The sequence below is a fragment of the Lutra lutra genome, chromosome 9, assembly GCF_902655055.1.
Source record: "Lutra lutra chromosome 9, mLutLut1.2, whole genome shotgun sequence".
In the NCBI taxonomy this organism is placed as follows: Eukaryota; Metazoa; Chordata; class Mammalia; order Carnivora; family Mustelidae; genus Lutra; species Lutra lutra.
The window spans coordinates 132,786,193-132,855,715 of NC_062286.1; the positions used below are offsets into that span (position 1 = coordinate 132,786,193).

At 51.1% G+C, this 69,523-nt stretch overlaps 2 protein-coding genes across 4 annotated transcripts; both read left to right on the forward strand.

The window, feature by feature from the left end:
- The first annotated feature begins 285 nt into the window (after positions 1-285).
- Positions 286-15,852, forward strand: RNF114 (ring finger protein 114). Of its 2 annotated transcripts, XM_047744831.1 has the most exons (7): positions 286-467; positions 4,513-4,663; positions 6,591-6,697; positions 7,050-7,164; positions 12,649-12,756; positions 14,003-14,079; positions 14,121-15,852. In XM_047744831.1, exons 1-6 carry the CDS (start codon positions 328-330, stop codon positions 14,066-14,068), a joined length of 687 nt encoding a protein of 228 aa, XP_047600787.1. In that variant the 5' UTR covers positions 286-327; the 3' UTR covers positions 14,069-14,079; positions 14,121-15,852. The 2 variants fall into 2 exon arrangements, with proteins under 2 accessions (XP_047600787.1, XP_047600786.1); XM_047744830.1 differs by having other exon boundaries at positions 287-467; positions 14,003-15,852.
- Positions 15,853-15,945: 93 nt separating this feature from the next.
- On the forward strand, positions 15,946-38,305 carry SNAI1 (snail family transcriptional repressor 1). 2 transcript variants are annotated; one of them, XM_047744827.1, is made up of 4 exons: positions 15,946-16,073; positions 32,282-32,439; positions 33,048-33,575; positions 37,305-38,305. In XM_047744827.1, exons 1-4 carry the CDS (start codon positions 16,069-16,071, stop codon positions 37,487-37,489), a joined length of 876 nt encoding a protein of 291 aa, XP_047600783.1. In that variant the 5' UTR covers positions 15,946-16,068; the 3' UTR covers positions 37,490-38,305. The 2 variants fall into 2 exon arrangements, with proteins under 2 accessions (XP_047600783.1, XP_047600784.1); XM_047744828.1 differs by having other exon boundaries at positions 33,318-33,575.
- The last annotated feature ends 31,218 nt before the right edge of the window (positions 38,306-69,523 follow it).

Sequence of the window (69,523 nt, forward strand, 5' to 3'; positions counted from 1 at the left end):
TGCTCCAGTTCTGCAGCTGTCTGTTCTGACTGCCGTATTTTCCACATTTCCCTCGGCTTCGCCCTCCTCCGGTCAGTCGCGGCAGGCGAGGGAGGAGGAGAGAAGACTGGGACAGGAGGCGTGGCCCACTCACAAGTCCCATCCCATCCACGCGCCCTTTCCACAAGCCACGCCCCGAGCGCCCCTCACCGCCCAGGGTCCCGCCTTTGCCCCGCCCCGGCTGGCCGCAAGCTCCGCCCCAAGCGCTCGCGCTGGCCCGGTACTTCGCCCCGCCCCCCCGGGCTCCTCCTTCTCGGCCGCCGTTGCGCCGCTCTGCGCGGCAGGAAGATGGCGGCGCAACAGCAGGACCGTGAGGGTGGTGCGCAGCTGGCTGGGCCCGCAGCGGAGGCCGACCCGCTGGGCCGCTTTACGTGTCCCGTGTGTTTAGAGGTGTACGAGAAGCCGGTGCAAGTGCCCTGCGGTCACGTGTAAGGGGCGAGCCGGGGTCCGGTCGCGGGCAGCCTGATTAGGAGGGGTGCGGCGGGGAGTGTCTGGGGCGGAAGCGCTAGGACTGGGCCCTCCGGGCACCTGAAGGTCGGTGGAAGTCGGCGGGGCGCTCTTCTCGCTTCCAGGTATTCCGCGGTTTGTTGATCGCCTGCTGTGTTCCAGGCGGCCTGTCAGGCTCCTCACCCGCGGTAGTGGAGTCGCACCCTGCTGGGGATTAGGTAGGGTCTGAGGTGGGCCCTTGGTGGGGCTCCTGGCCGGCTCCTTCGGTAGAGCGTGTGACTTGTGATCTTGGGGTCTTCAGTTCGAGCCCCACGTTGGGCGTAGAGTTTACTTAAAAAAATAAAGTCGGACTTTGGACCTTGGACAGCCACGGTTTCTCTTGAATAACCTGTGCATTGCTCAGTATGGTACACGTATGGCGTCGTGTATCCAGCTCTACCAAGTAATTCGAATGTGCGCTGAAGTTGACTAAAAGAACAAAAGGGAAGTCTTGGTAATAGATTTCACCGGTCTGCCATTAACTGTGGAAGGGGTTGGGAGTTGCAGAAAGCTCTCTTAGTGTTCCTACTTGTGTACGGGCTTTGCTGCATTTTGTTTGAAATTGAGCCTCCGGGGCCTGCATGTGGTTGCTGATGCATTGGTTGTGACGCTCCAGGAGAGGGGTGTGAAGGTGACCAGTACAGACTTTGGGCTGGGCTCCGTGCCTTGACGTTGCGGGATTTGAATCTAAGCCTTGCTCCGTCAGACATAAAACATCTAAGCGGAAAGAACTTTAGAAAAGGCGGCTACTCCTTGCTGCGGGGTGTTGGCTTTTCCTCAGTGGCCTCCCACAGTGCTTATCTTGGGCATTACCTTGGCATTGGTTTTAGGACCTCGTTGTTGGAGAGTAGACACAACAGGCTCCTGCTGGGCCACAGGTATTTTTACTCCTCCAGCAGCACTGCAGGGGAAGAGGGCTGACAGCCATTTTGCAGGTGAGGGGACTGAGGCTTACGTAGGGCAGACTCACCATTGTCTAACTCTTCCCAGATGAACTGCAGGTGTTTGCTTGCCAGCCCAGAAAATAATTTGGCACCTGGTAAGGGCTCCCCAGCCACACTGACTGCTTTTTGCTTCTTCAGGTACTCTAAGTTCTTTCTAGCTTTAGGCTCTTCCCACTTGCGGTTCAGTTAGCCTGGAACGCTTCCTGCCCCATCTGCACTTCCCCTGTGAGCTACCCCAAATCCTTTCTGGACTTCAAGTCCCAGTTTAACTTCCCTTATCATCATTCCTACTTAAATTACTTCCTTGCTTCACTCCTGGCACTTCCTTCCTCCCCTTCTTCCTTGCGGAGAGCCAAACTTAGGGATCATGAGGGCAGTGACCATATCTGTGTTGCCCCTTTCTGTATCCCCAGTGCCTGGCAGAGTGTCTGAGCTTCCATCTTCCAGTTTTACATTCCACACACTAAAATATTTGTATGTCCACCATGTGCCAGGTTCTTGGTGGCATAGGAAGAAACAAGGTGATTCTGCCTTCAAAGTTTACAATCCAGTGAATTGATGATAAATTAGGCTAACAAGTGTTAAAACTATTGTGAAAATTCAGTATGCAGTGGGAGGGGCTTATAGGGATCAAACTGGTGTGTTTGGGAGTGATCAGGTAATGAATGGATGGATGACATAAGAAATTGGTGGTGGAGGCTGGATAGTGTTCTCATTGAGTCATCTTTTCCTTGGATCAGCCCTCTCACTACTTTTACCTGATTTTGGATTAATTCATTGGATTTCATTCACAATTAATATTTATAAAGAGGCTTGACCCAGCACAGTTCACCGATGGAAGAGCAGCAGAAGTTGAGATTTCCTTGAGCCACGTGAACCTTTCCCAGGTCAGAGGTCAAGGGGCAGTACTGGGTTTCTTGGCTCTTTTCTGTACTCACCATCCTGGTTCCATGTGTTCATCAGTTCGTGCTGATTAAAGACAGATGGATGCACCTCTGTGAGGGCATTACAAGTCCCCCTTAGTTCCAGCCAAGTGTTTTTTTGCTCAGCCTAGTTAGTAGCAGATTTTTGCTAACTTTCTTGCTTGGAAACCAGCATCATTGTAGCTTTTGCTGGGTGAGGCATTGGGTTTTTATAAAACTTTATTTCAGGCCATGAATGACTGTGTCCCTCCAATTAAGTGGAATATAGCTGGAGAAGGGCAGGTGGCTGGAAGCCCAAGAGAAGGCTGAACTAGATCAAGACCTGTGAAAAAGGAAAGAGAAACCAAAAGCAAGCCCAAGACTCGGGGACTGTTTAAAAGCAGGCTTGCACGGTGGGCATGACTCAGGCACAGAGTGGCTGGTGAACGTTTGGTCAGCGAGCTGTATCCTGGTGTGTGCTTGAAGGCTTGAAGCTGCTTTTTTCTACCAGCTGGGCTTGGTTTCTCTGGGACCTCTGCTGTCTTGGGTTCCTCTTGTGATCTGCCTTTGAGAAGAGTTACAATAAATGGTGCCTGCAAGGCCCTGTCTGCCTCTCCAACCTAACCACTTGCCCTCTCCCGGTGGTCTACCCATCATGGTCCCAGAGGGCTCCCTTTCTGCTTTGTAGAACTCCCTTTGTTCTTCATATATAATCTCTTTGTGGAACTCTTTGTGTCCATGTCTGGGTGACTGTTTCCTCCTCTTAGCTCAAATATCTTAGCTCAAAGATTGCCTCCTTAAAGAAGCTCAGTATCATCCACCTCGGCTGATCTCTGCTCGTCTTATTTCCTTCCTGTATATAATCGCTGTCAGAATTAACATTTGTGTCTTTCTCTACTTTGGAATATAAGCATCAAGAAGACACGGATTTTGTTTACTTCTCCACTGTGCTCTCAGTGGTGAATCACTAGACTCATCCTGTCCCAGACTGGTCTGTTTTGTGCGGCAGTGTTAACATCTAGTTTTATGACAGAAAGGAAGAAAATCCTTAGAGACAGTAAAAATTTGTCAATGCACAGGTTAGCTTTCCTGAGTTCTTCCTGGTGGGTTTTGTTATCTTACCTTAACTGTTGGGTATGTAGCCAGGCTCTTTTCATGCAGTGTTATCCTCTCTCTGTACCACCGCTCACCATCACTCCCTGCATAGTTTTCAGCATAGAAACTTGGCCTTCTTTGACTTTTCTTCTCCAAATTCAGTGAGTTCCCAAGTCCTACTGACTCCACTCTGAATCATTTCCTGAGTTAATTCTCTGTTGCCTTAGGCCATTAGAATTCCTTGCCTTAGCCATCTGCTTGGTTTCTACTTCACGGCTCCTGTCCTTTCTCACCTTTTTAAAAAAAAAAAAAAAAAATTGAAAACCAACAACTCTCATCCATGATAACCTCAGCTATTTTTCTAAAACTCGGACTTGGCCTTGTTGATATCTTTAAACATCTGGGTTCCTACTGTTTATGAGGAAAGGGGTTAGACTTTTATTAGGTGCCTCATGAATTTTTAAGTCTAAGTGCCTGGAATATTCTTATTTACCTCTGCCAGCTGAGCTCTTTTTAAAGCTCTTTCATGAACGCTGCCTCTGAAGACTTACCAGCCCTGTCCTCCTTGGGTCACAGCGAGGTGGTCTTGTCTTCGTCTTCTCATAGAGCTTTGCCTTCACCTCTAAGGATAGCGCCTCCTGTTTGTGGTGCTTGACACTGGACTGAGGCTCTGCTGCATGTATTCCATCCCAGTAATCCCAGAGGTGGCTACCACCATCCCCATTTCATAGAGGAGAAACTGAGGTTCAGGAAACCCCACCAAGATCCCTCAGTGGCCAGTGCTAAGGTGTGAAGACTGTGCCACAACACCTTTCACTGTGTGTCTTGACAGTTTGTGTTTGTTTCTGTTGGTGGACCTGTGTGTTTTTGGCAGGACACTCCCCCCACCCCTTTCTGGTCTGGGAGGACTCAGTATCTGAATCAGGAAGAGGGAGCAATATGTTTTTATAATCCATTATTCATTGATGTCTTTTTAAAAGTTGATCCATTTTTGTTGTCTTGTCTCCACAATGCATGACGCTGGTTCTCTGTGTGTCTTGTTCTAGCTTTTGCTCTGCATGCCTGCAGGAATGTCTGAAGCCGAAGAAGCCTGTCTGTGGGGTGTGTCGCAGCGCTCTGGCCCCTGGCGTCCGAGCTGCGGAGCTCGAGCGGCAGATTGAGAGCACAGAGACTTCTTGCCATGGCTGCCGTAAAAATGTATGTGGAAGTAAAATGGAAGAGTCAGTGTCTTTTTGTGACGAGAGGGGGTAAAACGCAGAGCTGTTGCCACGTTGTTTCTGAAGTTAGAGCTTGACTAGGTGACTAACAGCACGTGTGCATGCTAGTTATCAGTGGCAATGGCTGTGCGGTTTCATTTTAGTGACCATATTGGTTTTACTTTGTTTTTTCTAAGAGTTCGTTTAGTGTATTCATATATTGTAGCTTTGAAAACCATAGGAGTGAGTTATCCCAGTTTCTTCCCCTATAAAAGAGCCACTTTCCCCAAAGCATTCTGGGTATAATGGTAGGATGCTATTTCTTAATTTTTCTAAATATAAAAGGAGATCAGCATCTCAGAAAAGCTACCTGCTGTCATGAGTTTAAGGGGAGATGTTACAATCTGTATCATTATGGACATAAAAGATACTTGAAGTTTTTTAGTACTTGATAGGGAGAGATCATGACATAAAGGTCATTATGAAATTACGTGATTGTAAGAGCAATACTTAACATTTGAAATGCATCCATGCTCTTTTGTATAATCGTATTAGAATCAAATGTATTTATTTCACCATCTATATAAAGGAGAAATACTACTATTATATTTCCTAAGAGATATAGCCTTATAGGTTTTGAAATCATGATTTTGTTTATTTTGGACTGTACAAACACAAAATAATGTAGGTTTGTTCCTTACTTCAGAGATTACCTCTTGAAAAGTGATTTAATTTAGAAGGGCAAAACATTTTCTGCGCTTTGACAAATACACGTAAGGTTTTTACAAACACCTGTGTAGGAATTTCACAAAATAGGAGCATACTATATAATTCTAGAACTTTTTCTCACTTTTTAAAAAATTTTTTCACTTAATGAAACTTCACTTGCTAGACATGTCAGTTTCATTTCTTTAACCACATTAGTATGGATGGCCGTGAATGGATATTCCTTATTTACTTCCTTTCAGAGTGATTTAACACTAGGGGTACCAAGTGGTTATCATTCTGAATAGGACTATTTCCCATCCCTTTTAATTGAGAGCTCTTTGGTTGGTGGTCTGAAGTCAAGTTCTTTAGCTGGAGGTAAGACAGAAAGGAGCATTACGGTAAGCCAGAGCTCAAATAACGAAGCTTTCTTTTTTTCTTGTGGTTTCCTTTAATTTTGAAACTCAGGATATTAAAATGAAATTACCTGTTACTTTATGCATGCATGAGGGGTTTTTTGTTTTTTTTTTTCTGTATACTTTTGATTTTTCTCCATTTTTAAAGATTAGTGATTGTATTGCATTTCCAAGTGTCCTAAACCTCCAGAAATGTTTATCTTCCTTTATCTCTCCTCTTCATTCCTTATGCTTTTTCTTTCCTTTTAGAACACCTGCGATGAAGCATTCTCCTCTAGGTTTTCTTTCTCTTTCCATCTTGCAAAGACTAGATTTTATAAGAGAAATAAAACTCAGATTTCGGTTTTTTTTTTTTTTTTTTTTTTAAGATCATTTATCAGTATCTGGCATTCTGTACTTTAAAATTGCTGGTCTTTATCTCTTTTACTTAAATGATTACTTTTTACTGCTGCGCGTAACAAAAGTGGTTCTTGGCTTGCTGTGAGGAGACTAGTTTAAACACTATGTGGAAAACTGAAATCTTCCCTGGATTTGGAGTATGTGAGCAGAGAGCATACGTTGAATAAAAGCAAACTTGTAGAAGAGTTACTTTGAGTGGAAGCAGTTGTCCTGGATTGGGCAGGTCAGACATCAGCCTTGGTATTAATGAATACCCTGCAACAGATGTGCCTTTAGCCCCTGTCAGCATAGCCAGGAGTCTGGTGAGATTGTTTGCCAAGGTGGTACAGGTCTGGTTTTCATCTTGATTTTGCTTTGGGACTCTGTTGGCCCTGACTAACTTATGGGCTCTGATTCTTCCTGTCCAAGTTTTTACTATCCAAGATCCGGGCCCACGTGGCTACCTGTTCCAAATACCAGAATTACATCATGGAAGGTGTGAAGGCCACCACCAAGGATGCCTCCCTTCAGCCAAGGTAAATGACTCAAAACACTCCCTTGGGCAGAGGTCAGCTGTTGCTATGAGGACAGTGGACACTTGGCATGTTCAAGGGTTTCGTTGTAGGAGTTTGGGAAAGTGGAGGTATAATTGCTAACCTGGCTACACCTGATGTCAGTTTTTGTTTTGGGGGTGGGGTATGGAGGGCTCTGATGCTCACTTCATTTATTAGCTCTGCTGTTACTTTGAACACTTGACCTGATTCTGAAGTAATTGTCAGAATCCCTGTCATAACACACTGAATGTTGCTCCTTTTTTGGAGGGTACAGTGGATAAAGTGTGGAAAAGTACTCACAGAGAAGTTTTTTCTCCTGCCTTTCATCTTCCAGGAATGTCCCAAACCGTTACACATTTCCTTGCCCTTACTGTCCCGAGAAGAACTTTGATCAAGAAGGACTAGTGGAACACTGCAAGTTATCCCATAGCACGGATACCAAATCTGTGGTAAGAGGAACTAGGTTTTGTTGTTTTCCTTTTTATGAAAAAAAGTCAAACTTACAGAAAAATGAACAGGATTAGTACAGTGAACGCCTGTATGCCCTTCACCTGGATTCACAGATTAATAACATTTTACCCTGTTTGTTTAATGATACCCTATACGTACATATTTTTTGCTAACCATTCCATATTAAGTTAAAGATATCATGACTTTTTGGTCCTACTCACTTCAGCGTGTTATCTCCTAAGAACAATAACATTTTCTTACAAAATCACATTTTTGTGTTTGTCACACCCAGCAAATATAACATTGACACAATTTAATCGCGAATTCATGTTTAAATTTTAACAGTTGTAGAGGCGCCTGGCTGGCTCAGTCTCGGTAGAGCATGTGACCCCTGTTCTCAGGGTTGTGAGTTCAAGCCCCATGTTGGCCATAGAGATTACTTTAAGAAAATAAAAAGTGGAATACCGAAATTTTAATAATTGTAATATCCTTCATAGTAGCATTATTCTGCCCCCAAATCCTGGATCTTTGTGCTTCATGTAGCTGTCATGTCTCTGGTGCTCGGCTTTTCTTCGCCTTGCATTACCTTGACATTTTTAAAGAGAACAAGCCAGTTGTTTTGTAAGATGTCCTTCAATTTGTGTTTGATTTCTCATCATTCCATAAGCCATGTGTCCTCTGGGTGCCACATTCGGGGTCACGTGGTGTCTGTTGGCCCTGTGGTTGGTAATGTTACCTTGGATCCCTTGGTGTCTGTGAGGTTTGTCCTCTGTAAAGCTACCATTTTCCGTTTGAAAGTAGTTTGTAGTTGTGGAGAAACAGAATGTGTATGAAATTATTAGGAAAGTGCTTATCAGTCTTGTGACTGATCGCAGACTGGCATGTAGTTCTGTTTTGTTTTAATGTTTGGTCCATGTCAGCAGGATTACCCCTTCCTCTTTTTTCCCCCCAAGTAAGCTCTGTGCCCAACGTGGAGCTTGAACTCACAATCCCGAGATTAAGAGTCATGCACTCCACTGACTGAGCCAGCCAGGTGCCCCCTTGCCCCTAAATGTCATTGACAGACTAGGTCTTTTTTTTTTTTTTTTAAGATTTTATTTATTTATTTGACAGAGTAATCACAAGTAGGCAGAGAGGTGGGCAAGGGTGGGGAAAGTAGGCTCCCTGCTGAGCATAGAGCCCCAGGCGGGGTTCGATCCCAGGACCCTGAGATCATGACCTGAGCTGAAGGTAGAGGCTCAACCCACTGAGCCACCGAGGTACCCCGACAGGCTAGGTCTTGATACAGTCTCCTCCATAGTTTTTTTCAGTTTTCCATTTATCTCAGACTGTTCTCCTGAACTGTATACTTAGTTCTTTGGTCACACTTCAGCTCCCTTGCCTTAAAAGGTGATGCATGGACTTTAGAATGTGCATGAGCTTTTGTGAATAGGATTAGGCCTGGTGGTATTCTTTTTGTTTGTTTGTTTGTTTTTGGGTTTTTTTTTTTTGCAAATTTTAAGATACACCTGACCTTTTTGAGAATACATTAGGTCTTCTCTAGTCTTACCAGGTCACATTCCAGTTAGTACAGCCACCTTTTACATGGGGCTCCCTGAGTTCTTACTGTTGTGCTGTGACAGATTTGACAGATAAATTCTCTCTTGTCTGCTTTTCCCAACACTCCTCACTAGGGAACCTGGCAAGCTCGGCTCACTGTAAGTCATTTTCAGCCAGGCCCTGTTGCTGCTAGGCACACATGCTGTCTGGTAACTGTTCTGGGGACTCTGTTTGCATTAAGTTCCTGGCGTGAACCGTCCTCATCTTTTCCAGGCAACACTGAATCCTGCTTTTAACTGAGTTCAGAGTATCAGGTGTGAATTCCTTTCTTCTCTCTTCCTCCTTCTGTCTCAGGAGCTCTCTGATCTACCCTTGAGGTCACAGACTGGCAGTCTATGGGATATGTCTAGACTATACACATTTTACCTTCCCTTTTAACCTTTAAAAAACCAGAAGATTCTCTGTCTTGATACTCTGCATTTGAGAAACTGGAAGTTCTGGCAAGAGCCAACTGGCCTAGAGTAGTTGCTGCCCCTCTAGATGGGATGGGCTTACATCTGTCCTCCTTTGCTCATGTGTCTTACTAATCTGGTCCCTGTGAGCACTTGAGTTTGCAACCCTTATTCCTTGTCCTTAACATTCCTTTTTGTGTTGAGGAAGAGGCTCCTTTCCAAGTCTGGCTCTGTCGGGATCCTCAGGCTCACAGAGGACTGAGCAGAGGGCCCAGCCCAAAGTAAGAGTTACGCTGGCTCCTGCAGCTTACCCTGCCCTGTATCTTGTCTTACCTCAGCTTCACTATCTACCCACGCCTGACTTGTTTTCCTGCAGACATGCCCGTCTTCCTTGGCTCCGTGGTGAGAGGAATACTCGATCTCTTCTCTCCCTAGATAATGTTCAGTTGATCTTTTCCCTCAAGCTTGTTGTTTTCCAGCTGCTGCTCTTTGAACCCGTTTTTTTCTCCCCTCCAGATTCAGCCTCCACCCCTGCTGAGTCATGTTCTCTGTGGTCCCAGCTGACTTCTTGAGTCCTTGCTTTCTGTCTCCTCTTTGCATTTTTTTTTCTTCTTAAGATTTTATTTATTTATTTGACATAGAGAGGGGATGCACAAGCAGGGGGAGCTGCAGAGGGAGAGGGAGAGGGCTTGATCCCAGGACCCTGGGATCATGACCTGAGCCAAAGGCAGACAGACACTTGACTGACTGAGCCACCCAGGCACCCCCACCCCATCTTCACAATTTTTTAAATGTTTTCTTTGTGTGTAGTCCATTCATGGTAAAAAGTGTCTCTCTGGCCCCTTCCCCCTAGTTTTCCGGCTCCCTTCAATATCATTAGTTCCCAGTATTTCTTTACATTCTTGCATTTTATTCTGTTTGCATATGGTAAATGCATTATGTTGCCATTTGCCATTTTTATTTAATAGAGGTCAGCCTGATATAAAACTAAAACTCCACACTATGGTGACCTGCCAGCCTCTCATGAGAGATCACTCACAGAGAATTGATTGTTCTCAAAAATAAACAGCCTCACCACTTGATGCTAATATTTGTCTTTCTAACATTTATATCTTTATTACATAGATGACTTTGGAAATTTCTGTAGGCAGATGCCAACCTGAAATGGGCGTCGAACCTGCTATTTCTCTGTGATGCCAGAGTAGCTTCGCAGTGCGCTTTCTTTGCCCACAGTAGGCAAGATAAGAGTTATGTTCTGTGAAAAATACCTGAAGCCAGGTTTCAGCTCTTCCTTCAAGATGTTTTAGTTGTGATTCTTTTTTTTTTTTTTTTAAGATTTTATTGATTTGACAGAGAGGTCACAAGTAGGCAGAGAGAGAGGAGGAAGCAGGCTCCCCGCTGAGCAGAGAGCCGGATTCGGGGCTCAATCCCGGGACCCTGAGATCATGACCTGAGCCGAAGGCAGAGGCTTTAACCCACTGAGCCACCCAGGTGCCCCTTTAGTTGTGATTCTTAATGACCGATCGCTCAAAAGCAAATGTGAAGAGACACACTACCCACCTGCCCCCACTGCATATTTTCTGTTAAAGTTTGCCAGACAAGCTTAACTATTTTGATGATTATAAGAATGATAACGGATGTGAAGTAAAGTGTAGAGACTGGAATTCATTTCCTACCGCCATCCTGCCCCGTAGTTTTTAGAAGGGAATAAACGAAGAAGTTTGTGTGCCGTCCAAGCCAAGTGGCTTGACTGTGTTGCAGAGCTGGTTAGCTGCAGAGCCAGTACCGGAACCCGGGTGAGATAGTGCGTCTATCTTTCAAATAACTCATTTTTTGCCAAAATAAGTGTGCCAAACTAAAATCTAGGTGTTGGGGATAAGGGACGGGTCATCAAAGTATTACCCACTTTTCTGTAGGTTGGAAGTTCTGTTCTGTTGCACGCTAAGTTTTACAGTGCAGACATACATTTTTTATTTTTTTAATTTTTTTTAATTTTATTTTTTTTTTAAGATTTATTTATTTGTCAGAGAGAGAGAGTGAGCACAGGCAGACAGAGTGGCAGAGGGAGAAGCAGACTCCCTGCGGAGCAAGGAGCCCGATGTGGGACTCGATCCCAGGACGCTGGGATCATGACCTGAGCTGAAGGCAGCCGCTTAACCAACTGAGCCACCCAGGCATCCCTACATTTTTTTTTTTTTTTTAAAGATTTTATTTATTTGACTGGCATAGATCACAAGTGGGCAGAGAGGCAGGCAGAGAGAGAGGTGAAAGCAGGCTCCCAGCTGAGCAGAGAGCTCGATGCGGGACTCGATCCCAGGACCCTGGGATCATGACCTGAGCCAAAGGCAAAGGCTTAACCCACTGAGCCACCCAGGTGCCCCCAGACATAAATTTTTAACACATCTTTGCCTGTGTTTATAAAATATTGTCTTAGATCTGGGTTAATTTGGTTAAAGGTTAAGGGCACTCATAAATTTGATAGTGCTAGAGTACTCTGTGGTTTCTGGTACTGCAACCTACTTTTCTCTTCTTCCCCCTCTTTTGGCTTTCTGAAATCCCTCTGGTTCTTTTGTCTCTGTTGAAGCCTCTCTTCCACCAGCTGTTGGCCCTCTGTTCTGTCTCCTTTCCATCTACAGACTCCTTACCTGTTAATGTTTCAGCCCTTCCCATTGGAAGCCATCTCCTGCTTAGTCTCTGGACCTGACCCACCTTCCAGCCCCATAGCTGCGGCTTCCAGCCCAGCTCCTTCCACAAAGGAGTCTTCCACCGTTTCAGACCGATCTCTTGCCAGCCCCTTTCGTCACCCCATCTTCCTTGTAAGCAGTGGGGTTCCATTTCCAAGCCGACCACTTAGGCCTGCTGCTCCTCCTGGCCCAGCTCCTCTCTGTCCGTATCTGGATTTTGTGTTCTAAGCAGACTGATCACCTGGCTGTTGGCCTATTCTGCTGCCCCCTGGCCTCTCTGTGCCGATGCCTGTCTGCCAGAGCACCCTTTCATGTTCTCTTTGTCCTTCCAGATCCCTCCCTGTTTCCAAAGCCCAGATCGACTTCTTACATGAGGGCTTTTCAGCCTCAACCCTCTCTTCTAAGCTTTGACTTTGTAAAAACAGCACAGAAGTCTGTGTTTTACTTCCTCAAGATATGGTTTGTCTGTAATTTCCTGGGTTTTCTTTGTGCTTTTGGATCATTTTGTCTGCTGGGTCAGATGGCCAGAGTTTAGGCCATGACTGGGCTGACACATGGCCTGGTCACAGTAGGGGGTCAGAAAAGGGTGGTGTCATGCCTAAAGCCTTTATGCAGTCTCAGCTGTCATTTGACCGGAGGAGGCGGCTGACTGTTCTCTGGGATACAAACATGCATACGAAGGAGTGGCCAGGCCCTAACCCACCTGTCAGGAAAGCTGTCCTGGAGGAAAGGAGGCCAGATACAGGCCACAGAAGGCTAAGGTCAGCTCAAATGTCAGGTGCCTAAGACTGTGCTTCTTTGTTGAAAGGTTTGCCCGATATGTGCCTCAATGCCCTGGGGGGACCCCAACTACCGCAGCGCCAACTTCATAGAGCACATCCAGCGCCGGCACCAGTTTTCTTACGACACTTTTGTGGTGAGTCTGGAGCCCGGGCCCTGATCCTCCCCTTGGGAGACCAGCGCAAGGATCTCCCTTCTCTTACCTGGAGAACTGTGGGTCCCGTTGTTGAGTTCTGTCACTGGTGTGATTGGGCTCCCTGGAACAGCAGCCGTGTGGTCCGTACTCGAGACCCCGGTGAGTGGCCAGAGCCTTTGTTGTGTCGTATTTAAGAAGATGAACTGGCCAGTCATCTGCGGTGACACATAGTGAAAGCTTGCTCCCTGGGTTTTTTTCCCAAAAATGTTTCCTACTTCCTTTTGGTATGTATAGTTTTTTACCTGTTATGGAACCTGGCTTAGGATCCCAAAGGTCAGATGCTCATGCGGACCAGGCCCGTAACGGCATTGGTCCTCGTGAGCATTCGCAAGCTGTTCGGTATCCAGCCGTCCGGTCCAGCTGATCGTTAGCGTGTGGAGGTAGAGGGATAGTACTGCCTGTCTCCTCCACCTGCCCCAGCAAGCTGGGAAGGCAGAATGTCGTAGGAAGTATCACATATTTTTTTAAAGGACTTGAGGTCAAATGAAACATATCCACTCGCCAAAGGTGTTCATCCAGCTTGTATCCTTTCCCAAGAGCTAAGCGGTTTTGAAGGGACCCACTGTTGTCTTGGCATAATAGTAATGGGTGAATTTGGCCACCTGTTTTTCAAAGTAAACGGCCGGTTTGTTTACAGATACATGTCGTGAGGGTCTTAGAGTAGTATTCAGTCTTAACGGCTGTATTTCAGGACCTGAGAATGAAAGCTCTTTCCTAAGTTGTCACAAAATATTTATTCTCAGTCTAAGAGAGCGTCTGAGGTTCAGACTTCAAAATAACTGTCCTTTTTGTGAGTGCTGTGAAGAGAAATAAGGTTCCCAAGTTCTACCCAAGTAGATAATTTGGCCTCATTGAATCAAAAAGGCAAATTTGACTCCAGTGTACTCCCCTTTGAGTACTTGGCCTGTGACCCGCTTCATGCGCGTGCCCTCTGGTCCTCATAGTCCCTGTCTGAGGGAGCCATCAGGATTTTCGTCGTCAGGCTGGGGCAGCAGAGGCACAGAGAGATCAAGTGAGCAGTTTGTCCCCAGTTCTATGGCTAGCATTGCACCCTGGAGCCGGGATCGGCCCTGGATAGGTCACCTCTAGAGCCCAACGTCCCCGGGCTACACCGCTTCTCCTACTGAACGTGAGTCTTTGCAGCTGTAACCAGTGCTGAAGCCGCGTGTCTGTGTTTTGCCTGCAGGATTACGATGTTGACGAAGAGGACATGATGAATCAGGTGTTGCAGCGTTCCATCATCGATCAGTGAGCAGTCTCTGCTGTCCATCTCCTGTTCCAGAGCTTCCATTGTGTGTGAGGCGTGGAACATGTGACTCATACACCTTAAATGTACAACGGACCTGGAAGTGAGCTGTGTTGTTAGCATAGGGTCCCTTCTGACAGGAAAAGAGGTCTCCAGGTCAGAGCCGTCCTTTCCTTTGGGATCTTCCCTCCTGTTCATTCTGTCACGTGTCCGGTCTCTGCTCCTCAGCTCCTTCCTGGAGCTTCTGCTTCCTCTTCCGGAGGAGAATCCAGCTTCTCCACCTGTCCTTGTTTCACACATGTTCCTCCCATCTAGTGTTCATCTCCCAGGTCCTCTGAGCCAGCCAGGACCTTTCCTGGGTCATGAATAGCACAAATGAGACCAGCATTTCCTCTCTTTGTTCCCGAGGTGTGTGTGTGTCGTTGCCGACAGAGCTCCTTTTGTCCTCTGGGAATTCTTGTTCGTTGCCAAAAGCTGGAGTTTTACCTCTTGGGAAGCGTTTTAGAAGGCCTATTAGGGTGAATGTTCTGGGTTTAGCATGATCTGATGCTGGAGGTTTTGATTAGTGACATTTTCCCACCACTCCTGCACACCCTTAGAATTAACTGGTTCAGTCTTAAATGCCTGCATGGTGCCTTTTTAGGATAAGGTGTAACCATACATTTTTAGTGAGAATAAGTGTTTCTAGGTTAGGAAAGTTAAACTCCAATTATCCATAAGCAGGGAGGATGGTCAGCTAAGAGCAGTGCGAGGGCCGTAGCTTTTTGGTTCTGATTTTCAGCCTAATGCTGTGTTTTCAAATGACTGAGTCATGTTTACCTCTCTCTTTGGGAGCCTGCTTACATTTCTGTCCTCGAAGCATGAGAAGGAGTCCTCAGATGAATAAGAAAGAAGACGTTTAGGGGCTCCAGTGGATACTATAGTTATTTTATCTTTTATTTGGTAACTTAGATTAAACTGAGTATTGCTTTTCTATCACAAATGGTTTCCTTATGAAACTGGTTTCTGCGTGTAAATCAGTGTGTGAAAACCTGCCTTCTAAAGCAGAGGTTATAGGAAATCTAGTATCCCAGCCTGCTGTCTCTTTTTGACAAGACACACTGTTCAGAAGCGAAACGCGTCTCCTCTGAGCACTTGTTGCTGGAAACTGTCTTCTGGAAGCTTGCTTTGTTAATAGCTCAAGAAACGTGAAGTTCACCATGTTTCACGAATATTAATAAATACAGGGCTACGAGCTGTCAGTTTAATCTGTAGGAGCAGAACCTTTGATTGACCAAAAGGCCTGTGGCTTTAGGTTCACTTTTTTGTGTCAGACCTCTCTACGCTGAGCACGGAAAGTTATTCTGGTCAGTAGCTGAGGTTGCAAGTGACCGCGTGCTTTGGGCCTGTGTGTACTGCTGTGGTGGGCCTCTCCCTCTGCCAGTAGGGGCTGCAAATGCCTTGTTCCCAGCAAAGACAGGGCCCTTTGGGGGCAAAGTAATGTTTTCTAAAGTGATATTGTTTGGGAGGGCTCAAATGTTAAGGTCTGTGTCTTCACTGTCATTTCTGGAAAAAGTTCACTCTGACCTCCCTGAAGTGAGAGGTCTAAGTTTGGAGGGAAATTTGACCAAGCTGTCATTTGAGGGAATGGATGAGAGTGTGTCCATTTCACTGGTGGTACCAAGAAACTGATTTCCTTGTATTAAGTGCACTTCATGTATTTCTAATAAGATGACTTTCCAGAAAGTGAAATTTGTTAATGTTCTGGCTTTTAAATGGTGAAATATAAATAAATTTCCTAATTTATCCAATTGCAAGCTGTAATTCCTGCTTTCATTAACCACCTTTTGCTGAAGTCTGGGCCTGCGGAGGCTCCAGAAGATTGTTGCTCTGAGGGGAGGTGCTTATCCGTCACAAGTCCCATCTGGCTCCGATTTTAGCTCCAACACTTCACCGGCTGGGCCTCACCAAGCTTGTCCTCTCTGGAAAATGAACACAACCCTCCCTTCTCATGGCTGGGAGCGCCGATGAGGTGAGAAATGACCGTGCTCCTTGAAGCAAGGCTTGATTGAGACATGTGGCTTCGGCTCCATTCTGATGACTTGGCGGCAGCCCCGACGTGTCGTAGTAAAGGGTCTCCTGCATTCATATCTGAGGTCATGGCATGCTCAAGTTCTCCATTCTGCCTCTGGCTGTGGGACTTCGGGCACATACTTTCCCTTTCTGAACCTGTTTCCCTACCATGAAATGGGAATAATTTTCTGGCTTCTAGTGTTTTTATAAAGGAGGAGATATTTACTATTTATTAAATTGCTACCATTTCTTGGGCGCCTGGGTGGCTCAGTGCGTTAAAGCCTCTGCCTTCGGCTCAGGTCATGATCCCAGGGTCCTGGGATCGAGCCCTGCATCGGGCTCTCTGCTCAACTGGGAGTCTGCTTCCTCCTCTCTCTGACTGCCTCTCTGCCTGCTTGTAATCTCTGTCTGTCAAATAAAATAAATAAAATCTTTTTTAAAAAATTGCTACCATTTCTTAATCCTTACAGTTTATAATTACACAATTGATGAATGTGTACCCAGCACTGTGCTGGCACATAAAGGTGCTTAGTAGCTTATATGCCTGAATATAGAAAGTCAATCATTTTTGTCAGGAAGGAAATTATAAAAGTGTTTTGGCCAAATTGGACGTAAGAACTTTTATTGTTGCAAATGAACTACTCAGGTGTCTACTTACTTTTCATTACGTGTATTTAAAACGGACGTAGAAGTATTGCTTTTATCTAGTTGTGCATTTCCAGGAATAGCTGCCTCTTGAGGATACAGGGATTCAAGAAGCAGCACAAGCCCAGCGCGGCGCCTGCGGCCTGGCGTGTACTCCTTGTGGCCCTCGGCTACCAGAACTGCCTCCTGGGCGTAGCCCTTCAATCCCAGTCCCGTAGGAATCTTAGATTTACCGTGGCCCAAACTGAGCTCAGCATCTCCAGTTTCCTCCCTCCATGCCTCTCCCTCTTCTGCGTCATTCCCTCTCGCTGCAGAGGGTACCAGTAAGTACTCAAGCCAGTGATATGCGTCCTCTTACCCCCACCTTCATACCTCCACCACCTTTGGCTAAGTTCCAGTATAGTCGTGCGCTCTGGTTGCACATCAGGAAGTCACCATTTGTGCCTGCCTTTCCTCCAGGTTGACATTACACACGGTGGCTGTCCTTTGAAATCCCTTGTCATCCAAGACAGGTCAGGAAAGTGACGTTTGAACTGAGACCTGAATGAGATAAGGGACAAGCCTGTTGACCAGGTGGGGGAAGAGCATACCTGGAGGGAGTCAGTTCAGAGGCTCTAAGGTGGGAGCTGGTCGGTGTGTGACACATTGGCCACTGCAGCAAGGGGGCCGTTGTGAGGCAGCGCGTCAGCAAGGGGCTGTGGAGGGCAGATCTGGGGCTTCTCTGTAGCTGAGATGGGAGCGTTGGAGGTAATGAGTGACAAGACCCAGCCTGGGTTTAAAGAGGAATCTTCTGGCTGCATGTGGAGAAGAGACCATAGCAGGGAATGCAGAAGCAGAGACTGGGGAGGCGGTGGCCACAGGAGTACAGGGAGATGAGGAAGGTGGCTGACAAAGCAGCGGTGAGGTTGTCTGAAGGTGTTTGTAGAAGGGAGGTGTGAAAGCAAGTGAGGGGTCAAGAACAACACCACGGTTTGGGGCCTAGACGATTTGGTGGGCAGAGGTATCTTTATGAATTGGAGGGAAAACTCCCCCAGTGGCAGTTGTGGGGGAATCAGGGATATTTGGGGTGTGGGTGCTTTGGCCTGGGGCTAAGACTTCCAGGTTCTCTCGTTGCACACTGAGAACGTGCCAGCTGTCAAGCAATGCCAGGATGTGCCCAGCGTGTCGTTGAATAAAATATTAGTCTGAGGACATTCCCTGTTTCGGTGCCGAAATGGGTGTGGATCAGCAGAGTTCTTAAAATGTATGACTAGACAAACTGTCTCTACATGTGGTGTAGATAAGTAAGGAAGAATCAGGCATTTGAGTGTTTCATTTGCAGTGGTGAAAGCTCTCATGTTCAATTTGGCCAAAAAAATTTTTCTTCAATTTCCTGTTGGAGGATGAGGATTTCCTCATACTCAGACATATGTGGTATGTGCATCTAGCACTGCTAGGCACTGGGGGGGATTCACGCATTAATCCAATGTAGAATTATAAATGGATTAAGTGTTCGTGGTAAGGGATTAATAGATGGTAGCGATTTAGTAAATAGTAAATATTCTTACTTTATAAAGGAACTAGAAGGCAGAAATGCATGGGCTTACAGCATCATCTAGACCTTTCTCCTTTCTCCACCTGGGCCTTCTTCACTATTCTGTGACTTGAGTATCTCCTACTATCGGTTTTTCTCCCAAACAGCATTTAAACATGACTGGGTTTCCTCCACCATCTAACTACGGGCCCATATCTCTCCTCCTTCATACCCAGACATTGTGAACTGGTTGTCCTTACCCACTGCTTCAGTTTCTCTTCCCAATTTTATCCCGAACTGCTCCCACGTATGCTTCGTACCCTGCCCCTCACCAAAGACAGGGCCTGTCACTAACTCCAGCAGACACGTTAGTCTTCGGTTAACATCTTCAATCTGTTTAGTGCTCTTGACCCCTCCCTCCTTTTAGAAGCATTTGCTTCTGCTGGCTTTTCTGTTGGGACACCATCCGGTTTCTCTTCCTGTTTCTTTGCTGTGTTCCTTTTCTTTGGCAGTTGCCACCTCTTGGTTCCCACCTCTTAGCTATTGGAATTTTTCAGACTCTGCCCCAGACTCCATCTCACCTCACACCCTGTCCCCGGGCAAACTCCCTCCCCCATTCACCACTCTTCCCTTGGCTTTCCTTGCTGTCTGCGTGCTGATGGACGCAGACCCATAGCTCTAGGGCAGGCAGCTCTCTGGAGCTCCAGGCCCACAGAGCCAGCTTCCTCGTGGAGCTGTCCACCGCGTGACTGAAGGGCATCTTCATTTCTGCATGGCCCAGACTGACTGCTCATCTGCCCTCTTACTGTCACACCCTGCTCTAGGTCCTCCTCCTCCCACCACCTTACAGGAGGTGAGGACACCATCCCTCCAGTGGCTCTAGAGTTAGCCTGAGTATCATCTTTAACTCCTTAGTACCCCCACAAAATTGTGCTGAGTTTACTCCCATACAACGAATGCACTTATGTTTTCTCCTGAGCCCACTGCCACTAGCATCTCAACACCCACCATGGTCTCACCTGAATTATTGCCACAGCTTTCCTTCTGGCCTCTCCAGTGTTCTCTAGCCAACATTCAGTGCATCTTGCCTCAAATGGCCAGAAGGATCATAGCTTTAAAACCCTTCAAAGGCTTCAGATACCCTCAGATACAGTCCCAACACCTGGACATGGCCTTCCAGGGCCCCCTATGCTCTGCGCCCCCGTCTGCCTCTCCAGCTTCAGCTCCCAACACGCTCGCTCACTGTGCTCTGATCATATATGAGCCTTTCTGCACCTCAGGTGTGTCTGTCGTGTCTCCCACCATCCCTCTGGAATATTCAGTGCTGCTGCACCCTCTCCCCCAATCACTTCCCCTACTGCCTTTGCTCCCAATTACAGTTTGGATGTGTCGATCAGAATTTCATGTCTAATGTTCCTACAGAAACTTCTGGTGCTAATGAGGATATGTATTAAGCTCTTGTATAAATACCCCTACTATGCCATAAGTTCCAGAGGTTAAGATTCTTGTCTTATTTACCTCTGTGACCCTATTGCTCAATATGTGGGTAAAATACAGGACTCCCAGGTACATGTTAATTTCAAGGGAACAACAAATAACTTTTTAGTATATGTATTGCATATTCACGTAGTACAATCTGATCAAGTCAGGAGATGAAAGCCAGGAATATTCATGCTGGGAAGTTATTTGTTTGTTTGGAATTCACATTTAACTGGGTGTTGTGTATTCAATTTTTAAGATCTTATTTATTTATTTGAGAGAGGGAGGGAGGGCACCGAGGGAGAGTGAGAAGCAGACTTCCTGCTGAGCAAAGAGCTAGACGTGGGGCTCCATCCCAGGACCCTGAGATCATGACCTTAGCCAAGAGCAGACGTTTAACTGACGGGAACCTGGGTGGTGTGTATTTTTATTGGTTAAGTCTGTAAAACCTATTCAATGTATATTAGCACAGTAAATGTTCTGAACATCTACTGTGTGCTAGGCAACACATACCTTCTCATTAAATTATTATTTGAGCAGTTATTTGCGCTCTCATATTAAGAATTTAAGCTCTTGAGGGCAAGGACTGTGCCCATTTTTGTGTGCTTCTGTCCTCCATACTTGGCCCCAAGTACCTTCAATAAATATTCCTAGCATTGAAATGGAGCTAAAAGGGAGCTCTTTTACAGTGGTACTTCCTTTCTGTCGCCCAGAAGTAGGGCCCTATGCGGTGGTAGGGGAGAGCCTGAAGGGGGTCCTGTCTCCTAGTGCCAGGGACTGGGTCCGTGGTCTGCAAGGAGGCTGGCCCTCCAACTGGAAGCGCAGGAGCAGAGCTGGGCAGAGGCGGCGAGACTCAGGCAGGCTGGCGAGATATGATGGCTGCTGCCTGTTGGAAACCTGATCTGCCCAGGCCCTCTGGTCCCTGGATGCTTTCTTGCCTGTATTAATCTCCATATCACCTGACCTTCCTTAGTGTCTGCGGACGTCCCATCCGGGCGGGGCTCACTGAGGCGCTGTGAATACAGGAATAACGATGGTGGTAATCCTTCTCATCCCTGGTTTCTGACACAGTACTTACCCTCAAATAATTTTGATTTAATCCTCAAATACCTGAAAGGTTTGAATCAAAGCCAGGCACTCAGGTTACTCTGGAAAAGTCCATCTCATTGAATCCGCCTAACCAGCTCTTCAGGAGAGACACTGATAGCATTCTCATTACCCACATGAGGGAGTGGAGGCTCCAGAGGATGAGTAATTTGCTCAAGCAGGATCCAGCGATGCAGTGTTGCAGCACGGAGGTGCGATCAGATGCGTGGTCTCGGGCACAATGCACAGCACCCGTGCTGCTAGCTCTGTGACCTTGGACGGATTATTCTAACCTTTGGTTTCCTTATCATCAGTAAAATGGGGTTATGTCTTCCTCATAGAGTTATGGGAACCTAGTTTAATCACGTAAAGCTACAGTACAGGCCCAGAACAAAGTAAGTGCTTAATGCCTAATAAATGAGCTAGCCCTGTCGCTGCGGTTTTTAATCCATTCCTGAGACCACCCAGTGCCTGGTGCTTCCTGAGCAGCAGCTGCAAATGTTTGATGACCAAATGCTCTTATGAAGTGGGGTGTTTCCCAAACTTGGCCTGAAGACATGAATTACCTGGGAGTCACTTGGTATAAAATAGATTCTCAGGCCCTTCCCTTGGAGATTCTGATTGGTAGACATGGGTGGGGCCTGGGAGTCTGTATCTTTTAGAAAGAACCTCAGGTAAAACGCATCCTTAGGCTAATTTAGGAAATCCCTACGTAATGTAAGGCGGGCTTGTGTTACCACAAACTTCTTGCAGCTTAGGTGGGGCAGTGACTCAGGTGATGTTTAGAATCAGGTGGACAAGCTTAGTCCCTAGAGGTCATAAGACTTTAGTGATACCTATACCTACTTCAGTGATATCTAAAAATCATCTAGGGGGCGCCTGGGTGGCTCAGTGGATTAAGCCGCTGCCTTCGGCTCGGGTCATGATCTCAGGGTCCTGGGATCGAGCCCCACATCGGGCTCTCTGCTCAGCAGGGAGTCTGCTTCCTCCTCTCTCTCTGCCTGCCTCTCTGCCTACTTGTGATCTCTCTGTCATAAATAAATAAAAATCTTAAAAAAAAAAAAATCATCTAGGGGCAACTGGGTCGCTCACTTGTTAACCATCTGCCTTCGGCTCAGGTCATGATCCCGGGGTCCTCAGATCGAGCCCCCCATCGGGTTTCCTGCTCAGCGGGAAGCCTGCTTCTCCCTCTCCCACTCCCCCTGCTTGTGTTCCCTCTCTTGCCGTCTCTGTCAAATAAATAAAATCTTTAGGAAAAAAAGTAAAATCATCTAAACTACTTGGTCTCAAACGATCTTACCACAAATTATCTACAAAGGAGAAGTTAGTGACTTTGTAGTGGAGAAACCTAGCAGACACCTTGACTGAGTGATTAAAGGTAGTCTCATTGGTAATGGGACAAACCATGGGTATTTTGTTGGAAGGCACTGAGGACACAGAACCACTTGAGGTTCCCTGCAGAAAAACTTTTAACCTGAGTCTAACCGTAAGAAATCATCAGGCATCTCATCCAAATTGAGGGACCTTCTACAAAACAGCCAGGACTTCTCCTGTCAAGGTCAGATTCAAGGAGCCTACAGAGGTCTGACAGCTAGTTGCCATGCTGCGTGATTTTGATTGGAGCCTTGATAGGTGGGGGTTACTGTAAAGGACATTATTGGGCCAACTGCTGACATTGGAATATGGACTGTGGAATAAGGAATGGTATTTTATCGATGTTAGATTTCCCAATTTTGATAATTAAGTAGTTACATAAGGGGGATATCCTTGTTCTTAAAAGGTATGCATAGAGGAATTTACAAGTAAAGGACATGACGTCTCTATTCTTAAATGGTTCCAAAAAAAGTGATGCCTGTGTAAATATGTAGATAGGACAGGAAATAGGCACTGTGTTGAAAATCGTAAAGCAGATATGCAGTATTAAAAATCAATGCTTACTGTTAAAATAACAGAAGACACGTAGGGCAGAAAAATATAAAGAAGACAAAACCATTCACCCCGCCCCACAGACAGCCAGACAACCCATCCTGTCAGTAGTGGAATACTTACATGTCTTTGAGTCATCGTGTTTCTGTTTGAAACTTAAAATGGGCGAATGTTCTACTTGCTGTCTGTAACGTGTTTTCACTCCAAGGTGTATGCACCCACATCTTCCCATGTCAGTGTCGTGTTACTTTAGCAGCTGCAAGGTGCTCCTGGTAACGGTGGGCCATGCTTTCTTTATTCTTGTCCATTTAGGTGGTTTTCACCTTGCCTTTTCTAGACTGTGCCAGAGTGAGCATCCTTGCAAATACATTTTTGCCTCCTTCTCTGAGTGTTTTTTTTTTTTTTTGAGATTATTTATTTAAATGACAGAGATCATAAGTAGGCAGAGAGAGAGGAAGAAGCAGGCTCCCTGCCGAGCAGAGAGCCCAATGTGGGGCTCGATTCCAGGACCCCGGGATCATGACGGGGCAGAGTCTTTAACCCACTGAGCCACCCAGATGCCCCAACCTTCTCTGAGTGTTTTATAATGCAGAACTGCTGGGTGAGATAGAGCGAGGTTGAGATAAACATAAAATAGGGAGACAGAAGCAGGCAGAGTCTAGGGGAAAAGAAGCATTCCTGAGGAGACAGAGGGAGCCTGTGTGAGTCGTAGAGGCCCCAGTGGTCTGGCCACAGGAATCCAGCCAGAGAAGTGACTGAGTCACTTTTCCGAACACACCCTACAGATATAGCTGTAGGTAAGGTCAGAGTCCTCGATGCAGGGATTTTTGTGGGTCCATTGTTCCTGAGAAGCAGTCTAATTGCACATGACGGGGCTGGTTCAAGATTGTGCCGTGTTCCTCAAAGCTGGTCTCCAAGTAGGGCTGCCAGATTTAGCAAATGAAAATACAGGAAGCCCAGTTAATTCTGAATTTCAGATAAAGAATTCTGTTGGTGCATAAACAATGAATTTTGGAACACTGAAAAAATAAAATTAAAACAAACCAAAAAAAGAATAAGTCTGTCCCATTCAGTCTTATACTAAAAGTGTATTTGTTGTTTATCTGAAATGCTAATTGAATTGGGCATCTGTATTTTATCTGGAGACCCTGTCTCCAAGATCAGTGAGAGCAGCAAGGTGAAGTCAGGATAGATCTTGTGTGTGTATGTGTGTGTATACACGTGTGCATGGAGGGCTTCTGAGGCGGGATTGGAGGTTTAGCTCCTGACTGGGTGGCTGTTGTGGTTGAGGGGAAGGGACTTGTCTAGGGTCTCACAACCCTGGGTGGTAGAGCTAGGCAGGCCCCCCAGTTTTGTGCCCTGCAGTGATTTGTGTCTATGTCTTAAAAAGTATTCATATAATAAACACAAATATTTTTAAAAATCACAATATCCTAATGAGGGAGAGGAGATGCAACATGGGGGGTTAAGGGGGTAGGAGAAGAATAAATGTAACAAGATGGGATTGGGAGGGAGACAAACCATAAGTGACTCTTAATCTCACAAAACAAACTGAGGGTTGATGGGGGGAGGGGGGTTGGGAGAGGGGGGCTGGGGTTATGGATATTGGGGAGGGTATGTGCTATGGTGAGTGCTGTGAAGTGTGTAAACCTGGCGATTCGCAGACCTGTACCCCTGGGGATAAAAATATATGTTTATAAAAAATAAAATTAAAGTGAATGTCAAACACTTTCAAAAAAAAAAAAAATCACAATATCCTAAACTCCACTTAAGTATTTTTGGTTTTAAAAAGTACTGGCAGGGTCCTGGGGCTCTGCTTTCCTGAACTGTTCTCATATCCTGGAACATTCATCTGCCCCTGGGCTGCTTAATCAGGGTGGCCCCTGGTCACTGCTGCTTGAATGTCCCTCTCACTTCCCTTCCCCTCTCACCTGCCCATCCTTGTGACCTCAGCCTGGAGTCGGTTTGGATCTCACTCCTCTGACTCACCCTGCGTCCCTTGGGGCTGGTGAGTTGCCTCTTCCTGTCTTCCTCCCTCACCTGTGAGCTCCACAGGCACAGAGACCTTGTTTGTGTCCAGCTGGGTTATCACAATAGCCTCGCCTCCTAGGCCAGGTACCTTCTGCGGCTCACTCGCTGTGACTTGGGGGTATCTCACCTCCGGGCCTCAGTTTCCTTATCTATAAAATGGGGCTAAAGATCTTGCCTACCGCTCAGGGCTTGCTGTGGGAACCAGATGGGCCCCATGTGACAGAGGAGGGAGAGTGAGATGACATTAGCGTCTCTGAGGTGATGCTTGAACTGAGGCCAGCTCTGGGAAGAGCTGGGGAAGGCGTTTGGGGTGGATGAGCAGTAAGAGCGAAGGTCCTGCTCTGGGAAAGAACCTGTGTGAAGAGGAGAGAGGAGCGGAAAGACAACCAGCAGGGCTGGGTGAGCAAGGGGGAGAGTGGAGGTGGGGGGCCATGAGCAGGGTTTGGGTTTTGAGTCTGTGAACCTAAGAGTGGACTCTGACCTGAGGAAATCTTTTGCACTCACTTTCCCCTGCTTGGCAGTATCTCCCGCCCGAGAGGTTCATAGAGGCCCAGGGGTCTACAGGGGTGAAAGGTGGGGCAGAGCGGAGGCTCCCGGGGCTTTTCCTGGAGACAGGTTCAGCCTTCTGCCAGGAAGGTGGAGATAAGAGGGTGATAGCAGTGCAGTCCGAGGGGCGAGGCTGCCAAGGCCAAATTAGTTTGCGAGATAGTTGGAGAGATAGTAGTTTGAAAGATTGCCTGTGTGCGCAGTGTGTGCTCGCGTGCGCGTGCCCCTGCTGGTGAAACTGCGGGGAGATGAGTGGGGAAGGGTGCACTGTCCCCCTAGGACAGATGCCAGCAGCCGGTGTGGAGAGGCTTGGCTCCAGAGTGTCTCCCTCAGCCCACACTCAGACACCTGCCACCCTCAGGGCCTCAGACAACTGTCTTTTCACCAGGGTGCTCACCTCTTCCTGGTTACCCAGGACTGTTCCAGAATTTCCCCTTCTTATTACCCCTGCTGGACGGATGAAACCCTGTCTCAGGCAGTCTGGTGGTTGGGCTTTTTTTAATCCCCACGAAAAAGTAGTGTATTTGAAATTGTGACTCGTGTATCTGAAATAAAACATTCATACCCTTCAGAAAAGGCTAGGAGGCAAAGCAGCCCACCCACCCCTGTCCATGTCCCCCCTCAGACATGACCAGATTTGGGGTCAACTTTCACAGATGGTCAGGGCCTACCTGGTGGGTATTATCTTATTTACTGCTGCGCAAAAGACACTGTTCCCCTGAATTCTTTTCACTTAAGGTCTTGGGGTTCATTCATCCATTCAGCGAATATTTATTAGGCACCTACTGTAAAGCAGGTGCGGGTTGGAGGTCACGATAGTGAGTGACCCCTTCCTGCCCATGGGGGCCTCAATAGTGAGGACATTCTCTCTGTAACAACAGAAAACACATTTCTACACATTTTTTTTATTGACAAAATGTAATATTTAGGGGCATCTGGCCACTCAGTAGTGCATGCAACTTTTGATCTCTCAGGGTCGTGAGATCGAGCCCCATGTTGGGGGTAGAGATTACATAAATAAAGTTTTTTAAAAAACGTAATATTTAGGGGAACCTGGGTGCCTCAGTGGGTTAAGCATCTGCCTTTGGCTCAGGTCATGGTCTTAGGGTCCTGGGATCAAGACCTGGGTTGGGCTCCCTGCTCAGCGGGGAGTCTCCTCCCTCTCTGCCTACCCCCCCTCGCCCCGCCCAGTGTTTGTGTGCCTTCCTCTCACCATACCAAGACAAGCCTCAGTCCGGATTTGGCCCACGGGCTGTATTTGCCAACCTTTGGTCTAAAGGGCAATCAGCAGAAAAAGTCAAACATACACTCTGTCCGGTAGTGGTGAGTGCAAGGCAGGAAAGTCAAACCAGGAGGGGGGATGAGGAGTCTGAGACTGGAGGGAAGAGCTGTGGGGGGTGACATGGTGCCAGAGAAGGCTTCCCTGAGGAGATGTGGGGGTGAACCTGGAGGCCATCTTGGGAGGAGAACATTCCAGGGAAAAGGGAGCATCACATACAAAGTCGCTGAATCGGGAGCAAACCTGGTGTATTGTGGCTGGTGCCTCATTGGCTCTGAGGGGCCACAAAGGCCAGACCCTGTGAGCCTCCTGGTGTAGTGAAAATTGTGGCTTTCTCAATTAGAGAGATGGCAGCCGTGGAGGGTTTAGGTACACAGATAGGCTTTGACATTTTAACAGCTATAAAATATTTTATTGATTGGACTGTTAGGTACTTAACAAGCCTTCTATGATGGGTAACTTCCGCTGACCCTTAAAATTAATGAAGCCAATATTTGAACATGATAAAAAAAATTCAGACACAGGATGGGGCACGTTGTAAAGCTTCTCCCTCCCACCCCTGCCTGGCAGCCACCCAGATCCCCTCCTCAGAGACAACCGTTATCACCAGTTTCTAGTGTCTCCCTCCAGAGATGGTTTCTGTGTCTCTAAGAAATACCTATGTATTTCTCCCTCTTTATATGCAAATTGTCCATGTGTTCTATACCTGTACCTTGAATCCATTACATGTAGAGCTTTCTCCTTTCTGACAGGTGTGTCATATGACTGCACTGTAATGTACTAACTGGTCTCTAGGTGGGCCTTGGCCTGAGTATGGGAGCATCGAATACCACCTTGGGATGCTAGAGAGGTGCCCATGTGAGTGAGTCTCCTGCACAGACCGAGCACACAGCAAGTGCTCAGCAGATTGGAATGAAAAGGGTTTGCACATCTTTTCTTGGGAGTCCCCAACTCTGGGCCACACACGATAGACTTGGACCCCAAAACTCCCTTGAAAGCCATTTATATCTGGGGATGGTGATTTTGACTCCTTCGAAGGGCCTATGGGGTCAGGCCCAAGGCTGAATCATTGCTTTCAGGCAAGTGCGAGACACTCAAGAGGTTTTGTTTTTTAAATCAAAGAAGGATAAGGGTGGAGGTTGAGCCTTGACTCATTCATTCCTTGAACTTTCTGTAGACAATGTCTTCTTCCTGGTTGAGATTAACTCTTTGATTGATTTGCTCACTGATTAATGATCTAATCAACAGAGGCCCGTTGGCCTAATATACAAAGAGCTCTCAGCAACTAAGAAATTCATCAGCTCTGTGACCAAAGGACGTGAAGGGAAAGTTCAGAACATGAAGAAACAGAAATGGCTTTGGAGGATGAAAAAAACCCTCCACCCCATCCATGTGAAATGCACGTTGTGACTAGGAGGTCTCACGTGCCCTTATCAGATGGGCAAAGATAGAAAAGTCAGACAATACCCTCCCTGAGCCAGGTTTTAAGAAGGGATCCTCACCACCCTGCTGGTGGAAGTATAATTTATTTTAACCTTTTGGACATTTGGACATCGGACAAATGTATCAACATTTTATATAACATAACTTTGACCCAGAGTGCAAAGATGTCTGTACAAGATATTCATTGAAATTGCCACTTTGTTTATAATAGCAAAAAACTGTAATCTAACCGAAAGGCTTAGCAGGAGTCCTCCTGTTAGATAAATAGTGTCGTTGTGGTATAATTCATACAGTGGAAGAGTATATAGTCCTGCAAAAGATTAAGGAAGCTGTGTGTAATGATACAGAATAATCTTCAAGACACTGAATATTGTTACTTGGGAGGAAAAAGCAAAGTGTAGGCTAGCATGTGGGTTCCCATTGGTGGTACATAAAGAAGACATGTACATATATATATATATATATATATATATATATATAACATATATATAAATTATTAATATGTACATACCTTGTTTCTATAGAGACCATCTCTGGAAGGTCCTAAAAGACTGGTAAAAAATAGTTGCCTTTGGGGAGGATATCTGGGATGAAGAGAGATTTTCTGCTTTGGATGGTCCTCAGTCACATTTTTAGTTATTGTTTTTATTTTTTAACTTTTCTTGAGGTTTTATTTATTTGAGAGCGTGCAAGAGAGAGCAAGCATGAATGGGGCGGCGATGGGGGAGGTGGAGGGCAGAGGCAGAGGGAGAAGCCGGCTCCCTGCTGAGCCTGGAGCCCCTCATCATCATCGTGGGGCTCCGTCCTAGGACCCCCCGGGATCATGGCCTGAGCCAAAGGCAGACACTTAACCCACTGACCCACCAAGGCGGGTTTTTACTTTTTTTACTTTTAAAGATTTTATTTGACAGAGATCACAAGTAGAGAGGCAGGCAGAGAGAGAGAGAGAGAGAGAGAATGAGGAGAAAGCAGGCTGCCAGCAAAGCAGAGAGCCCAATGTGGGGCTCTTGATCCTAGGACCCTGGGATCATGACCGGAGCCGAAGGCAGAGGCTTTAACCCACTGAGCCCACCCAGGTACCCCTATTGTTTTTACTTTTAGTGGGGGATGGACACTTGTGGAAAATGCAGGCTTCTGTTCACCTTTATCTTCCTCTCAGAGGCCATTCCTGGTCACATGAGATAGTCCCAAACTGTTCTCCCGGGCAGGTGTCCCAGTTTTCACTCCCTTAGGGGCGTGCGTGCCAGCCCCGCGCCAGGGGGCCCAGGAGCGGGCTCAGGGAGAGCCTCCGCCAGCAGAGGGCGCGGGAGGACCGCGCCCCGGGGCGTGGGGCGGAGAGCGGGGAGCAGTCGCCCGGCGCGGCGGGGTCCGCGGTGGCTCCGCCGCAGAGGCCACTTCCGGGAGGACCTGACAGCACTGCATCTAAAGTGTCACCTTTCTCCTCGCCGCTTACGTAGCCTGGTCGGAGAACGGGTCTGTCCGCCCGGGGGCCTCATCTGAAGCCCCCACCCCGCCCACCTCCCGGTCTGCGCCGCTTCCAGGAGGGAGGAGAACGAGGGCGGGGGCAATTCGGTCAGAAAGGAGGGGACGGCGCAGGGTCCTCCCCCAGCTTTGTACTCCCTCCCAGGCGCAGGTGCCTGACCAACCGAAGCCGAGGAAAATGGAAAGCCGGAGGCCCAGGCCCTGGTGTCTGAGAGCTAGGGGCCCCTGGACGCTGCCTCTCGGCATGTCCAGGAGATAGGATTTACTCCGACCTTATGGGATTGTACCATGCATTGTTAATCCATGATACTGTTGATAAACATTTGGGTCGTTTCTAGATTTTCGCTATTAGGAACAAGGGTTTGGTGAATATTCTCTTGTTTCTTCCGAGTTTAGGGCTGGGCAGCACTTCTCAGCTTTGGTGGCTCACTAGAATCACCTGGAGAGTTTTTAAAAAATGCTAATACCGGAGGCCGCCCCCACCCCTACCCAGACTAATTAAATCAGGATGTCTGTGGAGGTGGGGCCCGGGTTTGGGTGTTCCCTAGGAGAATCTAATCTGCGGCGGGGTCTGAGAACCCCTGTGACTCAATTGGTCTAGGACTAGAATGCTGGGAGGAGGAGAGTCACCTGTTACTAGCGGATGCCAAACCTTTTCAAAGTGGTTGTGCCCATTGACACTCTCCTCAGGATGGGACAAAAGTCCTGCTGCCCTCACACCCTCATCAACACTTGACTTTGACCAAATTTTAACTTTTTTTTTCTTTTGATGGGTGTGAAATGGTATCTCGCTGTGGTTTAATTTGCATTTCTCTCATTACTAATGAGGCATTTGGTGAAAATGATGAAACACTGAAAAGAAGCCAGCCAGGTGAAGATCTGGGGGAGAAAGGGGGGGGCGGTGGTGGCCAGCAGGTGCCAAGGGCCTGTGATAGGAAAGGGCTGGGATGTGAAGGAACACAAAGAAGTGTGGAGGGAGATCATTGTGCCTGGGGAGTGGGGAGAGTGGCTCAAGACAAGGTCAGCATAGGTCAGATCGGCTGGGCGGAGGGCTGTGGTGAGGACTTTGGCTTTTACTCTGGGTGAGACAAGAACATGGGAGGGTTTGAGCAGAGAGACGTGGCCTTACTCCTCCCTCTGGCTCCGTGTGGAGAATCAGGACATTTTCAAACGAAATAGACACAGGAGGGAGGTGTGTTCTTCCTAGTGACTGCATATGGCCCGCCTCCCCCACCTTACCTTCGACTCACCAATTAGAACACAAGTTAGTGGACCAAACAGACAGTTGTCCCTTCCCTCATTCTACGTGGTGAATAGGGGGACTTACGGGTTTTCATAGTTCTTGCTTCAAGATGGACTCAAGCTGGGGTGGAGGTGGGGGGTGGGGGCCTGTGGATTTATTTCCGCGCCCTGACTCTTACCCGAGGCCTGGCATGGCCCTGTCTGGAGTGAGTGGGTGGGCTCGCAGCAGAGCTGAGAGTGAGGCTCCAGCTGTTCCTCCCTGGGTCCACCCCACATTTGATCAGTCCGTCCCCCTCCCCCCACCCCACCCCCGATCCGGGCATTAGGTACCTTAGACACAGGATTTCTGACCCCCGGACAGGTGAGAAGACCCACCTTGGCCCCTCCCTTCCCGCTTCTTTCTCCCACCTGCCCTGAGTGATCTTTCTCAACCAAACTCTAACAGGTCCCTCCTCAGCTGAAAATCCTGTCTTGGCTCCCACTGTCCTTGGGGCAAAGTTCAAACTCTAGGCCCTGGAGGCCCAGCAGACCTGACCTCTCCAGCCTGCCCACCCCACCCCCATCCCTGGGAGCTGCTCTCAGTGACTCTGAAGTAGTTACTGATTCTAACCTCGGGCCTTTCCCCTCGGTGTTTCTTCACTTCCTCTGGGAAGTTGCCCCGGACCCCCTGTCAGGTGATCTGCTTCTTGACTGTCACAGCGCCCTGTGGCCTCCCCCCCCCCCCCGCATCGAAGCACACTTCCCTTTGCTTAATTATCCCCTGTTTACTTCGTCTCTCTCCCCCACCAAACGGCGAGCTGCCCTTCCGTAGAGACCCCGAGTGTTTTGTTCAGGGCTGTGTCCCCAGCTCCGGGAATAGTGACTGGCACGTAGCGGGTGCCCGGTAAACATTGGCTAAGTGAAGGAATGGATGCCTTTTGCTAGATGATGCCAGATTGCTTTGCAAAAAGGCTGTGGCATTTCACACTGCCAGCAGCCACGTGAAGGTGTTCATTTCCTCGCATCCTCCCCCGAAATGTGTATCGTCCCTTGTCAATCCCACGCTCTTTGTGAGGCGCCAGCCTGACCGAGGAAATTTCCGCCCCCCTCCCCAGCCCGAGGCGGAGGCGGTTTCGGAACGTCAGGTGCCCAGACCCGCAGTGCGCGGCGCCAGGGGGCGCCAGAGGCGGACGACCGTGCCGCGCGGAGCTGGCGGGGGCGCGGGGTCCCGAAGGGGGCCCCGCCTAGCCTGGAGCTCCCGGCGCCCGCCCGCACTCCGCTGCGGGGCGATCCGCGCAGCGCCCGCAGCCGGGCCTCCTTAGCGGCCCCCGCTCGGCCCACAGCGCCACGCGGCGCTAGCCCCGCCAGCCCCCGGCGCACCTGCTCGGGGCGTGGCCTCTGGCGAAGGCGCGCCTCGATTGGCGCGGAGGTGACAAAGGGGCGTGGTCTCGTCATGCCACGCCCCATCCCGAGGCTGGCGTACTTAAAGGAGTTGGCGGCGCGTCTCCACTCACAGCGCAGCGGCACGGCCTCGCGGGTGGAGTGCTTCGCGACCCCTGCGCGACCCGGCAACCCCGGCTGCTTCGGCCACCATGCCGCGCTCTTTTCTCGTCAGGAAGTCCGCCTGCTCCCGCCGGAGGCCCAACTACAGCGAGCTGCACGACTCTTCTCCAGGTGAGTGGACGAGGTGAGGGACTCCGGGGGCTTCGGGGAGACCCGCAAAGGTCGCGTGGGGGGCACCTTGGGGGAGGGGGCCTCGGGGGCCAAGTCCAGGGCCCGGAACGGAGCCCAAGGGCCTGGCGTGGGGCAGTGGGCGCAGGGGCGTGAGGAGCCCGGGGCAGGTGGATGCGGGCGGTTGGGGGAGGGCTTTCCGAGGGCGGGGGTCTGGGGTGAGGAGCCTGCGCGGCGGCCGGGCCCCGACGGCGGGGAAGCGAGGGGGAGCGCGGCCGGAGGTGGGGCGGGGGGCACGCGCCTGGGGAGGGGAGGCGCCGGCACTGGCCCGCGGGCCGGGAGATGGGGGGGCACAGGGGGAGCGCCCCCGAGTCGGGGTGAACGGCGGCGCCCTTCGTGTAAGATTTGGAGGCCGAGGCGGGCGAGCCGGGCGGCCCCGGGTGAGGAGGGGCTCCGGGCGGGGCAGGACGGGCCGCCCTGGCCGAGATCCCTTCGTCCCTCCAGTAAGTACTGAGTGCCGCCCCTCGGCCCCCGCGCGCAGCAGCCCTCTGTTTGTTGACTGACTGCGCGACCGAATGCCTGACCCTGCCCTTTTCTCCGTCTCCCTTCAGAGTTTACCTTCCAGCAGCCCTACGACCAGGCCCACCTGCTGGCGGCCATCCCACCTCCCGAGGTCCTCAACCCCACGGCCTCTCTGCCCACGCTCATCTGGGACTCTCTCCTGGCACCCCAAGCCCAGCCCATCGGCTGGGCCTCCCTTCTGCCCCAGGAGGTCCCCAGGGCCGTGGAGCTGACCTCCCTGTCGGACGAGGACAGTGGGAAAGGCTCCCAGCCCCCCAGCCCCCCCTCACCGGCTCCTTCGTCCTTCTCTTCCACCTCAGCCTCTTCCTTGGAGGCCGAGGGCTATGTTGCCTTCCCAGGCTTGGGCCAGTTGCCCACGCAGCTGGCCGGGCTCTCCGTGGCCAAGGACTCCCAGACTCGCAAGGCCTTCAACTGCAAGTACTGCAACAAGGAATACCTCAGCCTGGGTGCCCTCAAGATGCACATCCGCAGCCACACGCTGCCCTGCGTGTGTGGCACCTGCGGGAAGGCCTTCTCCAGGCCCTGGCTGCTGCAGGGTCACGTCCGGACCCACACCGGTGAGTGGCCGCGTGGCCGCCGCCTTTCTCCTCACAGTCCCCACTGCCTTCTCCGCCAGCGCTGGGGGTGGGGTGAGGGGACTCCTGGGCTTTCTGTGATTTTGCCGAGTGGAAACTGCGGCTCCAGCCTCCTGACTTCTGGCTCGTTCGTTCGGGGGCTTGGCTCCCTGACATGTTGGGCAGGAACATTCATTCGTCCCTCAGCTAAGCAGATGGGAGGAGTAGATAACTTTGTCTCTGCCGTTGCCGTTTCTCCACCAAATGGGTTGGAGTTGGATATGGGAGAGGTGCGGCCAACACCTTGCTGCCAGGCCCGGTGTGAAGGGGCCCACCGCACTCCGCCCTCCCCCGGCCCAGTCAGGCAGGATGTTGTGAGACCCCCCACCTGCCTCTGAGTCCTGCTTCCAGAACTTCAAACCTTGAGTCAATGTTTCACCTCTCTGAGCCTCACTTTACACATTTGTAAAATGAGCGTAAGAACATCTTGTGGGGGGTCTGCGCCAGTTAGATGAAAGAAAGCACCTGGGCCACCACTTGATACATGATAAGTGCACAGAAGTGGTTTTGATATTTGCTCTGCTTCCATGCTGTGTGACCTTGGACAAGCGATGTAATGTCTGAGCCTCAGGATTATGATAGCATAATCCTATACGGTGGATTCTGGCAGCATTTTGTAGGTTTGGCCATCAAGATTCAGTGGCTCCTCAGTCACTTCATAATTTGTTACCATAGTTCTCAGATCCGCTCTCCCTACCCCCACCACGGAGTAGATAAACTCAGTCCTGTTACCCAGACCTGGGAATACCTTTGGCAGCAGAAAACCATTAGGTTGTAATGTTTCAAAACCATAATAAGTGGGAGATGGTGTCTCTTCTGTCCTCTAATTTTCTGGAAATGTGGAAGAGGTAGCCACTGTGTCTTTTCAGAACTTGAAAGGTGGAGGCCACCATATTTGGGGCTGCTCTTTGGGGAGTGACTTTGGTAGAAGGTTCAAGGGTCATAGCTGTCTGCTTTGGGGTCAAGCCGACTGGGTTGGAGACCTCAGTTCTGGCATTTCCTGGCCCAATGGCTGACCTCTGATCTGTGAGGGTCAGTGGGGCAGTTTGTTAGGCCTGGCGTTTTGCAGGCGTTATTGGTATCATTATTACTCCTACAGAGTGTCCCTGGCATCCTCCCCAGCTGGCAGACCATGGCTCCCCATTTCTCTTTGTGCACACATAGCCCTGATTTTAAAGGGACCTGATAGAAGGGTCCAACTGCCTGGCTTCTGTCTTGGGCGATTGCCCAGCTGAAGAGGGCTCTATTTGGAGGAGTCAGAACCCTTGGGGTACTCCCCTGAGCCCCCCAGCCTCTCTCCCCACCCATCAGTACATTTTCATGTAAAGGCACGGCTGGGACACAAAAAGCCTGTTGAAATGCACCATCACCATCCTCATTGACTCCCATTGTGTGCCTTAATGGTGGGCCCAGTGGGTGGGGGCTGGGGGGGTGGAGCAGGTGCATGGGCCAGTGGTGCCCAGCACCTGTTCCGGCTGCAGCTGCTGGCCCACAGCGTGTCAGGCCCCTTTAATCCGGGGAGTATCACATGTACAGTGCCCCCCTCAGCGGCCTTTGTCCCCGCCGGCCTGGTGCCGATTTCACACTCGCCAGGATTGCCATAAAGACGTCTGCGGGGGTGGGGTATCTGCAAGGGGTGCAGGTCTGTGCCTGCTGCTTGCACACACAGACCTCCACCCCATCATATCCTATAAGGCCTCCTTCCTCCTTTGTTCACGTTCGTGTCTAATCATACATGACGTAAAGGTAACTTCACTGAGCACTTGCTCTATGGGGGGGGGGGGCATTGCCCATGGCTTCCTTCACCTGGGTTAATGCGGTAAATCAACAGCCTTAGGAGGGAGGTGATGTCCTAACGCTCACCTTACAGATCAGGAAACTGAGGCAAAGAAGGAAATCAAACTTTTCCCAAGTCACAGCTCATAAGACTGAGCCAGGGCTCCTTCATCTCTACCAAGGAGGTGAGAGGGAAGTGGCTTTCTGTGCCCTGGGGTTGCCCTTAACCATATCTGCGTACAGTAAGCCCTTAGTTCACAAGGGAGCATGTGAAGGAGGAAAAACTTCACTTGGACCTTATGGTGCAGCCCTCAGACCCTTCAGGCCTAGTATGCAGAGGGTGCTCAATAATGACAAGTCCATTAACTCAGACATCCCTTCCCTAGTCTCCGGCTCAATTCCCCCCTTCTGTGGTGTGGCCTGTTCCGTTGTATTTCTGCCTCAGGAGACCGACCCCTTGAATGGATGGCTCCATAGTGAGCCTCAGACCTCTGACTTCTGGACCCCCCCCAGTGCCCAGCACAGTGCCCTGGGCAGCCAGCCAGCAGGTTGATGGGATTCATTCATTCCCTGCTCTTGAATTCCGACCCTGGGCCATGTCCTAGGGGCATATAATGCTGGGAGTGGGAGGGTAGAATGCTATGTTTTGGTAAAGAATGCTCAGCATTATTGCCTGGCACAGAATGGAAGCTCGATAAGTACTTGTTTAATGAGTTATTATTCAGGTTTTTTATTTAGGAAATGGCACCCCCAAAGAAGAAAAAACGAAATACAGCACTGTCTGTGTTTTTGTACTGTGAACTCTTATCCTCTTAGTTGGGGCAGGAATTAGGAAAAGTTGGTGAACAGCATTATCTGGTGGTGATTGAAGGGTCAGGCTCTTCCAAGCTTTTAAAAAAAGACTTAGCTATTGTATAAGCACTTACTGAGCACTTACTGTGTACCTAGCTCTGCGTGCATAACTCTCTTTTTCAGCATAACCTTGGCCAGGCAGGTGGTGTAAGGGCCACAGGTGGGAAGGAGTTTTAAACAAAGTAGAAGGCAAAAGGTTTCTGTAGCCTCTTGGGGGTCCCAGGCCCCAAGCCCTTGGAATGAATTCAGGGGAGGCCCCTGCTCTCGTGGGACTCTGACTGATTGCGGGACAGACAAGACTTGACAATACCAAACGTGGTCAGCGTTGTGATGGGGAAGCAGCTCAGAGAAGGAGCTGAACTGGTTGGGGGGAGGGGGTGTGCCAGGGAGCCTTTAAGGCTGACCCCAGCTTTGTCCCCAGATGAAGTAAATCCAGTAGTGATCATGAGGAATACCCACTATAGCCCCCTTAACTGAGAGGCCATCTATATAGTGGTTAAAATCGGAGGCTCTGGAGTCAGGCTGCTTGGTTCTTGCTGGGTGGCCCTCCATATGCTACTTGGTTCCTCTGTGCCTAGGTTTCACGGACTCTAAACTGAGGACAAGGGTGGGATTAAGGGAGATGAGCATACGATGCTCCTCGCTGTCTCTGGCACAAAGTAAGTGTTCAGTAAATGCAGTTGCCATCATTGTCTCAGCTGGCTTGCCTGGGTAAGTGCTTTATTTACCACCTCCGGATTACCAGCCCTTACAGGGGCGGGGATGAACAGCTCCATTTTACAGATGAGCAACTGGAGGCTCAGAGCAGCTGGATGACTTGTTCTAGGTCACATGGTGGGAAGTGGCAGAGCTCCCAATCATATCCAAGCCTTTGGACACTAGATAATGGCCTGGTTTTTCTGGGTCATGGGATTTCCTTCAGGGGTGGGGTGATCTGGGCTCTAAAGGCCCAGGTGGGTGGTGAGCAGGCAGGGATTTCAATAAATAAATGTCAGCTGTTACCCCAAGTGGTTTTTAGCACTCAACTCCTGTTTCTGTCCCCAGGCGAGAAGCCCTTTTCCTGCTCCCACTGCAGCCGTGCCTTTGCCGACCGCTCCAACCTTCGGGCCCACCTGCAGACCCACTCAGATGTCAAGAAGTATCAGTGCAAGACATGCTCCCGAACCTTCTCCCGCATGTCCCTGCTGCACAAGCACCAGGAGTCAGGCTGCTCAGGGGCCCCCCGCTGACCCTCAGGGCTCCTCCTGCCTCTCTAGACAACCCCCTGCATCGCAGCCTTCTCAACTCCAGAAAGAAGGTGCCCCCATACTTGTCACTGCCACGGAATTCCCTTCTGAGCTCCTCTGTTTGGCTCTGTTGGCCCTGAAGGGCTCTGAGGACCATGTTCCAGTTCTCTCTGCCCCAGGTGCCTCAGTGGGCTCTGAGGGAGGCCTTGCCGTGGACATGTCTGTGGACGGCTGATAGGGAGGGTGGTTTAGTTCTGGAGTCGGCCTCTCTGTGTGGGTTTGTGTGTCCAAAGGTGTTTGGATACAGCTGCTTTGAGCTCCAGGACAAAAAGGAAGACTGATAGGAAACTACCCCCCACTCAGGGGAACCCATTCCTCCCAGACCTAGAACCCTCAGGCCACCCCTCCAGGAGGTGTGACGACTAACTGTGCAGTAATCCACCCCCAGGTTCAGCCTGGGGGCCTGTGGGCAGTCACTGACACACACGGACGTGTCTAGACCCCCAGGTTGCCCCGGGCCCGGGCACCTATCTCAGTCTCCTGTTTGTCACCGTGGCACCTGTCTCATGGGCAATTTAACAACAGTCCCAAAAGGGACTGTGAGTAATTGCTGTCACCCCTGAGTGGGGTGCTTCAGCCCGACCGATGTGTCTCCCAGAACTATTTTTGGGGTCTGACAGGTGGCCCCGGGAGGAAGATGTTTACATTTTTAAAGGTACACTGGTATTTATATTGCAAGCAACATTTTGTACTAAGGATACATTTTGTATAGTTATATGTACAGTTTATTGATATTCAATAAAGTGGTTAATTTATGTATTAAAGTCTACTTTGTTTTATAGAAGGGTGAGTGTTTTACAGGCCTTCAGGAAGGGAGGAGGGGGCAGGGATTCATGGAGCTCAGATAATTCCTGATGGGCTTAAATCCTGTCCCCTTAAAGATGACATGGCTTTGGACCACTGACTTCAACTGTCAGGGACCTTATTTGTACAAATGGGTTTCCTCTGAGCCTGGGTGTCCTGTCTGATGCGGAGGGTGGGAAACACCTGCAGGCCAGTGAGCAGCGGGGGCTGTGTATAGGTTCCTTGTACTTCTTACATCGTGACCTGGATTTATTCTCTCATGCTTCCATTTTGAGGCTGACCAGGCCCACAGGGTGAGAAGCCAGCTCCCTGGGTCTTGTCAACTGGACAGGCTGCTGGGCTTTGCCCCAGCACTGCAGGTCGTTCGGGGATGGATTGACCGCTTCTCCAAGATGCGGGAGTGGATTACAGTGAGCAAGAAGGGGACAGAGGATGTCCTTCCTGTTTCCAAGGGCTCTGGGCCCCACTCTGGCCTCCCTGTCGGACCCACACCTCTGTCTGGCCGCTGGGTACCAAATGGCCTTTGATGCAAGGAAATTGGCTGGCTGGAGCCGAGAGGGTGAGAAGCCAGGCCAAAGGGTAGGGGTCATTCAGCTTCCTGCTCGAGGATGGGACGGGAAGACGGTCGGCTTGTGTCCTGGGCTGGGATAATTCACTCCTGGCTGGCTGTCACGGTGACCTCACCTCTGGGGCCCTCCTGGGGCCAGGAGAAAATGAGTGTCCTTTTTGAGCACAAAAGGTGCTGAAGGTGCCAGTTTCCTGCGGGGAGCTGAGCAGGCGTTGCAGGCGTCCCAGAGCTCCCGAGCCCCACAGTCAAGCCGGGGGTGGGGGGAGCTTCATGTTCCAAAGGAGAGATGATTCTTTCTTCTAAACAGGAAATGGTGACCCGCAGGCCGGGAGCAGCCCTTAATGACTTGCAGCTTTCCTCCCAAAAGAAAAAAAAAGTTCTCTAACAATCGCCAAATTGTAGCTGGCCTCCCTGAAGGGAAGTTAGGGAGTTGCGGTTGGGGGGTGGGGGGACGCTGGGGGTTGGGCACCAATTTGCTGAAGGCCTACTGTGTCCGCCATCCGTGGGCTGTCATATACAGGCACCCACAGTAGGTGCTGACAGCAACTGGTGAGGGGATAAATGACTTCACACACCCCTGGGGCGTGGGGAGGGGGCAGGCCTTGTGGAGACCCCTCCCCAGCATCTAAAATGGGGTGTACCAGGCTCTGATCCTCCTGGGAGTTAGGGATGCCTGGGTTGTGCCCCTGACAGGGCCTAGAACAAGTCTCTTCCTCCTGGGACCTCCGGTTTCTGCCTCTACAAAATGGGGGCCATGAGGGCCCTGCCTTCCTCCCCAGAGCCTGGAAAGGGGCCTTCAGTCAGTCGTGATGAGCATCGTGTGTGCCAGGCCCTGTTCTAGGCCCCCGGGCGCAGCCGTGAGCAGACAGTCCTCTGTGCACTCATGGAGCTTAGGTTCTAGCGAGGGAGATAGCAAACAAGTGACTAACTAAACGAGTCTAGACGCTCAGATAGAATTAGAGGGATCCACGGGGCAGGCTCTCTGGATAAGCCAGAACCTGTGCTGCGCTGACTTTCCAGTGGAAACCCGAAGGAGGAGGAGGTTCAGGCGTCGAGGGAGCATGGATGAAAAGGCTTGGAGGCTGGAACGAGCTTGCTCTCTGCAGAGAAAGACCAGGGTGGGTGGAGCTAGGGGGACAGCGTGGGACCAGTGAGCCTCCCACATCCTGCAGAGTGAGTGTGCGGCGTGAGGATTTTAGTCCAGCCTCTGGCAGCCAGGGGCACCAAAGCAGGGGAATGATGAAGCCCCCTCGACTGGTATGCGGGCTCCCCTGGCTCCTGGAGGAGAGCGCACTTAGTGGAGTTAGGGGAGGCAAGAAACACTGGGAGCCCTGAGGCTCCGGCAGAAAAGATGCTGGCCTGATTCAGGGTGATGGAGGCTATGGGGCCAAAGGCTCATTCAAGAGGCACGGTGCCCGGGGTGCACACCTGAGCGCTTATGGGCGAGGGTTATTTGGGGCTATTAAGAAGGGATGTTGGGGGGGCGCCTGGGTGGCTCAGTGGGTTAAGCCGCTGCCTTCGGCTCAGGTCATGATCCCAGGTCCTGGGTTCGAGCCCCACATCGGGCTTTCTGCTCAGCAGGGAGCCTGCTTCCTCCTCTCTCTCTCTGCCTGCCTCTCTGCCTACTTGTGATCTCTGTCAAATAAATAAATAAAATCTTTAAAAAAAAAAAAAGGGATGTTGGCTCCAAGGGGCTGAGGTAGGGATAGGGATCAAAGGAATGAGGAGGGTCCCTATGTCCTGATATGGAACAGACCCCACTTAGCCACATTGCTAAGCGAAAAAAATCACCTGCAGTACATGCTCCTTTCTGTGGGAAGAAGACGGGGTGGAAATAAACATGTTCTTCATTCCTGTTTGTATTTACATATGGAAGCCCTGGAAGGATTTACAATAAAATATTAAAGCATTTCTCTAGGGAGTCACAGGAGGAGGAATGGGGCTGTCGAGACAAAGGAGAAGAAGCAGGGAGATGGTTTTTTAGATTTTTTTAAATTATTATTTTAACGACTTCTTTTTTCAAAAAAGAAATCTCTACACCCAGTGTGGTGCTCGAACTCACATCCCGGAGATCAAGCATCGTGTGCTCTACGGCGAGGCCCAGTTTTTTAGATTGTTAAAACATGTTTACTTCGAAATAATTTAACCTGACAGAAAAGCTGGAAGAAAAGCACAACAAAGGGGGATCTTTCATATGGATTCTGGAAAATATCGAACATTTCTCCTCTCTCTGTGCACGGTTACACGTCCTGACACACTAGTTACTTCGGAGTCATTTGAGAGTAAGTTGCAGACATGACGTCCCCTGAACTGTTACACATTTAAGCATGGATTTTTAAGGACAAGAACATTCTCTCCTACAAGCATAGTCCAATGGCGGAAATCAGGAAATCGAGCCTTGGTGCTACACTATTGTCTAAGGCACAGACATCATCAAGTTTCTGCCACCGTCCCAGGGACGTCCCCCTACAGCCCGTTGCGGGTGGAGTGAGATCCAGGGTCACACACTTGTCCTGTCTCCTTATTCTCCTTTATTCTGGGATAAATGGTCTTTTCTTGATCTTGGTCTTCCATGATTTCGAAGCTCCTGAAGTGTTCAGGCCAGGTGTTCTGTAAAATGTCCCCCAATTTATGGGCCCAGCACGCTTCTGCTGTGCAACTCTGCTAGAATGTCCCCCAACTTAAGACTTTCCTGACGCTTCCTAGCGGTTTCACTTGGGCAGTGTGCTCTCGGCAGAACCACAGACCTGGCGTTGTGTCTTTCTCAGTGCAAGGTATCCCGAGGCCCGTGAGGTCCGCCTGCCCCGTTAATGGTGACATCAGCTTGGGCCACTTGGTTAAGGAGCTGTCTGCAGGGATCAAGTTCCTCTTTTTCCCCTTTTGTACTTAATCTGTATCTTGTGGGGAGACATTCCGAGACCATGTGAATATCCTGTTACTCCTCAAACTTCCACCCACGGCTCTTAGCCCTCACTGGCGATTTTCACCTAAATCAATTACTACTGTGGTGCCTGCCGAGTGGTGATTTTCTAGCTCTTCTGTTTTTACCGGTTGGCTTTCTCCTGTAGGGCAGAGCTTGCCCCCTCTGTCTGGGCCACAGCTCTGAGCTGCAGGGTTGCCAGAGATCGGGTGGGAACCAGCAGGGGCTGGTGGGGCCATTTGATCCTCCCCTGGGCTCTTCTTTATAAAATAAGTCCAGGAAATAAACCGATGGCCACGCAGTGTCCAGGCAGGCAGGGCTGGGCCCGGGCCACCTCGGGCACATCTGGACCCCATTAGGGACCCAGCAGTTACTTATGGGCGTCCCTTGAGCTGGGATGGGGGTACTCTGGCAGGCGGGAAGCCGGGTCCTTCCTGCTCCTCTTTGCTTTTCCGATTGTTAATGTCACATGTTATAGGAGTTTATTCTTTAATTTAAAAGAAAAAGGAAAGATTAGATCTGAAGCTCATTTGACATGTGATTAGCACACCTTTTCCCAGGGCCTTTACTGTGCAAAGAGCTCAGTTTGTATCTGCCTAAATTTAAAAATACACATATTTACATGTGCACATGCTCCAATCTCAGCGACCGGAAAAGCCAGAGTCTTCCCCATGGCCCACAGGTGCTAACTCCGTCTGGCCGTGGCACGTCTGCCTCAGCCCCTCCCCCATGCCCTCACTCCCTCCACTCTCCCGGGCCCTCTGTCACCTCAAGGCCTTTGCACTTGCCTCCTCTCCCTCAGAGAGCATACGCTGGCTCCTCCAACTGTCCCTCTCTGGTTTGCACCCAGTGTCTTCCCTGTTGAGATGTTTTTCTCCAAAGCACTTGTCACCATCCAACAAACCATATTTTCACTGTTCACAGTTTCTGTGTTGACCATCTTGCCCACCAGAATGTCTGTTCCCTGCGAGTAGAAACATTGTCTACTCTGCTCACTGTCCAGTCGCTGTTGCCTCGTGTCTCTTGTGCAGGAGGTGCACGCTTGGTAAAATTTTGCTGAATGGTGAATGAACACATGTGTGCCCCTAAGAAATACAGAATGGCCACCACACTTATGGGGTGCTTTCTATGTGCTGGGCACCATGCCGAGCACCTCACATGGACTGACTCATTAAACTTACACAGCCGACTCAAGAAAGAGAAAACCAAGGCACAGAGAGGTTAAGTAACTGGCTCTGGGTCACAGAGCAAATAAGTGGCAGAGCTAGGAGTCGAACTTTGACTTCTTTTTTTACTGTTGTCATTTTGCTCCTTCTACCTTTGGGGTCGGTGTAATTACAACTTTTTAAATTGCAGTAGAACAGAGTCTGAGTCTTTATCTTGGCCTGCCCAGCAACTCTGGCACAGAGGGGCCCATTTTGTTCCCAGTCTTCTAAAAAAAACCTCACACACCCTTCTCCAGCCAGGAGGCAGCCAAAAGTGTGTGGCAATAAGGGAGAGGGGTGGACAGGGAAAAGAGAGCTCTGTCCCCAGCGGTACTGGGGTGGGGTGCGTGCCCCCTGCAGACCAGGAGAGAGGCTTCCAGACTAGGAGCTCCATGAGGTTGGGACCACCCACCTGGTCTGATTTCCCTGTGCGCCATGGGCCTTGGACGCACTCTGGGCACCCCCAGGTGGCTGTTCTATTCCTTCCTTGCCCCTCCTAGCTAGTGGTCGCTCTCAGAGATCCTGATGTTCCTGGGCTTGTGGCAGGAAGGAAAGAAGGGCAGGAAAGAGAAAAAAGAAAAAAAGGAGGATCTGGAAGAAATATACCCACTGCTCATAGGGATTTTCTTTGGGTGTAGGTTCAGGTGCTAGTGAGGAAGAGGATTTTCGATAGAATTGTTACTTGTACTTCTACTATCATTGCTTCTTCCAAAGAGCCTCTCTTGACTTACAATCAATCAATCAATCAATCAATCCTTTAAGGGAGAAACCAGATACTCCCATGGGGACTTGAAAGGTACCCACACGGCTGACAAGTGCAGGCAGCAACTTGTACGGCAGCCTGAAAAGATAGTACGATCCCATTTCTGTAAAGTTTTACCTCCCCATGCACTGTTGCCTTCTCGGAGAGGGAAATGTGTGCCCTGCGGGGTCCGCGGGGCTTCTGTCTGGATGGCACGGATGCTGGGGTTTTAATTCCCTTCTTGAGAGATCTCTGAATTTTCTGTAACGAGCATGTGGTTTTCTTTCTAAACAAACAACCCACACACAACACACACACACACTGAAGAAGGACGTTCAAGAGATGGCAACATCCCAGGGTGAAGACAGTTACCGTGTCTATTTCCCGAGGGCTGTGGGGTGACATCTGGGAGCCGTTCGGGGCCCCTTGTGGGCACCGCTGTGAGCTTTGTCCTTAGCCTCCGTGTCTCTGGGCAGCATTGTCCAGCCCCCAGAGGCCATTACTCCCTGAAAGCCCGAGTATTTACTGTGCAGGGCTGTCTGCCCAGGGGTGGGTCGGTCCTGAGCAGGAGAGAGAGACAGACAGAACGCAGGCAGCTCACGGGACCTGCCCAAGAACACACAGCTGGGAGGCCACGGGATTTCTTTGGGATGGCTTTGGATTTTTTTTAATGCCTTCATTGAACTACAATTCACGTACCATATGTTTCTTCCCCTTAAAGGGCACAATTCAGCAGTTTCTAGCAAGTGCGCAGGATCGTGCAACCATCCTCACCGCGTCTTCCAGAGCATTTCATCACGAATCAAGAACCCCCATGCCTAGGAGCAGCCACTCCCCCTCTCCTCCTCCCCGTGGCCCCTGGTGACCACTAACCTGCTTTCTGTCTGTAAGGACTGTCCCCTTCTGGACGCTTCAGGCGCACGTGGAATCCTAGAAGTGAGCCCACACGGCCTGTGTGCCCCTTTGGGGCGGCTTTCCCTTGGCGTCGTGTGTTTGGGGTCCCTCCACGTAGCGTGGCCACGCTCTGTTCTTTCCGTGGCCCATTACTTGCCACTGGTGGACATGCCGCGTTTCGTCCACCCACGCGGCAGGCGATGGACTTAGGAGTTGGGCCGCCGGACACACTTCTGCACACGTGCCTGCACGGCCCCCCGAGCGGTCGGCAAGTGTTCACGCGGCCCTGCCCCCTTGCCACACTTTGTTGGCATGGGGGGGGGTTATTGTGTATTTTAGCCGTTTTAGCAGGTGAGTGTGTGTGACAGTCTTCTCAAGATGGGACTGACTCACAAGAGACTGCCACATGGAATGTACCAACTGGGATGTTTTTCTTTCTCTTGGGAAATAAAAGGAGAGCTATTTGGGGCCCATGCGGTAACTCTCTTTAGACACCAGGATTGGAACGGGGTCTTCCCTGCCCCAGGGTCAGGGTGACTTCTGCGAGCAGGACCCACTTCCCAAGGGGAAGGAGAAGCTGCGGTGCCCTCACTCTCCCACGTGGGGCTCTGCTCTGGGCCAAGGGCAGGTCTGCGAAGGTCAGGAGACTCCCCGCCGGGAGACCCTGCCATGGGAGCCCCTGCCATGGGAGCTCAGTCCTTCCTGCACTCAGCGCGCATGCACCCAGCCCCTACTGTGTGCCAGGCCCTGTTCCAGGCACCAGCAGGGCAGCAGCGAGTACATAGCAAGTCCCTGTTCTCAGATAGTCCAGGGAGGGGGTGATGTTGCCTGGCAAGAGTGCAGGGTGCCAGCTCGGTCTGGGATGTGGGGGGTATTTGGGGAGCCTTCACAAAGCTGGTAAAGGAGGAGGAGTTAGCCTGGCAGAGAGAACTGAGCAGGAGGAGGAGACTACAGGCAGAGGGAATGGCAAGTGCAAAGGCCCTGAGGTGGAAATGTACTTGGTGTGTTCAAGTGGAGGTCAGTGTGGCTGGAGGGGAGAGAGGAAGGAGATGGGGTGGGAGAGGCTCGCAGTGGCCTGCCTAGGACTGAGGGGCCAGGTGTTCGGATCTTATTCTTAGGCATGGGAAGCTGCCAGGGGATTTATACACAGAGGAGTGACTCTTCTGTGTGTGGGAAATAGACTGAGGGGACTGAAAGGAAGTGGGAGACAGGAGAGGAGGCACCTGCAGGCGGTGGCTTCCGCTGGAGAGTCAGGAGGAAGAAGGGGCGGGACACGTCCTTGTGCCTGTGCCAGGGCTGTGGAGGGCTGTGTGTGGGGGGGTGATTCTAGCACAGCCAGCTGTGGGCTTGAGCCCTGAAAGGGGAGGACAGTGGGTAGTGGTGCCAGTTGACAAAATCGGGCCTTCTGGAGAGGAGACAGGGAGGGAAATGGTGAAATGTATTTCTCTAGAATTCTCTTCTCGCCCAACCTTCTCCCAGCCATCTCTACCGGTCCCCTAGCAACCTCCACGTTGCCCGAGTCCTGGCCTTCTGAGTCCTGGTCTCTGAGGCCTCACACTAACTGAGCGACAGACCCCAGACCCTGCCTAGCCCTCCCCCACTTCCTCGCTGGCCCTCTATGCTTCCCCACCTGTGAGCTCTGAGTTGGGGAGGACCTGCTGCCGCTCCTGACACAAAGCAGGCTCTCAGGGAATATAGCCGCTGAATTAAAGAAGGCTATGGATGGCCTTGGTGGAGAACACAGTACTAGGGAGCCATGGAGGAGTCTGGAGGGAGGGATGGCTGAGTTCTCTTGCTCATTCTCCCCCTCTTCTCCCAGGCCTGTGGGAGGGCAGAGGCTCTCTGGGATCTTGACTGAGGTAGAGCGACCGGTTCCAGGGCCCAGGAATGAAGCTCATCACCACAGCCAGTCCTCCAGGAAATGCATACCCTCTTACTCTCACGTCCCCATTTTGGAGAGGAGGGGACTCAAATCCCAGAGGGAGGTGGTTTGCCCAAGGTGACCCCCAGGTGATAAGGGCAGAGCAGGGATTCGAGTCTCCACCTGCCTGGCTGCATAGTTCTCATCCAACCTTTTGTCCTCAAAAAGGCTTTTTAGAAAAAATAAAAATAAAAAGTCAGGACCCAAGGGGCAGGGAAGAATTCCTCTCTGTAGAGGCCTTTCTAGAACATCTCAGGAGTAAATACAGACACGTGCCAGCATCTGGGTCTGGCGTCCTCTGCGGAAGAGCCTGGAGGCTGGGGTCCGGGGGCAGGAGGAAGACTGACTTGTCACACTTTTCTTTCCGAACTCTTGCGATTGTTATTATTTTAAGTGTTAAGGAAAGTATAACAATCCGACAGAGATACATGTACCTGAAGAGTTCAGCTCAATGTCTTTTTTCAAAATGAATTCACCTGGTGGACCAGCGTCCAGATCAGGAAACAAGAAACAGAACATTCCAGTCCTCCAGAAGCCAACTTCTTTCATCTGAGGGGTTCATCCACATGGCAGAGTGTATCAGGAAAGTGTGTCTTGGGGTGTCTGGGTGGCTCAGTGGGTTAAGCCTCTGCCTTTGGCTCAGGTCATGATCCCAGGGTCCTGGGATCGAGCCCCAGAGCATCGGGTTCTCTGCTCAGCAGGGAGCCTGCTTCCCTCTCTCTCTCTGTCTGCCCCTCAGCCTACTTGTGATATCACTCTCTGTCAAATAAATAAATAAAATCTTAAAAAAAAAAAGGGAATGTGTTCCTTTTTAGCACTAATGAAGTACTTCACCGTTTGCCTATTTCACGGTGTGTTTATTCGTTCGGCAGAGGATAAACCTTGGAGTTGTTTCCTTTCTTTTTTTTTTTTTTACAATTATGAATAAAGCTGCTATCAGCATTCACGTGAAGATTTTTATGTGAACATAGATTTTCATTTCTTTTGCGAGAAATACCTAAGATGGGATTGTTGGGTTGTAGTGTAAGCATGCGTCTGACCTGATAAAAAGAAAATCCTGCCAAGTTGATTTCCGGAGCTCTGTGCCACGTCCCTCCGAACGCTGTGCCCCCACCCCCACGGGAAATGTGTGAGAGAGTTCCCGTTGCTCCACATCTCTGTCAGCACTTGGCATTTCCAGTTTTTGGTTTTGTTTTTATTTTAGCCATTCTAGTAGGTGAGAAGTGGTGTCTCACCGTGCGTGTGTCTGTGTTTAACTGCTTCCTCAAGGTAGAATACAATAAAGTCCATACATAAAGGTCAACATTTGACAAGTTTGGGCACATATCCCACGAGTGAAATTAGCACGGTTATGACCGTGAACATATCCGTCACCCCCAAAAGTCTCCTTACGCCTCCTCTTTGACTTCCCTCCCTCCCTCCTTCCCACTCCCCCCATCCCCAGGCAACCAGTGATCTGCTTTCTGTCACTACTGATTAGTTTGCCTTTTCTAGAAATTATAGAAATGGAATCGTATGGTCTGTCCTCTTTTTTTGGTCTGGCTTCTTTCACTCAGCGTAATGACGGAGGTTCAGCGATGGATCCACAGTCGTTCCTTGTTCCTGCTGCGTCCTACGGTGCCAGTACGGGGATAGACCACTGCCCTTTGGATGGACATCTGCATTGTTTCGTGTTTGGGGAGATGACAAATAAAACTGCTATAAGCATCCATGGGCGAGTCTTTGTGTAGACCCGGGTCTCCGTTCCTCCGGGTCAGTGTGCAGGAATCCAGCTGCTGGACTGTGTGAGAAGAAAATGCTTCACTTTTTCAGAAACCATCAAACCATTTTCCGAAGTGGCTGCACCATTTTGCTCTTGGGCCAACAGTGCATGCATGAGACCTCTAGGTCTTCCACATTTCTCTCTCACCCACACTTGGTATGGCTGGTCTTTTAGATCTTAGCTGTCCTATTGGGTGTTTAGTGGTATCTCATTGTGGGTTTTTTTTTTTTTTTTTTTAAGATTTTATTTATTTGACAGACAGAGATCACAAGTAGGCAGAGGCAGGCAGAGAGAGAGGAAGGGAAGCAGGATCCCCACTGAGCAGAGAGCCGGATGCGGGACTCAATTCCAGGACCCTGGGATCATGATCTGAGCCGAAGGCAGAGGCTTTAACCCACTGAGCCACTCAGTCGCTCCTCTCATTGTGGTTTTAACTGGCATTTTCCTAATGACTAACAATACCAAACACCTTTCCATGCGCTGATTTACAATCCAGGCATTTTAGTGAATACCCACAATATTTAGATCTTTTGTCCATTTCTTAATTGATTTCTTTTTTGGGGGGGGAGGAGTTCTTCATATATTCTGGATACAATTTTTTTTTTTAAGTCAGATATACATTTTACAGATACTTTCTCCCTAGTCTGTGGGGATTTCTTTTCTGATCATATCCTCTGTCCACTTTTCATTGGGAAAATCAATGGTCTTAGTGATGTTTAAGAGAGCTTCGTGTTTCTTCTAATCTTCACTTTGGGCCACAGACCTTGCCTGTCCCAGCTCAGGGGGCTGCAGCAGGGGGCGTGGAGAGAGGGTCATTAGAGAGTCTAGCGATGGAGAAATTCCACCCCTGGCCTTGATGGCATGGCCTCACTTTCTCTTCCCTCTAATGGGGACTGCTAAGTAGCCCCTCCTTGGCCCGAGAGAGAGTCATCACTTACCCTGCGCAGGAAGCGTTGCTCTCGTTTTCATCACTGAGGTTGTCTGTGTGTGGTTTCCAGTGCAAGCGTCAGGTTCAAAGCTCCGCTCTGCTGCTCCCTGGCCGCAGGACCCCGGGCCAGGACCTTCCACCACGTCTCCCCATCCGCAGAGTGGCCGATGAGGGGTGTGAATACACAATGTACATAAAGTGCTCGGCACAGAGTAAAGGCTGCAAAACCAAGTATTATTGTCTTTCTTTTTTTTCCAACTAAAAATCGAACCAGTTTAATGAGATATCAGATTTTTGGCTGGTTGCAGCTGGAGGGGCTGGGAAAGCAGGTCTGTGTCCGAACAGATGGGGGCATGACGGCCCCTGCACCAGTGTCACCGTCCCCTCCCATGAATCAGCTTACTTCCTCCTCTTAGCGGCTCTCTGCGACCAGAGCTAATGACCACATTCGGCAGAGGTGGAACCGGGGTCCTTCATGGCTTCACCTCCCTCCTCCAGGCCCCCACACCTGAATCTGGCCCGTGATACCACACAAGGGAAACACCATGTCTCCCCCACAGCTGTCTGGGGGCTGAGGGGGCACAGGAGGCGGTGACACCCGGGACCCAAAATACTAATGAAAGGAGGGACTGATGATTAAAGTTAGGTGCAACCGTGTCCTGCTTAAAATAATCGAAATGGAAACAAGAATCCTGAGAGGTATACCTGTGTCCATCTGGTAAAGTAAGGACAAAAAATATTTTAAGAATTTAAGAATTATTTTATTTATTTTTGTCCTTCCCGCTCTTGGCCGGACCTGCGAATATGGGAACATATTTCATCTCATTGGTGATAGTGACCATGGTAGGTCACCTTTGGGGATAGGTCAGGGACAGGGACAGACATGAACCAAGCCTGTTTTCATATTACTGGTTGCTTCTAAAAGCCTGTATCAAGGGGTGCCTGGGGGGCTCAGTCAGTTAAGCATCTGGCTCTTGATTTCGGTTTGGGTCATGATCTCAGGGTTGTGAGCTCAAGCTCCATATTGGTCTCTGTGCTGAGATTCCCCTTCTCCCTCTGCCCCTACCTCTATGCGTGTGATCTTCCTCTCTCTCAAAAAAATAAATAAAATCTTTAAAAAAAATTTTTTTTAAGTCATCATTAAATACAGGCAAAATCCTGGTTGACAGCTGACTAGTCGAATATCTTCTTGTGGCTCCTGGTTGAAATCCCAACAGTCACTTAAAATATAAACATGTATTTATTATAAAGGAGTCAAATATGGTCCTATTTTAATTATTGTGAACGTGGCCAAGTGTATAAAAACAAGAAGGTTCAAATAAATAAAATCTAAGAAAACAAATCGATGTTTCATGTAAAAGCAATAACTCTGGATGAAACTCAAGAGTTTATTTTCTGGAGCAAATGTTTCCAAATAATTAAATGATAATGAGTAGCAGAGCAGTAGAATTAATTCTAATACTTATATCATTATGTGGTTTGCTAGCTTTCATAACAAATAATAAAATTCATATTAAGAATATAACCTTTAAGAATGTAATATTTTTCAGTTATTTAATTTCCTCTAGGTCCCTGAGACTTTTAGGAAAAAAGTCTTACTTAGGCCTATTCAGAAAGTGAAGGAAGATTTGGAGAAAATGAGGAACACACATGTTTTTTGTCCATGCCAATCAAACTTCAGAACAATGGACATCATGAGGGAGTCTTAGGTACATACTTTTTTTAAAAAAAGCTTTTATCTATTAGGACGCCTGGGGGGCTCAGACAGTTAAGTGTCTGCCTTCTGCTCAGGTCATGATCTCAGGGTCCTGGGCTCAAGCCGGGCATCGGGCTCCTTGTCAGCAGAAAGTCTGCTTCTCCCTCTCCCTCTGCTGCTCCCCCTGCTTGTGCTCTCTCCCTTTCTTGCTCTGTCAGATAAATAAATACAATCTTAAAAAAAAAGATTTTAAAAAATTATTTGAGAGAGAGAGAGTACAAGCAGGGGGAAGGGGAGGGGTAAAGACGGGAGAAGATAGAGAAGGAGGGAGCCCTACAAGGGGTTCATTCCAGGACCCTGAAATCATGACCTGAGCCGAATGCAGACGCTTCACCGGCTGAGCCCCCTAGGCGCCCTTGAGCTCACACTTTAAACCGATGACTTTCAGGAGGAGGTAATAATAAAACGGACTGATCATTTCTTTTTTTTTTTTTTTTAAGATTTTATTTATTTATTTGAGAGAGATCACAAGTAGGCAGAGAGGCAGGCAGAGAGAGAGGAGGAAGCAGGCTCCCTGCTGAGTAGAGAGCCCGATGCGGGGCTCGATCCCAGGACCCTGGGATCATGACCTGAGCCGAAGGCAGAGGCTTTAACCCACTGAGCCACCCAGGTGCCCCTGGACTGATCATTTCAAACTGTCTGATAGAATCTTACCTCCCCTTTTCTCCCATACTCATGTCCCAGTCCATGTCCAGAAAACAGATTTAACCCTGAGGATGTCAGCAAAATTTATACACAGGGGAGGACGGGTGGCTGGTGAGACACAGGGCTGAAGAAGGGATGGAAAGGTAGGGGGCGGGGGGAGGGTCAATGCAGGGGGGAGACAGAGAGGGTCCTGCAGAGCTCACAGAGCAGGTGGGTATGGCTAAGGACATTGAGGCTCAGAGAGGTTAAGAGACCTACTGAGGTCTGTGTCTGACTTCATGTGGGGGGACATGTGGCGGTGGCGCTGATAGCTCAGGTGGGCCACAGCCCCTGGCGAAAGGAGCCAGGTGCAGAGATGATGTCAGGGCAAGGCTGGACAAAGGTCAAAGACAGGTGCGTGGGGGACCAGGAGGAGTATAAATGCAGACGATAAATGGGTATAAAGATGTATTTGGGCCTGGGTCTGGATCAGGATTTGGAGGGGGAAGGGAATAAGAAAATGGAAAGAACTAGGTGGGGGACCCAAAGAATAACAGAGAGAGGTGCTCAGTGAGAGGGGAGACCAGCAGGAAGGATGGGAGAGGAGATGCGGATGAGGCAGGCCGGAGGGAGGCAGGGGAAGGGGGACAGAGAGACGGGTGCACAGTGAGAGCTCAGGCCCTTCGCATGCTCCCTGGGAAGGCACAGAGGGAAGCCTGGCCTCAGCAGAGGAAGGACCAAAGCAGCAGTGGACGATGGCAGAGGGAGGTCAAGGCAGGGTGAGGGCCGGTGCAGAACAGGGGTGGTGGGAGACAGCCGAAAACCAGAAGAGGAGGGAAAGATGGTTTAAACCCTGAGTGACACTGGCAGGTGAGAGGTGGTGTGACACCGAGAAAGCTGGGAGCACAGGGAGCAGCTGGGCGCCGGGGAGGTTGTAGGAGCACTACCAGTGAGGACATGGGAGACCCTGGGGAGGAAGCTGGGGAGGTCTGTGGGTTAGGAGAGGTTTCCTGTGGGTGAGAGGCTGTCACAAGAAAGGTGGGCGCAGTAGGAGAGCAGCTGGGTGACACAGTGGGAGGGGGTTCTCTGAGTGGGGGTGGCCTGTGGGGTGGTGGGAGGACAACCACGTGGTACACGGCTGGGAGCGCTGGGGCTCTGAAGAATGCCCAGGGGAAGCTGGCCGGAGCAAAGGGACTCAGCTGCTGTCCTCTGTTGGGTCTGGTGTGGATAGGGAAATGTGAGGCTGTGTGGTGGAGGGGACAGTGTGACAAACCTCGTGGCACCCTGGGGACAACGTGACATAGACTGAGGTCCCTGCAGCTCCTCTGGGTTCTGAGATGCTTGGAGCAGAGAGCAAGAAGCTGCATGAGGCTGGCAGGTGGGGCGGGGGGAGTTAGGGCTGGGGGGCCCTGCGTAGAGGAGCCAGATGGGACCCCACTGTCCTCAGGTGAGCCGTGCCCAAGAAGCCCCCAGCTCCCAGGACACCCTACTCCTCTCTGGCTGCTGTGTGTGTAAGCGAGATGTGGGAGAGTGTCCTCGAAACAAACCAGAGATACACAGACAGGTTCCCTTACCGGGTGTTTTGTCCTTCTGTCCTCTGGATTCCCTTCCAGGTCACAGAAGCTGTAAGCACCCCCTGCCGGCGATGCAGACGTGGCCCTCCTCTGAGCGGACTTGGTATGACTTTTGCTATGAGCATCTTCGCATAGAAATGGGCCACCGTGAGGAATCCCACCGCTACTTGGTGCAGGGTGGGCACTGACCTGAAGTTCTTCTTCCCTTTGTCCCTCCCCCACTGCCCTGGCCAGTCCCTGTGCTAAAAGACAGGGAATCGGACCTAGCCTTGCCCATGTCGCATCAACGGACCCCATCATTATGAGTGCAAGGGATTGGTTCAAATCCCAGCTTGACTACCACCTGCTGAGGGACCTCAGTAGGTCTCTTACCCTCTTTGAGCCTCAATGTCCTCAGCTGGAGAGGGGGAAATTGTACAGATTCCTAGACTGACAGAGTGGAGGAAAAGAATGGGAAAAAATAATCCAAGAGATAACTCTAGTAAGTGACTAACAAATGCTGACAAAGCAGGCTCCTGCCTCAGGGCCTTTGCACAGGCTGTTTCTGTCACCTGGAACACCCTTCCTTTATTTATTTATTTAGGATTAATTTATTTATTTTAGAGAGACAGAGAAGAGGGAAGGGTGGGGGGTGGGGAGAGAGAATTTCAAGCAGACCCCTGGGCCGGGATCTCCAGGGGGCTCAAACCCAAGACCATGACCTGAGCTGAAACCAAGAGTCAGATGCTTAAGGCAGCCACGCAGCTGCCCCTGGAACACCCTTCCTTTAGATGCCCACATGACTCCAACCTTCAAAGAGACCTTTTCTGTCCACCCTATGACCACATCATGCCCCACCTCTCCACTTTCTCTCCTCACCCCCCTTTCCTGATTTCTTTCCCTCCACAGCACTCACCACCACCTGACATTTTCCCTTAGGTGTTTATTTGCCCGTGTCTGGCTCCCCCGCTGGACCGCCAGCCACAGGAGGGCAGGGAAGTCTGTGGGCCGTCCCATCACCATGTCTAGGCCAGCGCCCTGCACCTAGTAGGTGCCGCACAGAGAAGCGGGAGCTCCGCCCACATGCCTCACAGTGATGCCACCCCCTCCCTCTGCCCCCGCGGACAGTTATTTTAACTGCCCAGCCTGGTTTGCCGTCGCCAAGCCGGTGTGGGTTTCGGAGGAGCCTTTCCCCCAGGAGTTTGCTGGAAGGGTCTCTTGGCCTCTGCGGCTCTCCCCGCACCTTCCAGGAGGACTGGACCCTTCCAGGAGGGCTGGACGCCCGCCGATGGTGTGGCTGTTATTTCAAATGCATGTTTATGAAGGTGGACCTCTGGGGCGCGTCCCGTCGCGGGAGGGGCCCCTTCTGTCCCAGCGCTCTGGGCCGGCCCGCCCGCGGCCTCGCAGGCGGGCGCCCCTCCAGGCCACGGCCCCCTCCCTGCCGGCCCCCAGCGAGACGAATGCAGCACACGGCGGCCTTTATGGGGCCCGCAGACAGCGCGTCGCCAGGCTAACCCTGCGTGGAAAATTCGGAGGTGGAAGGCAAGGCGCCTTAATGAGGGGGCCGCCGGCGGCGGCGGCGGCGGCGGCGGCGGCCGCGGCCGCGGCCAGGGGGTGGCGGGGGGCTGCGGCCCGACCGGAAACGTGAGCCGGCTCCGCGGACGTGCCACCCCGCCCCGCGCATTCTCTGCACCCCCCGCCCCCCCTACCCCCGGGACCGCGCGCCCCGAGGTCGGCAGGTGGGGAGGTGGGGGGGTGGGGGGACGGCAGGGAGGGGGGCGCCAGCGGCCAGACTCTCTCCTGGAGCCTCGCTGACCTCTTGGTGAAATGGGCCCGACCCCCGCCCCCAACCCCACCCCGACTCGGGGAGGGGAAGGACCGAATGCGCTGACCTGCGCGGTGCTGGCCGGCGCGTGGGAAGCCCGGGACAAACTAAGCGCGTGTGGAGACTGTTCACGTGACTAGTTCATCAGCTGCAAGGTCGGGGCCGAGATACTCAGGAGAGGGCCCCCGGGCCGGTCGGATTTCCGGGCGGTCCCCACCGCCTGTGGTGAGGCCTGAGCCAGACTTGAAATCCAGCCCTGAAGACAAGGCCACGAGGTCAAGGTTATGGATCAGGACCCGGAGAGGGACCGAGCTGAGTGGCCAGCCCCAGCGCTGCCGTGGGAGTCCTGAGTCAGCCAGCATGTCCCAGGACCTGTTTTCTCATCTGTGAAGTGGGCCTGGGCCAGGAACAGAGCCCTGTGCTGGAGGAGAGCAGGGCGCAGGACTGCCAGCCTCTGGACTCCTGGGCTTGCCCCAGTGGGGGTGACAGAGGGATTCCCTGGAAAGAGGAGAACGAGTGTGTGCCGGAGCGGATATAATTCACCCCCTGCGTTCTTGGGCTGGAAAGAGAGAGAGGGAGGGAGGAAAGGAGGATGTACAGAGGAAGGGGAGACTGGTTACCAGGGGTGGGGAACTTGGAGAGAGAGTTCATGGAGGCCCCACTTCAGACTGACTCAAAGAAGGCAGAAAGCAAGGCTGAAGGCAGCCGGACAGCAGCCCACACTGGCTCCTCCCTCCACCCCAGGTCTTCCCCCTGGTGTCACCGCCTCCTCTTTCCCTGACTTCTTCCAGGCCTCTACTCAAAGGTCAGCTGCTCAGAGAGGCCTTCCCAGACCACTGTCTAAACACACTCCCAGCTTGGGCCTTTCTCTTTGCCCTGGCCCTGATTTCTTTCTTTTCATTATATTTATATACTTTTTTTGGTTCATGTTTTTCATCTGCATTCACCACTTGCCCGTGAGCTTGATGAGGATGGGGACTTTGTTCACAGCTGTAGCCTCTGCACCCAGCCTGGCAGACAGTAGGTGCTCAATAAATGACCGAGGGATGAGTGAATGACCGGACAGAGCCAGGCAATGGAGGACAAAGAAAGCCTCCTCTTTGTTTCTGCTGGTTCTGTTTCTGGCTTATAGGGGACAGTTTCCTGAGCTACAGACAGGCACACAGAAGATCAGGCAAATAGCTGGGCAGGGGACAGAGAGCTCTAGGGACCACTGGCTGTTCCTTCCTCCGGGGGCCCCACAGTGGGAAGCAGCCCCGGCAGGGCAGTCGGGCCTGGGAGCTGGGAGCCTGCTCTGTCATGGCCACTGGTGAGAAATCTCACACCTCACATGTTGTAAACACAGCTCGCTTGGCTCCCTCCTGGCTGGGGCAGTTGGGTGGATCTGCCTTGGGTTGCCCTGCTGGGAGGTGTGTATGGTGGGGCCTCCTAGGCCCTGGGATTCTCTTCCTGGGGATGGGGCAGGGGTCTAAGGTTTCCACACACAGGCTAGTGTAGAGCTCAAGGTGAGCCAACCTTCCAGGGTTCAAATCCCAGCCCAGCCACTTGGAGTTGTGTGATCCTGGGCAAGTTAGCGAACCTCATTGTGTTCTAAAATTCATTGTGTCCTATGATTCCTATCATAATAGGAAAAATGTGAAATAATATTGTATGGGTTTTGTTCAAGGCCTCTAATTTGCTTTTGTGCTGTGGACCCCCTTTCATGTTTATAAATCTAGATTTAAATTTATAAAGTGTTTAGAATTAAAAGAAAACCAGTTCTATCGAGCTAGGTTTATTTAGATATTTAATAGTGAAATGCTTGCTACAGGGACGGCTGTGTTTCTTCGTTAATGCATTTAATGGCGAGACCTGGCATCGGGCCTAACTAATAACTACAGCAATTTTGAAGTCGGGAAAAGAATGGACTCTATTTCTGCGAGGCTATGAAGGTTCATGGAAGTGCCCGTGACTTCTGACTGATGAAGCCCCAGTCCAGCTACTGCTGGCGCGGTTCATTTCCCTTGTCTGCCCGCAGGGAAAGGAAATGCCAGATTTCAGCTGGAGGTTAGTGAAAAATCAAGATGTACCTTTCTTCCCCAGTCCAAGTTCATGGGTTTCTGGATTGCCCTGTGGGGCCCTGGTGGTGAGTGACAAGGTCTCTCCAGCATAGTCTAGGTGTCCCAGAGCCCAGGCAAGTCAGGAGGGACCCCCTCAGGTGTTCTAAAGGCGGCTCTGGATGCAGAATCCTGTGGGTCTGAGTCCAAATTCAGCAGTGACTGCCGGTCCCTGGGGCTCCTTGGCCTTTTGCTGTTGGCCTCTAGGAGGGAAGGAGGCAGGACAGCAAGTGTCTGATGCCCTCGGGGGCTGTGGGAGACGGGGTGGGGTGCGGGGGTGGGGGAATGAGGCTCTGAGACAGGGGAGCTCTATTCTGGATCTGGCACCCTCTCCAGGACCTGGGACTGCGTGTAAGTTACCGTTTTGAGTTTGTGTCATCTGGGTGGGGGGTCAGGGGTGGTGTGTGTGTGTGTTTGTGGGGGGCACGTTTCAGGAAGATGTGGCTGTTTGCAAGCCGCTGGAGGAGTCTGGTGTGATTGGATGTGTAAGTCTGTGTGTGTATTTGTGAGTGAGTGTATTTGTGTGTGGGGGGGTCCATCCTGGGAAGGGACTGTTGAGTGTGTGTGTGTCAAGGTTTGGTGGGGGGTGTATTCTGATGCAGTCTGTGTTCAGGTCGGGAGTCTTTGGTGCTGGTGTGGGTGTGAGAATGTGGGTGGATTTGGGGGCAGACGGAAGGGTGGCCGGTGTATGCACACACATCAGGGCTGGCGGGGGGGTGTCCAATGTGTGTCTGTGTGAGCGTGTGTGGCCCTGTCACCGCCGGCTCCGGGCCTGGCCACATAAACTTCACACCCCTGCGGGCGGGCTCCGGCGGCCCCGCAGTGGCCGCGTCAGGCAATGGGAAGCAGATGGGCCAGGATGGAGGCCATATGGGGCTGGGGGTGGGGGCGCATTCCTCCCTCCCAGAGCCGCCAGGAAGCCCCCTGCCTGCTGGCCCCCCATCAGGGCGGGGGCTGGAACTGACACAGTAACAAATGTCCCGCAGCCAGCACGGAGCCTTGGGGTAGGGGGGACGTGCAGGGAGAGCAGCCCCTGCCCCACGGGGAAGCGTGTGTATGTGTGTGTGTGTGTGTGGGTGTGTGTGCACGTTGTGTGTTGGGGGGTGGTCCCAGAGATGCCAGCTGGGCGAGGACACTGCCCTGAGAAGCCATAGCTAACCCTCGGGCTATGCACCCTAGAGCACTGCACACACCCTCTGTGCCTCAGTTTCTCCAGCAGGGTCATAACAAGGTGGCCATTTGGGATGGGATTCTGGGAAGTTCAGGCCTACCCTACTTCCCAACTTAGGGCAGAACCCTAACTCCAGAAAGCTGGGCAGATCCCAACCGTGAGGACAGCAGTAAGTCCCGACGGCTAGCCTTGCCCATGTGCGAGATGCAGGAGAGTGGCTACGAGGTGGGTTCTGGACCCGACTGGCATGGGTTCTGATCCCCACCCCTCCTCCTCTGTGTGACCTCTGGCAAGGCAGGTCTCTCTGGGCTTCTCTTTCTCCTCTGTAAAGCTAAGGGAGTAACAACAGCCCTTACCTCCCTCCCCACAGTCTCTGAGGAGACTGTGGGTTAGTCTGGGTAGAGTGCTCACTGCCACAGTCAGTCCCTGGCCGCGCTGGCCAGACGTGGGGCCCTGAGCCATGTGGCACAGCTTCTCCTTAAGTGCTCATTGTGAGCTCACGGAAGCTTCTGGGAGCCCCTTGACAACCCCATGCATAGTTCCCAGGCTTAGGGCCATTTTGCAGATGAGACCCAGTGAGTGAAAAACACTCACTCCTGCCTGGGGTCACATGGATTTAAGGGACAGAGCTGGGTCCAGACCCAGGCTTCCTGTCCCTAGAGCCTCCTCCTCTGACCACCTTCTCAGGAGGCCTGGCTCCCTCCACCCTTGCCCAGGCCCCACTGGCAGGAGGAACCAGCCCTCCCTCCAGCCTGAATGGACTCAGGTAGCGCTAGCGAGGTCCAGAGCCTGGCTGCCTCTCCCTGCTCTGTGGCCCTGGGCAAGTCCCTGGACCTCTCAGGGCCCCAGGAGACGTGGGGGTGGGGTGGGGGTGGGACAGGGAGACAGGTGAGGCATTGAATGTTCTTATTGCAATGTCGTATAAATCATCCGGGTACTTTTCCTCTCCTGGAGGTTGAGATGGGGGGGGGAGGGGAGTGAGGCCAGCTCTAGGGAGCCTTGCCCCAGTCTGTTCACCCCCTCCAAGCATCCTCAAGGGTTGGTTCCTCACCAGCACCCACTCCTCTCTTCTGATCCTCAGTCCAGGGGGTCTGGGTGGAGCTAACTCCATTCTGGGGGGGGGGCATGTGACCCAGCACTGACCAATGAGAGCGCCGCATCTTCTCAGCCAATGAGAAGCTGGCCTGGGATTTTTGCTGAAGTCATAAGGAAGGAAGCCCCTGCTTTCTGTTGGGGTGGCTGGTTGGGCAGCAGCCTGGAGTGTGGCGTTCATCTTGCCTCGGTGAGTGAGGGGAGTCTGACTGAGAGGAACCAGTAAAAATGGACAGAAAGCGAGTCCTGGCGGTGACCTCTAAATGCCTAGATGCAGCCATGCCTGGCACCGTGCTAGTTCCTGCTTTGTGAGTGAGAAACTGAGGCCAAATCCAGGGTCGCAAGGCCGGGAAGGGGCAGAGCGGGGATTTGAACCCAGGCGAACTGGCGCCAGCGGCTGCGCCCTGACCCTGTAGACTACACAGAGCCCTTTGGTGTCAGCCCCTCCCCCTGCCTGGAGTCTCACCCAGCGGGAGTGTTTGAACCATCCCTGGGGAGAGTGCTTCCTGCCTCTGGCAGAAAGACCAGGGGCGAAATGAGAGCCCTGTGGTCTGGCCCCGAACTCAGTTTGGGCAAGCGTGGGCCAGAATTCTTTCTGAGAGAATTCTTTCCTTTTTTCTCTCTTTTGTCCTTCCTCCCTCCCTTCCTTTCTTCTTTCCTTCCTTCCTTCTCTTCGACCTCCCTCCTCCTCCCCAACTCCCTTGAGTCAGAGATAAAACACTACTTTCTACAGCCCACCTTCCACCTGGACGTGCTCTTACCTGTGCCTCGGTGACCTCCATCTCAGCCCTGCTCCAGGCCTAGTGGGCTGCACGAGGCCCCAGGCGCAGCAGCCGTCAGCAACACTTACCAAAATGCAGACCCCTGGGCCCTGCATGGACACGAGCATGTTTGCCCACTGGGGTCGGGGCCCATGGGGGCAACACTGAGGGGAGAATGGATGCACGTGATCTGCGGGACACTGTGTGAGGGTGTCCTCGTGGGGCCTTGAAGACTGACATTAAAGGCTGTGCCAGGAGCAGGACAGGGGCTGCAGGGCTGAACCCCTCTGAGCTGGTGTGGACCGAGGAGGGCTTCCTGAAGAAGGGGACCTCTCTGTCCTTTGGCTGGAGTCAGGTTCCACCTTGACTAGTTTTTCATGAGTGGCGGGTGTCATAACTTCTCTGAGCCTTGGTTTACTCAGCTGAGAAGAGGAGACTGAAAAGAGAAATCCTCAGTAGTGTTGAGCTGTGAGTGTGTACCAGGCTCTGTGCTGGGCACTTGATGTGGAGGAATGTGTTAAATCCTCAGGCCTCCATGAGGTGGAAACTGTTACTACTTTTCAGAAAATAAAACTGGGCTCAGAGCGGTCAAGTTACTTGCCCCCAGGCCACACAGCTGGTAGGTGGAGGAGCTGGGACCTCTCCCCAGGCATCTGGCTTTCCCCAGGATCGTATGGAATTTTAGCTCTATTTTCTTCACTATTGTGTCCCCAGTGCCCGGTGTATGCTTCTGGTGTGTATCTGTCATTGCTCATTCTCCCTAAATGTGGGGAGTATGAAAGCCAGTGCTAATCCTCATGACCCAGCCTCGGTCCTCTCTCCCCACTCTAGGTGACAGAGATCATTACAGCCAAGCCACGTTGGGTCATTATGAGCATGACACGAGCGACTTCTAGAACTACAGCACACATGCCATGGTCGTTAGCCAGTTCGATCGACTGCCTTGTCTCTTCATTCTGGTTTCCTGGGTGATCCTGTCTCCCTCTTAAGACGGACAGGGCTCTGCCTGGGGCTAAGCACACAGCAGGTGCTCAGAGGAGGAGAAGTGCCTAGCTGTGGGTTGGGCTTTTTAAAAACTCCCCATCTGACCCACTTTTCCCTGCAACCAACTCAAGAGAGGGGCCTGCTGCCCAGCCCGGGGAACAGACCTCTGTGGATGGCTGTTGAATGACAGAACGAGGGACAGAGCGGGCCGCCTGGGCGGGGCGTGTCTGGCACAGGCCCCGCCCACCACCCACTGTCTGCCAGCTCAGAGCCCAGCCCAGGTTTCCACATCTGCTGGCGCTGCCAGGAGGTGAGCAGGCCTCAGGGGAGGCAGTTCCCGGCCGTGGGGCTGGAGGTCGTGGGAAGGCTGCCAGGGGGAGGAACTTCTTTCATGAAGTCAGGCTGGGGCTGAGTAACTCCTCATCGGGTTCTTGTCCAGCGATGGCTGGGGGGGGGGGGGCGGGGGAGCGGGCCTGAGGCCGTGGGACTCACCAGTTAGAGCCAAGCCTGGAGCTCTGCCAGCTGTAGCCCTTGGGCCTCAGACTCTGCCCCAGGATGAGGAGCAGCGTCCAGGAAGTGCCCCTGTCAGCTTGGGTTAGTCACATCACCTTTCGGAGCCTGTTTTCTCACTGGCACCATGCACGAGCAGCTGTCCTAGAGCGCGGGCTGTTCTGAGATCCGGCAGGGTCCCACGGGTCCAGCTGGGGTGGGTTTTATTGTATGGAGAACAGGAGCTTCCTGGGAGTGAGGACGGGCCTGGCCTGGCCTCAGAGGCAATAGGCCTGGAGGGCCTTGGGTGAGTCACTTCCCTCTGCAAGCCTTGGCTTCCCCCCTCCTGAGCCCGAGACAGGAGCAAGAATGTTCTCAGAGGCAGGAAATTTTGAACTGTACGTTCAACCATAAAGAACAGATTTAGCAAGCACAAAAGCAAGATCAAGAACAACAATGAAAGACCCAGGGTGCCCACTTAAATTTGAATTTGAGACAAGTAACAATTTTTTTAGTATAAGTATATCCTATGTAGTATCTGTTAGTGTAGGGTGCTTGGGTGGCTCAGCTGGTTAGGTGTCTGCCTTTGGCTCAGGTCATGATCCCGGGGTCCTGGGATCGAGCCCCACATTAGGCTCCCTGCTCAGCGGAAAGCCTGCTTTCCCCTCTCTCACTGTCTGTCTCTCTGCCTACTTGTGACCTCTCTCTCTGTGTCAAATAAATAAATAAATAAATCTTTGAAAAAACTCTGTTAGTGCCATATATCCTATGGCGGGCCCTGTGGGGGGCATCTTGTTCGCACGGCCCCAGTTCTCTCTCGCGCAGTCCTGTGAGGGGCGAATGATCACCCATGTTCACCTACAAGGAAACAGAGGCTCAGAGAGATGTGTCCACCTGCCCAGGGTCACTCGGGCTGGGCATTCTGACAGAGGGCTGGGCGGGGCCTCCCATGCTTAGGAGAGAGCTTCTGGCAGAGCAGCAATGACATGGGCACGCTCACCCTCTACTCAATTTCCAGATGGTAGTTTCGGGAACACTGGGTTGGCCTGGCAGCTGCCTCGCGCCTTCCCCCTGCCCTAGCTGTCACCTGTCGGGGAAGTCCCCGTGGGTCACCCAGTGCCGGGGGCTGTCATAATCAGGGTGTGGGCCACAGAGCTGGGGGGACAGGACCCCCAAGATGTGTGAGCAGAAGGGATGTCCACAGGGAGGGAAACAGACGGGCCTGGGGTCACCAGGAAGAGCTTGGCCACAGCCCCTCATGGACGAGCCCCTCACAGATAACCTGGGTTGGCCTGGATAGAGAGGGGTCCCTGGATTGAGCCCTCTTCCCCTCTGTGTGCCCTTGGGGAATTCTTGGCCTTTCTCAGCTGAGCCCCAACCCCGCTACAAAGACGCATTCATTCACTCATTCACTCACACATTCGTCGTTTATTTATTGTGCTTTACTCCCACAGATATTTCTGGAACACCTGCTGGTTGCCAGGCAGGGGGCCCAGGGGGGGCGGGATACACCAGAAAACAAGGCAGACAAAAAGCCTTGCCCTCGTGGAGCTGCTGGTTTCATAGGGGAGACAGACAATGGACATGTAAAGAAGATAATTTCGAGTGGGAGAAGTACTAAAATGGAAATGAAGCAGGGGGTGGTGATGAAGTGTGATTTCAGGGGCCCCGAGGACAGGGCAGTCCAGGAAGGCTTCCCGGATGAAGTGACCTATGAGAAGTCAGCTGATAAGCTGCTTGTCTGGGGCAGATATGGGGAAAGTGCTCCAGGTAAAGTGATCGACAAGTGCAAAGGCCCTGGGCACAAAGCAAGCTGAACAATGAGAGAAGGTGTTGCTGGAATTCCGTGAATCAGGGAGAGCCTGGTGGGGCTGAGGGGGCTGCGTGTGAAGCCTCCACAGCTGGAGATCCTCTCGGTTCTGTGAGTCACCTCCTCCAAGGAAGCTTCCCTGGCGATCCCAGCTGAATTCGCCCCTTTTTGTCCTTCCTAACACTCATTGCTATGTGGTATCACAGTCTCTGTGTATTGGGCGTATGGGATGTAGTGTCTTTCTTTTTCCATAATTACAATGTCAGCAGGGCAGGGGGACCCAGAGTCACCTACTGACCGCCACGTGGCATGGAAAATGTGGCCACAGGGACCCAAGCATGGGTGCCCTCGACGGACAGCAGGGAAAATAGGTCCTGTGTTTTGCGGATTGTGGCTTTGACTCGATTTTGGTCTCACGCGCCAATGCTGGAACCCAAGCCCTGAGTCCAACGAGATTCTCCTGAAATAACGTAAATAATCGTGGCTGACTTTTATTGGGTGCTTGCTATCCGCCAAGCACTGTGCTAAGCACTTTTTTAAAATTATGGCAAAGTACACAGAAAACGGACCGTTTTGAAGTGTGCAATTCAGTGGCATTGAGTACACTCACAGTGTTGTGCAACCACGACTATCCAGTTCCAGAACATTCCCATCACTCCGAAAGGAAACTCTGTACCCATTAAACAGTCACTCCCCATTCCCCCCTCCCTGTAGCCTCTGGAAACCACTAACCTACTTTCTATCTCTACGGATTTGCCTCCTTTGGGAATTTCACGTTCATGGAATCACGAGCGTGTGGCTTTTTGTGTCTGGCTTCTTTCACAAGCCCGACCACGTTGCAACATGTGTCTGAGCTCCGTTCCTTTTTATTGCCGAATAATAGTCTATTGTATGGATATACCACATTTTTTTATTCATTCATCAGCTGATGGACGTTTGTTTCCACTGTGTCTACTGTGAATAGTGCTACTATGAACGTTTCTGTGCGAGTTTTTGTCTGAACATCTGTTTTTAGTGCATTGGGGTATATACCTGGGAGTGGGATTGCTGGGTCATGTGGTCATTCTATGTTTAATTTATTGAGGAAATGCCAGCTAAGCACATTTTCCCGTGTCCACGACCTTTGCAAATTCTTACCACCAACTCATGAAGAAGGTTTGGCATCGCTCCCCCACACCCATTCTGCAGATAAGGAAACTGAGGTTCAGAAAATGGAATTCGTGAGCCAAGGTCACACTGGTGAGAAGTAATGAAGTTGGGTTTGTTGGATTCCAAATGCCCTTGAGACCAAAGCTGAAATGGGAGAGGGACAGAGCATGAGAACAAGGGGGTCTTCCATATCTGTACAGAGGAAGCTGAGGAAAAAGGTAAAATGCAGCGTTTCTCCGCCAGACTCACTTGGGTTTCAATCTCCCTTGCTCTTTCCTGCCTGTGTGACTTCAGGCAAACTGATTCACCTCTCCTGCCTCTGTCTCCCCCTTAAACGGTGCTAAGGAGAGAAACTTACTCAAATGGTGGTTGTAAGGGTGAAATGAGAAGTCAGCTTCTGCTGTTATCATCATGTTTTTTCTGACACGAGGGGAGGGTGTTTTCCAGCTGTGAGATCTCATGCTCTTAGTTTAGGGGGTGCTGGGGGGACAGCAGGGAGTTGGGGACTCCCAGAATTTCCTCTCCAGTCGGGCTTGTGGGGGGGCTGGCACAGGCCAGGGGACAGCCAAGGCTGGAAGTGGCATCCACCTCAAAGTCTCATGTCCACAGTGACCCTGGATGTTTCGGATGGAAACACAGTGCCTCGTTTCCCAGAAATGCTAGGGATGCCACCTCATCAGAAGGGAAAATAGCCTGGGTCCATTAATTTCCCCAAACCACACTGTATTTTAGGCCAGAAAGAATAATAACTATGGCTTGTTAAGTGGACGTCAGAGAATAGAAATTGAACTTGGACATGTAACTCTAGCGGGAGGGACGGGGTGACTGAGGAGTTTCACAGATGAGCTTTCAGTGTGGGCACGGGGTGGGGCGCCCAAGCCGCTTTGCTCCACTCGGCAGGGACTCAGGCTTGCAAATGTGGAGAACCCTGGGAACACTTGCTGATCACTTGCTGTGTGCACTGGTTCATTCAAGATGCCAAACAACCCTGCAAAGTATTATAAGCCCCATTCTACAGATGGAGAAACTGAGGCCCAGAGAGGTAAAAACACTTGTGCCAAGATTGAACAGCTGAGCAGTGGCTGAGCTGGGGTTGGAACCCAGACAGTCAGGATCCAGTCAGAGCCCATACCCTGAACCACCATGAGGCTTTCTCAGAGGAGGCCAGGAAAATGTTGTTTCATGTTCTGCAAAATTACGTGACCTTGTCTGGCTGAGGTCACTGCCTGATGGGCAGGAGGTTGCTGATGGAGGAAATGGGGAGGGGGTGAAGGCACCCCAGGAAGTACCCTGTGTCCCCATTTGTTTTCCTTCCTGGACTCTTGGTCCAGTTGTTTCTTGGTGAGTGTGGGTGGGTTGGTGGGTTAGTAAGAGAAGGGAGAGCCCTGCTCTGAAGTTGGGGGACATTGCCATCCGAAGCCCGGTCAGCAGCCCTGCCTGGGAGGGGCCTGGGGAAGCCTGCGGTCTGTCTCCACTGCTGAAGGCTCAGCTCCACCCAGCCTGCCGGCAGCCTTGGACTTGCCAAGCGGGCACTGCCATTGCTGTCACCATATCCACACGGTGCCAGGTCTGCCGTGTGACCTGGGCAGGTGTAACAGCTTCTCTGGACCTCAGTTTCCTCCCTGAGAGAGTGGGGATAATCACTACTAGCGGTTGGCCGGGTTGCATGATCCCACCACTGCTGCCGGTAGGAGTCCACGTGGAGTGTCTGCCCTGCCCAGGGGAGGACACCTTTGGCCTGAGCCCAGCTGAACGTCAGGTGGGAGGGTCCTTGGTGTCAGCCAAGGCTGGCTCCTGCCCGGCCACCCGCCCAGACGCCTGCCTGCCCGGATGTGGAGGGAGGGAAGGGGGAGGGAGGCCCCTTGTCTTCCAGACTCCTGAGTCACAGTTTCCCGTTCTGCCAGCAGCACCCGGCGGGAAAGGGGGGAGGTGGGTGGAGGAAGGGGGGGCAGTGGGTGGAGAGCTGAGATCCCAATTGTGGCCGCTGTTGGGCGGATCAGACAGAAAACCAATCGGGCAGGAACGAGACAGATACTAAAGGAGTCTTGGGTTGTCAGAATGGGACTCTTGCTCCCGCTGGTTATAGGCAGCAACATCAACCCCCAGACTTGCCGAATAGCACTCCACCCCTGATATACACACATACTACACTCAGCTTCGTGACTGTCTCTCTATTTCTTGACTTTGTTGCTTAGGTTCCAGCCTCAGGGCCTTTGCACTTGCCATCTTTTCTGCCTCGAACATGCACACTTGGAGGGATTCACGCTTTTCAACCTCAGGCTTCAACTTAAATGTCACCTCCTCAGAGAGGCTCTCCCTAAACACCTGGGCTTTAAAATGTGCTATTTCTACTCCCCTTCCCAAGTTCTCGGCTCAACCATTTATTCATTTATCTCCCCAAAATATATTGAGCACCTGTTGTGGGCCAGACCTTGCTCTGGGCACATGGGATAAAAGAGTGAACAGGACAATCTCCCTGCCCTTGTGGAGCTGTCATTGTACCAAGGGAGATAGACAAGCACCAATGAATACTTCATACAACGTGTGGTGGTAAGGGTGAGGAGGGAAGAATTAAGCATAGCTGGGAGAACCAGAAGGCCAGAGAGAGCGGTCTTCATGTTGGGCAAGAGTTGAAGGAAGATGTCTCTCAGGAAGAGACGCCAAGCAAAGATTCGAAGGCAGTAAGGGTGGGGGTGGGGGCATGTGAATATCTAGGGAAAGAGTTTCAGGTAGAGGGAACAGCAAGTGCGAAGGTCCTGAGGCAGGAATATGGTTGGCATAATCAAGGAATAGCAAAGAAACCAGTGTGGCTGGAGCAGAGTAGATGAGGTAGGATAAGGTCATTGAGGGGAGGGGGTGGGCTGATCAAGCAGACCACAATAAGGATTGGGCTTTTGTTCTGATAGGTGAGAGCCCCTGAGAAGGGTCCTGAGCAGAGGGACAATGGAGGTGGTGAGACATGGTCAGATTCTAGATAGATTTTGGGGGGGAATTGCCCTATCTTAGTTATGGACTGTGGTGAGGGCTAGGGAGAAATGTGCCAAAATAATCTCATATTGGAGTCAGGACCTCAACCCTCCAGGCAGATAAGCAGGACCCCCTTACCTCACCTCTACCCTGACAAGAGGCCCAATCTTTGGGCCAGGACCCCACCCACCAAGTGAATGAAGGCTCCCAAGTTCAGGCCTGAATCTGTGTCGGGTAGCTAGCCTTCCCCCGTGGAGGGCTTCTAGGTGAAGGAGTACCCCAAGACTTCTCTTCTTCTCTTTCATAACCAGCAGGCTAGCCAGGGCCTTGGTCAGGCCTGGGAGGGGTCCACGCAGTGGGGAGCAGTGAAGCAGAAGCCAGCTGTGAGGGGGAGAAGCAGGCTGTGACCAGCCCAGCACCCACCCTTCACATAGACCTGGTGTCTCATCCCTCTGGCCATGGTCCCCCACCCCCAGCACGATTAGGCCCATGGGATCCTGTTCAGAGCCTCAGCCAGTGACTCAGCAGGAATCACCCCAGACAGGAGCCAGTGCCCCAGCGCCCAGACCAGAAACCACCCCTGACCTGTCCGGCTGGACAGGAACAGAGACCAAGTGGGAGGAAAAGCCCACAGACTAGGATAGCTGGAGGGAGGTGGCATAGGAAGACCCCCCCAAGTCCAGATGCAGCCCTTAGACACCTGCTGATGGGGCCCACTGGGACCTGGGTCATAGTTTTAGGTGGGCTTCCACCAGGTTCCACCAAGGCCTTGAGGCTTGTCCCGGCTTTGCTGGGCCATGTTGTTGCCATGGCATATCATGCCATTCCATGGATTTGTTCCTGTTCTATCATGTGTTCTGGTCTGTTCTAGAGTTTTCCACTCCTTTCTATGCCCTTGTGTTTCTTTATGGATGCATTCAGCAGATATTTATTGAGAACCTACCATGTGCCAGGCAGTGTTCTAGGTGCTGGGGTTACAACTTTGTCTAAAGCAAGACTCCTGCTTTTGGGAGTTCACAGAAAGACTAGCAACAAATAAAAGAAGAACGTCAGGAGGCCATGAGAGCTGTGGAGAGTACTGGCCAGAAGACAGACTGTAGACTAGAGCTGCGTTGGGTGGGGTGGGCTACTTTCAGCCATGGGGTGGGGTGGGGTCAGGAGTAGCCTCATGGAGAACGTGACATTTGAGCAGAGACAGGAAGCAGGAGTTATTCCCTCTGGGAAAGGAAATAACACCCAGTTCCAACACTAGCAATATACACCGACAGGCTGTCTCCTTTTCCGGAGCCTTTTCAGGACTAGCTCGTTCCTCCTCAACACAACTGTTATGTTCCCCATGGCACAGATGGGGAAATGGAGCCAGGCAGTTTTCTGAGGGTCAGGAAAGGCATTCCAGGCAGAGGGAACAGCAAGTGCAAAGGCCCTGAGGCAGGGCTGTGCCTGATGTGTTCAAAGGACAACCAGGAGGCCAGGGAGTGCTGGAGCAGATACCAAGGGGGACAGTAGAAGACACGGGGTGGGAGGACAAGTCTTCAGTGCACTGTGAGCAATTGAAGGATTTCCATGAATGTCTTTGCCTTTGTACTGCGTAGAGCAGCAGACCTCACCACCTAAAATGAATCTGCAGGCATTTTGATCCAAGCCTTGCCAGTTTAGGACCTGATCTTGCACAAGTCTTCCCTCTGCCCTCTGGACCAAGGCCAGCTGTAGCAAGGCCAAGGACCAGTTCATTTTTTCTTTCCTTCTTTCATTCATGTATTCATTCATTCCTCCAGCATCTACTCAGCTGCAACAACGAGGAGGCAGACACGGTCACTGTCCCCGGGGAGCTAGAAGTCCAACAGGGGAAGCCCAAATGGAGGATCCCAGAAACCTGGCTAGCAAATTGGAAATGCCAGCTGCCTCTGGGGAGGGAATTAACACTTGCTCCTAGAATGATGAGGACCGAGCTGTACT

What these genes read in the sequence shown, in the direction of transcription:
- SNAI1 (XM_047744827.1), top strand. An exon ending in GCTGCACGACTCTTCTCCAG is followed by an intron (nt 32,440 to 33,047) that starts GTGAGTGGACGA and finishes GTCTCCCTTCAG; the next exon opens with AGTTTACCTTCCAGCAGCCC. An exon ending in TCACGTCCGGACCCACACCG is followed by an intron (nt 33,576 to 37,304) that starts GTGAGTGGCCGC and finishes TTCTGTCCCCAG; the next exon opens with GCGAGAAGCCCTTTTCCTGC.
- RNF114 (XM_047744831.1), top strand. Translation starts at nt 328, where the DNA reads ATGGCGGCGCAACAGCAGGACCGTGAGGGTGGTGCGCAGCTGGCTGGG. An exon ending in GATGCCTCCCTTCAGCCAAG is followed by an intron (nt 6,698 to 7,049) that starts GTAAATGACTCA and finishes TTCATCTTCCAG; the next exon opens with GAATGTCCCAAACCGTTACA. An exon ending in TTTCTTACGACACTTTTGTG is followed by an intron (nt 12,757 to 14,002) that starts GTGAGTCTGGAG and finishes TTTTGCCTGCAG; the next exon opens with GATTACGATGTTGACGAAGA.